This window comes from Oculina patagonica, chromosome 14 (genome assembly GCF_052425735.1).
Source record: "Oculina patagonica isolate OP01 chromosome 14, crgOcupat, whole genome shotgun sequence".
Classification (NCBI taxonomy): Eukaryota; Metazoa; Cnidaria; class Anthozoa; order Scleractinia; family Oculinidae; genus Oculina; species Oculina patagonica.
The window spans coordinates 13885768-13946715 of NC_135771.1; the positions used below are offsets into that span (position 1 = coordinate 13885768).

At 39.0% G+C, this 60948-nt stretch overlaps 7 protein-coding genes and 2 long non-coding RNA genes across 11 annotated transcripts in view; 4 read left to right on the forward strand and 5 right to left on the reverse strand.

Moving 5' to 3' along the window:
- The window catches only part of LOC144638984 (uncharacterized), a gene marked incomplete at its 3' end in the record, with an annotated part of 26011 nt that extends 18032 nt beyond the window's left edge, over nucleotides 1-7979 (reverse strand). The window contains exon 1 of the mRNA XM_078498253.1: nucleotides 7796-7979. Within this exon, the coding sequence (XP_078354379.1) occupies nucleotides 7796-7877 (82 nt within the window). The remainder of the gene's footprint in view (nucleotides 1-7795) is intronic.
- A 7743-nt stretch (nucleotides 7980-15722) lies between these two features.
- Nucleotides 15723-19899, forward strand: LOC144638042 (uncharacterized). The gene is made up of 2 exons (XM_078497150.1): nucleotides 15723-16646; nucleotides 16965-19899. The coding sequence occupies exon 2, from the start codon at nucleotides 18682-18684 to the stop codon at nucleotides 19192-19194; it is 513 nt and encodes a 170-aa protein (XP_078353276.1). The 5' UTR covers nucleotides 15723-16646; nucleotides 16965-18681; the 3' UTR covers nucleotides 19195-19899.
- A 460-nt stretch (nucleotides 19900-20359) lies between these two features.
- Nucleotides 20360-25510, reverse strand: LOC144638053 (uncharacterized). Of its 2 annotated transcripts, none has more exons than XR_013567873.1 (3): nucleotides 25013-25510; nucleotides 21826-21877; nucleotides 20360-20408 (listed from the first exon to the last, which is right to left on the reverse strand). It is a non-coding gene; the product is annotated as an uncharacterized LOC144638053 (long non-coding RNA). The 2 variants fall into 2 exon arrangements; XR_013567874.1 differs by having other exon boundaries at nucleotides 20364-20408; nucleotides 21826-21874.
- Nucleotides 25511-33073: 7563 nt separating this feature from the next.
- Nucleotides 33074-35327, reverse strand: LOC144637935 (uncharacterized). The gene is made up of 3 exons (XR_013567829.1): nucleotides 35280-35327; nucleotides 34176-34277; nucleotides 33074-33771 (listed from the first exon to the last, which is right to left on the reverse strand). It is a non-coding gene; the product is annotated as an uncharacterized LOC144637935 (long non-coding RNA).
- A 452-nt stretch (nucleotides 35328-35779) lies between these two features.
- On the forward strand, nucleotides 35780-39485 carry LOC144637987 (kelch-like protein 40). Its single transcript, XM_078497081.1, has one exon. It carries the CDS (start codon nucleotides 35820-35822, stop codon nucleotides 37797-37799), a length of 1980 nt encoding a protein of 659 aa, XP_078353207.1. The 5' UTR covers nucleotides 35780-35819; the 3' UTR covers nucleotides 37800-39485.
- LOC144638035 (cation channel sperm-associated auxiliary subunit TMEM249-like) lies at nucleotides 39226-44842 on the reverse strand. Its single transcript, XM_078497142.1, has 6 exons — nucleotides 44708-44842; nucleotides 42211-42314; nucleotides 41194-41377; nucleotides 40518-40603; nucleotides 39505-39583; nucleotides 39226-39372 (listed from the first exon to the last, which is right to left on the reverse strand). Exons 1-6 carry the CDS (start codon nucleotides 44820-44822, stop codon nucleotides 39296-39298), a joined length of 645 nt encoding a protein of 214 aa, XP_078353268.1. The 5' UTR covers nucleotides 44823-44842; the 3' UTR covers nucleotides 39226-39295.
- A 357-nt stretch (nucleotides 44843-45199) lies between these two features.
- Nucleotides 45200-49200, reverse strand: LOC144638041 (protein Abitram-like). 2 transcript variants are annotated; one of them, XM_078497148.1, is made up of 6 exons: nucleotides 49135-49200; nucleotides 48979-49030; nucleotides 48581-48784; nucleotides 47996-48065; nucleotides 47365-47482; nucleotides 45200-46761 (listed from the first exon to the last, which is right to left on the reverse strand). In XM_078497148.1, exons 1-6 carry the CDS (start codon nucleotides 49193-49195, stop codon nucleotides 46748-46750), a joined length of 519 nt encoding a protein of 172 aa, XP_078353274.1. In that variant the 5' UTR covers nucleotides 49196-49200; the 3' UTR covers nucleotides 45200-46747. The 2 variants fall into 2 exon arrangements, with proteins under 2 accessions (XP_078353274.1, XP_078353275.1); XM_078497149.1 differs by having other exon boundaries at nucleotides 47346-47482.
- Nucleotides 49201-49216: 16 nt separating this feature from the next.
- Nucleotides 49217-60129, forward strand: LOC144638040 (trafficking protein particle complex subunit 5-like). Its single transcript, XM_078497147.1, has 7 exons — nucleotides 49217-49318; nucleotides 49401-49489; nucleotides 53854-53980; nucleotides 54478-54535; nucleotides 55345-55404; nucleotides 55679-55743; nucleotides 59881-60129. The coding sequence occupies exons 1-7, from the start codon at nucleotides 49250-49252 to the stop codon at nucleotides 59977-59979; spliced, it is 567 nt and encodes a 188-aa protein (XP_078353273.1). The 5' UTR covers nucleotides 49217-49249; the 3' UTR covers nucleotides 59980-60129.
- LOC144638985 (uncharacterized) lies at nucleotides 56267-59406 on the forward strand. The gene is made up of 3 exons (XM_078498254.1): nucleotides 56267-56649; nucleotides 57690-58340; nucleotides 59398-59406. The coding sequence occupies exons 1-3, from the start codon at nucleotides 56389-56391 to the stop codon at nucleotides 59404-59406; spliced, it is 921 nt and encodes a 306-aa protein (XP_078354380.1). The 5' UTR covers nucleotides 56267-56388.
- Nucleotides 60130-60948: the final 819 nt, after the last annotated feature.

The window sequence follows — 60948 nt, forward strand, 5'->3', positions numbered from 1 at the left end:
CTCTCTCAGTCTGGGGAAGGGTTGGTGAAGACGATCCCCCTCATCTTGTTATGCCATTGACTATAGAACCCTCTAAGCCAAGGTTATGTCACGATGAACGCTTTCTCAATTTGTGGATTAGAGATTTGCCCCTCAAGTTGGATTACATATCTGATTTACCTCGTTATGTCGGAAAATACCATTTCCAAACAACCATGGATGATAAAAGTGGTTATGACCACGTTGAAATTTCCGAAGAGAGTAGAAAATATTTTGGCCTACAATGGCAAGGCTGGTATTTTGTTTATAATACTATCCCTTTTGGCTGGAAGGGCAGTGCATACGTCTACCACTCTATTGGTATGGCTGCTACCAGCTACATTAGATCCCTGGGAGTGCCGTGTAGCCAGTATATTGATGACAGACATGTTGGACAGCTTTCTCCTCCCCCTGAATCACGTGCGTCTGCGGAGGATTGGTCGGATTTAGAGTTTGCCAATGCTGCCATTTTCATAGCTGCTTTTGTTCTTATTTCTTTGGGATATTTTATTGGCCTATCCAAGTCTTCGCTTATCCCTGCTCGAGTAGTCAAATTCCTTGGATTCTTGGTTGACTCTCAACTTTGCGCCTTCCTTTTACCGGAGGATAAGAAGATTAAGTTTGCAACTTTACGTGAGCACATCTTAGCCAACCGGGAGGTTTCAGTTAAGACCCTCCAGCGTCTGGCGGGTAAAATATCTTCTTTTTGTATCGCGGTCCCTGCGGCCTTGCTCTATGCTAGGGACATTTTCCGGTCCACTGCTGGCTTCACTAGGTCTTCGCGTTTAGTTCGGGTGTCGGGAGCCCTCAGAAAGGAAATAGAACATTGGCGCTTCCTTGACTCTTGGGAAGGTTGTCTGCCGTGGCTTAATGAAAAACACGTTGTGGTCAAGATTTCCTCTGATGCTTCGAATTCTGGTTGGGGAGGTTCTATCGTGTCATCGGGCTTGCCGCCTTTTGAAGTTCGCGATTACTGGACCAGCGATACTAGATCTCACCCGATTGTCGTTAAAGAAGCCCTCGCCTTCGTTAATACCTTGCAAGCTGGTAAATCCCTCGTTACCAATGCGCGTGTGGATGCTCACACTGACAGTTTGGCCTTTTTACAGTCTTGGGAGAAACAAGGTGGTAGAAATGCGCAGCTCAATGACGCTCTCAAAAAGTTGCACGAAACAGCCTTCGCGCTCAACGCAGTAATTTCGCTCAAGTATGTCCCATCTTCTGCCAATCCAGCCGATCCACCGTCCCGTGTCTTGACGGATCTGGATTGCACGCTTTCTAGGAAAGCTTGGCGAGAACTAGAACAGAAGTTTGGTCCTCATACAATTGACCTCATGTCTCTGGATTCGAACGCCCAGATTGATAGCAAGGGCAAAACGTTAAGGCACTTCACCCCCTTTTTTACGCCGCACTCTTCAGGGGTGAACGTTTTTGCTCAAACTATTTCGCCAGCCGAGAATGCTTACGTGTTTCCTCCATTTGTGCTCGTTGGTCCACTTTTGAGATTTCTGCTGGAATCCGAACTGTGCTTCTCTATCGTCGTTCCCAAGCTCTACCCTCTCCCGTTTTGGTGGCCTATCCTGGTTTCTCGCAGCCACGCCCGTTTACATTTGGGAAATAAAGGGGATTTGGGGATTCTTCTTTTTCCTTCACGTAATACAAGTTTTGAAACTCGCCCACTTCCATGGGACCTTTTTGCCTTCAGAGTTGCGAGTGGAAAGTAGACATTTTCCTCTTTTTCTCTCTCAGTCCAGGCGACCCAGAATTTGGAGACCGGCTGTCCCATGTCCGCAATGTGCCTATCTCAACGATGATTCGTTTAACTTTTGTCAGAGGTGTGGATTTAGAAGAGATCTAGTTGTTGTGGATAACGCTCGAGACCTGGTGAAAATCGATCTAAAAGATATTGAAGACCGTATTTCGGAACTCAAGGAGATCAGGTTCAACAAACCTTATGAGAAACAAAAGTCCTCTACTCACCGGGAGCTGGTTAGATTTCTGGCATCTTTACCCACTCCCAAGTCTCTCTCCTCTGCCTCCCCTGGGGACATTCAGAAATTTCTCGTTTGGAAGGACAAGTCAGGCCGAACAAAAGTCCATCAGATGTCATGTCCACAAGCGGGTCAAACTCGATCTTCCTCTTGTAGTTGCCCTACGAGGTCAGCTGCCGGTACGGTCGACAGCCTGTTGGGAAAGCTCAGGGCCATCTTTGCTGAAGCTGGACTCGGGGGAGAATGGGATGACAGGTTGGGAATTGGAAATCCTGTTTCCCATCCATCTATTAAGAACTATTTGAAATTAATTAAGGAAGAACAGGCTAAAGCCAGAGTTTGCCCAAAGAAGGCTGTACCTTTGTTTCTTGAAAAACTTCAAATTATAGCTCAGTTTATTCTTGCTCAACTTCAAAGCCCACGGATCTCTCCTATTTCCCTGTATATTTTTAGTCGAGATCTTTGTTTTTTCACTACCGACTTTTTCTCGGGAGACCGCTCTTCCGATTTGGGTAGGGTCCTTTCCAGAGAGGTTTTATATTTTCCCGATTCCTCTGGGATATTATTTAACCATACGTTTGGAAAAACTTTGAGAGGGGATTCGGTTAACACCTTTGCAGTGCGTCGCTGCGACAATCTAGTTGTGTGCCCAGTCAAGAATTTTGAGCGTTATATTGCAGTCGCTAAGTTAATTAAAATCAACCTAGGTCAGGGTTTTTTATTTCGTGTTACTAAAGGTAATAATGTTACCCAGGAACCTTTTATTGGTTCTGCAGTGCATGGTCGTCTAAAGTTCTATCTAGACCAAATTCAAGCCAATGATGGAGAAACTCCTCACAGCTCTCGTAGTGGCTGCTCCATAACGCTTTCTCTGCTCGGAGCCTCCAAGGAAGCAGTTGCTAACCATGTCGGTTGGGCTAGTACGAAGATGGTTGACCACTATAATGACCTCCGGTGCATATTACGCCCTGATGCTCCAGCTGCGTTACTCTCTGCGGAAGCTTCTGGCTCTTCGTGCAATGTTGCTATGGCTTACGAGTCCTTTGCGGATGTTTCTTCTTTTAAGCCAGTTTTTCCATAGAGCTTTTTTCTCTGTAAATGCTTAAACTTTGTTCCAGATTAAAGACTTGTTAGCTTCTGTAAGTTTCTGGCCTATTTTTTAGTTTAGTTTGAGTTTTGGGAGGAATGTACGTTCAGAGTTTGTGGGATCATAGATTTTATATTCATATGGAGTTTCCAGGAGACTCTCCGCCGTAGGGCTGAGTCTCCCATATCTTATCTAGTCTAAGGCATTGTTTGCGGACAGCCCCGGAGAGAATATATTACTATTCTCTCTAGGGGCTCCGCACAAAAAAGCCTTAGAACGCTGATTACGTAACCCTAGCATACTGCGTTCAGTCCGTGGCAATCCATCACGTGTCTCATTAGTATGGGGCTCTTATATAAGGCCACTCCCTTGTCGCGATAGCTCATTCAGTCTTTTCGGTGTTTCGAATGCTTCTTTTCGCGTCCCGCCCACCTCCCCGCAGCGATGAACCGGCACTCCACCAGGAGCTCCCCGCTCCTGACCGCCTTAGGCTGAGTCACCCATATCTTATCTAGTCTAAGGCATTGTTTGCGGACAGCCCCGGAGAGAATATATTACTGTTCAACATTTGCTTATTCAAGGCTAAAATTCGCCCTCTTTTGGCCAAACAAACAAAGAAAACAGGCCCCAAAGTTAATGTAATTATGAGAAATAACTAAGCCGATGGTTTAACTGAAGTCAAGCACTGGAAGGAGTCAAGAATTGTGGTTTTATTTCGCTTCATCGACCTAACCGAATGGTTTGACGACCGACGCTGCCGATCGAGCGACTCGACCTTGGAGGTGAAAGTGCATTATTTTTCTCTGAAAAGAAGTTTGACTCAGCATTCTGGACGAATATCTTGTCCTGTTGAGGAGCTGTGAATAGTTCTGAAGTGCTGCAAAGCCTAGAATGGAGTGAAGTTGCGCCAATTCATATACTTCGCTTCGATAACTTCTTTCACAGACTATTTTTGAATGTGTAGCGGGCTCTAGATCTGTAAACATCTTACTCGCTTGTTTTCAAGTGTGCATATCCTCACTAGTGAGGATATGGATGACGTTTGTGCAAAGCTGTCAAAGCCGGTTGGAAATGGCGAGCTATCGAGATCGATTCGTGAAGTTCACTGAAGCCAAAATAAATGCCTTACCGTGAGGAGCAGGAAGATGCTAACACGAAGAATAAAACTTCTTATGACTTGAAATTATTTAAAAGAGCTTCTTGCTTGTGGAAAGTCGGACGAAGAGAGGGAAAATCAAGAAATTCCAGCCGCCGAACTGCAAGACTTCGCGATCAGAAATCAGTAGAAAAGCGGTGAGTTTGAGCACAAACAGATTTCAAAACGGCGAATTATTTATTGTCAGTGACATTGATGAAAGCTACTAATAGACTGTTTTTACATTTACGTTATACATCTTCTGAAAGCTTCAGTTCGCGAAATTTTGCCTTTCAGTTTGGCAATTTGCTCAATTGTTATATTTAGCCGTCGCTTGTGTTTAAGACGAAATCCACTAGGAAGTCGAGTAATTGCCCCCGCAGGGTTTTGGCCCAGAGGCCAAAACCCGAGGAGGCACCTTAGGAGTCCCCGGGTGTATACATACAAGGACAAAGAATATTTGTTAAAAAAGTAAGAAATGTGTTTGTTTTGGCGAAGCGTTCTCGATTTGACAAATAGGCGCGCACGATCGTGACGGGTAATATTTTAGCAAGCGCGCACGGTGGTGTCGGGTACTTGCAACCACGAGGTCGCGTTTCGTCACCTTCGAGCTTCGCCATCTTCTAGCAGCATTTCGTTTCCCGGTTTTGGTTTACGCGTGTTCACAGATTTGTTCGAGCGGTTTCTCTGCTTTAAGTGATATTTGAAGCAGTTGTTAGTAATATATACGTCGAAAGATTTCCAGCAATTGGTTTCGTGTTCTTGGCTACGTGTGTTCCAAGAGCTGGTTCGAGCGTCAACGTTTGCTTTCGGGGGTTTGTATCGTATACGAGTAATAAACAAAAATGTAATACAAGGTAATTCGTTTCGCTAACAAACTGTCAGATTATTTGATCCAGAGAGTGGGTTGAATAAGAATCAAAAATTGTTTTCTCGAATCTTTGAACTGTGTCATATTTTGTTACTCGCGGAATTTTTAGGCTTTTTGGCCTGGAAATTATTGTTAGTATTAAAGTTCATTTTGAATGTTATAAGCCAGGAAATAAGCTTGCGTGTTGTCACCACGAATAATGTGTTGTGTGTATTTCCGCTAGGTTAATATTTCCGCGCGCTAGGTAATATATTCGACTTGAACTTGTGAATTAATATTTTTAGGATGCAACGGTGTCACACAACAAGAAATTCCGCAGCAAACAATGTCAAGACGACGAAAGACTCCACTAATCCTAGATTATTGCTGTAAAACAAATTATAAAAAGGCGGGGGCAGCTTTATAGTGAGAACTATTACTAGTATTTATTAAAGTTGGACAAAAATCAATTTCCAGAATAATTTAAATCCTATTGCGTTATTTCCTACCCTTAATAAAAGGTAAAGATGTAAGTAATTATCCGTGATAACACCAACAACAATTTCTTATTAGAGTCTTAGAAAATGAATTTCAAAGTTCACAAGGTATGGGCAAAATCTCACGTGTAGCCATTTTGTAAATTCGTCTTAAGCGATTCAGTGGAATTCAGCGAAACTTCAAAATGTGTTTTCGATGTGTGGTGTTGTTAGAAAAGATTTCTTTTGATAAGATATTTGAAGCAGTAACAAAAAAGTTTGCAATAAGGTGGAAATAATTCTGGTACAACAATTTCTTATCAGAGTCTGAGAAAATGATATTTAAAGTTCACAAGCTATGGGCAAAAGCTTACATCTTTTAAGAGATTCAGTGTAATTCAGCGGAACTTCAAAATGTGTTTTCGATGTGTGGTGTTGTTAGAAAAGATTTCTTTCGATAAGATATTTGAAGCAGTAACACAAAAGCTTGCAATCAGGTGTAAATAGTTTTGGTACATAATTTTGTCCAATAACTACTCGAAGTCCTGGCGGATTTCCTCTTAAGCTTTTGATTAATAAAAATGTTTTAACTTTTACTTCATGCATGATTTTTGTCTATATAATAAAAAGAAAATTACACGGTGGCTTGAAGATATGAATTTTATTTTCTCGTGGTAAAAGCAATATTTTACTCATTCGCTGCGCTCATTCGTAAAATATTGCTTTACCACTCGAAAATAAAATTCATTATATCTTCGCGCCGCCGTGTAATATCCTTTATTGACGTCGATTCACGCCGATTAAGCAACGAAAAAGAATGAGCATTCTGAAAAGTTTAAAAACGAAACACTATAACAGAAACCTTGGCGATTTCAAGGTTCTTTAGAGGGCATTCTTCGCAAGGAATTTCACGAAGATTTGTAAAGAAGAAAACAAAATTTTGAAGAAGAATAGTGGCCATATTGGTGGTGTTTTTAAGGTAACAAAAAACCTTTGCATATGTTGTGGTTATATTCTTGGTTCAAATTTTATTTTCCTTTGTTTTTGGGTATGATAATGTATCAATATAAGTTTAAAACAAAGGAAAATAAAATTTGAACCAAGGATAAAACTGAACCACAACATATACTTAATGAATGCACTAAGCAGTATTGTAAATACCGAGTGTTGTTAACTTAAGAACTATTGTGTATAAATAATATTTCTCTATTTAATCGACACTGCAGTAGATTTCTGCATTCGAATAAAACACTATGAAAGAAATTAAGTTTTAGTAGACCTTTCAACGAGCAAACGATCGATCGTGACAGCAGCTAAAGTCAGCGTACCTTAATAAATTAAAACTGTGACTTCTTTCACAGCAAATTTTGGAAAAAGTATAAAATTTTAAAACTAAAAAGACAAATGAGTCAAACGCATTTCAACGCAGTGTTCAGCGATAAGATGAGCAGAATGTCTCTGAATCGTTTTCTCGCCGTTTTTGAAAATACTAAGAAGTAAGACTCAGGTTGACCCAAGGAATATTAGGTCACCTGCTCGGCAACCACAAGATAACAGTTCCACATAGTAATTTTGTCACGTAGCGCGACGGAGAATGAGAACTTCTTTTGGAGAAAAGTATTGAAAATAGTTTTCAATTTCTGCAAAATTTTTGAAATGTAGTTTGTCGAGGTTTGTTATAATGAAAACAAAAATTGCTGCATTAACCCAACGAACCAGCAGTAACGGCTTTTGAAAAAACTAATTACAGAGCAATGTCCTTTCAAACAGCGGCAAAGAGCGCTTATATTGGAATGGCAAGTAAGCATGTAAACGCTGAACGTACGGAGGTCTGATTATAAAACGGCAATCTGCTGTCTTTTACAAGTTTGTATTTTTTCGGTATGATCTGTCCTGTCAGCAACGATAGGTCGATCTCCACTGGAAAGTTAGCCCGTTGGTCAGCGTAATAAGAACTCGATAAAAATACTCGAAATTTCATGGAAACTTAAAAGAATGGTAAACGCTTTTTTGGCGTAAAAAGAATATTAGCAGTTGATGTTTATTCGCATGGTGAGTCGAGACAAAAGAAAGTCCATATATTAATTGCTGTTTTCATTTAGTTCAACCGTTGCAGCGCTTACAAAAACCAAACAAACAAATATTCAGTAGCTAATAGAAAAAAAAGAATTATTTAGCCAACCACTTTCATCAATACTATACGTTCCAAACAATAAGGAAAATAAAGATATTACTCACTCAACATAATGATCGCTAAAAGGGTTCCGCTCCTCATTTTAAAGTTTTTTATCATTATCCTGTGTAACGTTCCTCCCAGCATCACATTAAACAAACACACGTCATAAATCAGCTGTTGGTCTCTCAAAAGCTCTCTTTAGTATCGTCAAAGAACTTTGGATGAGTTTTGGGACTTGCAAAGATGGCTACGCGAAAAAAAGCGGTTTTGAATTTTAAAACGCAATTTCAACCTGTTTTTTAATTAAGTATACACATCATATTAATGGACAGATGACTGTCATGTTCTTTGTTTATATATTGACTTTTTCCAATAAAGCGTGTATGACGTCATCAAGACGTATGACAGACAGAAGAAAAGTAGTCCCTCTTTTGCATCAAATGCTGACAGGACTTCTAAAGCAAAGAACAGGTGGTACAACTTAGTAGTTATGAAGCAAGTCAAGTAACTTCATCACGTATATTTCTGTGGCGATAAAAACGCTATGGAGTAATAGACTATAAAATAAAATGGCTTTTCCGACAAACAATGCACTTAAAAGTGTTCACAGGGACGAGTCAACTAAACAGCACTGACAAAGGAGTGAAGAATAATTATGATAAATAAACAGAAGGTTATAATTAACATACAATTGAAGTTCATTTTGTTACCAAAACACTTGCCTATCCCCAGCTACATGCAGCTTTATATTTAATATTTAAATTTTAAGTCGTGACGCCAAGTCGCCAGCTGCTCCTATAGTATTCAAGAAAACGACCTTTTGTGGAATGAATCCCTCCACTTCCCTCCCCTTTTCCTTTTCAAGATTACATTACTGCTGCTTTTTTGCAGTATCAGTCCATGCAGGAAATTTATAGAAAATCTTACTATACTAATTTATGATAAAAGTAACAAAACATCGAGTGGTAATCTGGTGAACTGCTGGCCTCTTGATAAGCAAGAAATATAACCATTCCCTTCCACCACCACAAACCAACCCCAACCCCATCCCCAACCCTTCCCTCCTCGATAGACCTTTTTATTAAATCCGGGAAAGATTCGGTTTAGGAATCTTACGTAAGCCACGTAACGCTGAAGTAGTCCATTTTAACCTGGTTGCACTCACAAAAGATATCAATTGATTTTACTTTGTGTAAATTGTTAATTTGAAGTGAAGTCCACTCAAGGTAAAGAAAACTTGCAAGCAAAGAAGGCAGGATTCGGTGTAGTCCAAATTTGTTTACAAAAAACATTCATCATATTGCAACGGTAAGTAAACTTCAAGGACCGCAATGGTCCGCAGTGTACCATTTGCTCACTCAAGAAAAATGTTTCTAACAAATAACTTAGTTTAGCATCAATATCACTGTTGTTGTTGTTGGCTTCCGTCTGTATCGGAAAACAATGGAATAAGCGCCATAGTTACAGTCTCTTGTAGGGTTGCAGTGCCTGCTGTGGCTGCACAGTCTTATTAATATCACTATTTCCATGGTTTCATACAGGAGATAAACATATGTAATGGCAGAGATCCAAGGAAGAAACAACTCAGTCTCAGGAAAAAGGCAAATTTATAATCAGCTATAATTTTCTTTATGAAAGTCCACTATAAATACAAAGTAATACTTCGAAATTCAACCGGGTTGCACTTGCGCCCACGATGTCCGTTTCATTGGCGAAACCACCTGCTACTATGCAGGCGAAAGGATCAATACAGTGCTTTCGAGTAGAACATAGGGAAGTATTGTGTTGACTTTTTTATTTTTCCAACTTGTTTTGTCTGACATCTTATCACGCTGTGATTATGATAACAAGGTTATCTTATTTTATTATTCCACTATTGCGCCATTTTACCATATTTGGGCAAAAGAACGCGCAAAATATGCCACGTTAGGGCAAAAATACGGACGGACAAACTTACGGAATACTGGCCCAAACAAAGTGGAAAAATTAGTGGAATAATAAATCCCTTACTCGATGGTTTAACATATAATACGAGCGGACGTTTTGCTCATTGCTCGTATTTTTCCTCGCCCCTACGGAGCTCGGAAAAATACTACGCAACTCGCAAAATATCCGCGCGTATTATATGTTAAACCATTGAATAAGGTGTATGTATATGCATGCAGCCGATATTTACGGCATACGTCACGATCGAACAAGAAATGACTAAACACTGTTATTGATGCGATTGAAAATCGACAAAAAAATATTGAGATACAGCTGAATCCCGAAAAAAGAATCCCTTTTTAACGAAGTCCACGGAATCGAAAGATATTCTTCAGCCCAACCAGTAAAACGCATTGGAACAGAATCCCAGTATAATTAACCCCCGTTATAACGGACACATATTTTCAGTTCCTTAGCATTTCGTTATCTCGGAGCCGGGGAATCAATGTAAAATCCCGATAAAGGAAATTGTTTAGAATTTGGTCATGATCAGTTGACTGAGTGGAAAGAAGAAGAGAGGAGAGAAGGAGGAGATTTTTATATATAAATATAAATTTAGTATAGATATTGTTGTACAAGTTCTTTGTTGTTCTATAGTAAGTTTTGTACACTGTATGTAATGAACTGTATCAGAGCAGAAAGATACCGGAAATTGACTGATAAGCTTCACAAAACATCAGGTTTGTTTTGCAAAACTTCATCATATGTTCCTCAAAGGATCGTAATCTCTTGTAAGCCACAAGCCAAGATGATAAGGTTGGTAATAAGTCGTAATATTAACCTGACATCTGGTAAATAATCAGGGAAAAATGGAGCAAATAAGTCTGGTATGCGGTCCGAATTTTGGGTTCAGGTGGCGTTCTAGAAGCATGCAAAAGACTGTGCGACACAATGCTATCCAAGGGATACTGGTAATTATGATCTATTTTTGAAATCAGTAATTGTGATAGATGTCTCGATAATTGTTGCTCATTAGGAACAGAACAAAAGAGCTTTCATGCACTGACACGATTATAAAAAGATTTGTAGGGATACACGCGAACTGTTTCCGTGCACTAAACATCTACTCCGCTTAAGTGTACCAAATTGATGTTAAAACCGCAAGTCATTTAAGCGGACTTAAAAGTGAGTTTGCTAAAGCACGGAACTTGGTATTCGGCAAGTAAGACGATACATCGACGAACGTCCTAAGCAGTGGAAAGTCGAAGAAAGAAGCTAAAGTCGATTTGTATTCATTCAGAAACTGCACAGATGAAGTCAACAGGTTCGACTGAAATGTCTCGCACACATGTTGCATTGATGACGGTTTCTCAGCGGATTTTTGCTATGTCGCTTTCGCCGAAAAACTGTGTAACCCTACAAACCCTGGAGCAATCGATTACTTCTCACTCAGAAGATGCAGAAGAAGCCAAAGTTGCAGAGAGTAAAATAGCGAAGGATTCACCATTCCGTAATATGATTGGGAAAAGAAGGCATTCCACTACACCGGCGCCTCTGAGGGAAAAAGCAACTCGACCCCGTCCGAGAAATGCAAAATCGCTGACAGAAATTCCCAACACTGAAATAATCGATGGATTATTTACAACGACACTTTGCTCAACGGAACTTTGAAAACTGATTTGACCCGAGGTACATCAATTCTTCTTTGTGTACAACTTGAAAGCTTGCTCGGGAATGGTGGAGTCGTAAACATCAAAACATGGTTTAACGACTGCGGACGGATTAAAAACTGTACAGTAACTATATTTGTTTTACATTGAAATCTCAACTAAATATTTCGCAGTAAAAATAAATCAACAGTTACGTCTGACATTTAAATATACTTAGAAACAAACCGTCTGAGACAAATCACAGAGAATAATAGTACATATAGAGGAAGACAATGTAATTAATGCACTGATAGAAAATAATAAGTGTATATGTTTTCAGTGCAAAATTTAAAAACATGTGCTTTAACAGAAGTTGTAAAGTACATTCTTGCTATTATCCTAATCGTTTATGAAGAATTTTATTGTAAACTTTTTTAAGCTACCATTATCTTTTATTGTACAATAAATTTATCATTGCCTAGTTTGCGTGGTCTTGGATGTTTTTCGTGCACAATTATTGGGCCGTTTGTCGCCAAACGTTTTGTTTTTAATTAAGATCATTAACATCTCATCAAGCCATGTCCTCTCTTCTGACACAAAGGTCTACTAAGATGTTTAAGGACCTTTGAGATCGAACTTGCTCTTATTAGGCAAGAGCATGAAGATTCATCGGCTTAGTCACGAAAACAAGAAAAAATAGAAAACAGAAACCAGTGTTGGTGATGATAAGTTAAAATGGCTTTAAAAGGTGCTATCCTTTCACTTAAATCCTTGATATAAGGCTTTTCGTGTTTTGTTAATTATGCAAACTAACTCAAACTCTATGTTGACATGTCTTTTATCGCACGACACACAGAAGATATGTATTAAAATCTGACAAAATGATCTGCAAGAATCTCCTTGAGCTAGATATTTCCATTAAACATCTTAGTTACAAAGACTGAGGGGTAAGCTGAAAAGCCCGTGTTTATATGTCACGATAAGCATGTTTTTCTCAGTTCAGTAAATATGCTCGAAAATAAAACTTTGATATATGCACGGCTAACCAATATCACAGGGCGGTAAGTGAAATCGCAGAGACAGACTGTCTGTTGTATTCATTACTGACACCAAAAGAAATGTCTTTAGCGGAAAACTGTCGGAATACAGCATACTATTTTTGTAATGCACTTTTGATAAGTGCATGCATAAACGTTATTAAGTTTTATTTTGAGACGCTGCTCTGATTAACAACTTGTTAAATAACTTGGTTCACGACTGGCACGAATTTAGTTAAAGTTTAATTCATGAGAGAAACAGTGAAAAAAACTTTAGTTGTTTAATTATTCAACTAGGTTTGGAAGTATAAACAGCAACTTTTTGAGTTTTATAACTACCATAAATTGTTTCGTGACTGCCGGCAATTTCAAAGTTTTTTAATCATTTGACAAATTTTAATTGATTGGATTTAAATGTGCATATTATGTAATTACTCTTAAGTAAATGTTCTCACATGTGACACACTTTTGGCAAAATAGTGAAAGTATCAGGTAGAGATCCTCAAGTGTTATTTTTAAAGGTGAAATAACATTCTATCTGACTCTATTGTTAGTTCAGGTAAATACCGAAATAAACGACTGCAAAAAGTGACGAGGCTTGATAAACAGTTTGAATAATTAACAACATGAATAAAATTTCAGTAGCAGCCTGAGGGAGAGGAGTAGCTTGGATTGGCTGATGCATCCGAGGTCCTCGATCCCTGACCCTGCAAGTTTGAGACAAAATGCGTTTAATTTTTATCTGTTTCGAGCGTGGAAGCGGAAAAATGAACATTAAATACGACCAGTTTCAAAGAAAAGGAATAACGAATATTTAGTGTTTAAGCATCCGGAATAATTGATACCGTTACGGAATAATGAACACCGCGTATAACATAAAAAAGACGGAGTTCATATTTGATATATCTTATTTTACAATCTAACAACGTTTTCTTAAGCTCCCCTAAGAGTTCAGTGGCTTACTTAAAACGTCAAGTTATTTTCACTGCAACGCACATGTTCTTCTTGAAAATCCTTTCCAGTAGTGGAGTTGATGAGATAGACATAACGCGTAATTGCCTTGAAGCGAGCGTGGCCGCGCAAAAACTGGGGGCGACCTCTACCAGTAAGAAGGAACCGTTATGTCTACTTTTGCTTTTCATTCTGATTACTGATGATCACGAGTACTGGCGCTTGTAAATCTAGCACAATCTAAAACAATCGCAAACCGTTGTCTATTCGGTCTTCTGGCAAACCTCGCTTCGCATGCCTCTTAAAGCTTAGGGTTGTATTATTAGGGCGAGTTTTACTGACGCATCATGGAGCTTTTCAACTGTGATCACTCATTAAAGTGTTAAAAGAGCTACGTTACAGACAACACAACTTGAAAAAATTGGATTTTTTTCAACTTTGTTTTCCGTAATCCATTTTAACCTTCGTCACTTGAAACCATCCTTGTTTATTTTCAGGTTTTTATCACGCCTTTGGTGTTTTTCTATGTTAAATGTTATTTTGAGGTTTCTCTCAATTTATAACTAATCAGAGAAATGATTTGTTAAATACCGTGACATAGCTCGTTTAAGGCCTCCACCTGCAGGTCAGTTTTGCCCTGTCACACCTAGTGACCGAGTGAGTAAAACATATCAGAACCCACAAACTACAATTCCTGTTACCCAACTAGGGTTTCGTTACAGGTGAAGCTCTGAGCCTTCTCGGAACAAATCCTCGAAGATTAGTTCTGATGGAAAACAGCTTAGATACTTAAAAACATGCCTTATCTTGAGAGGTCAGCGCGTCGCCTGACACAGGCATAATTCTCCTTGAATTAAACTTTGTGGAAACAACAGGAAAACTGTTAGCCGTGGTTGCTGAAAAGATCATACATGTCACAGACTTGGTCAACGCTTCGTTTTTTTTTTTCCTTTTTGTCTTCGACTTCTGGACCTCGTTGTCGACGACTTTTGCATGTTGTTACGAGACTATGACTACGCTAACTGTGTGGGGTTAGGAAAGGATTTACCCTTCACTCGAATTCACAAAAGCGTCTTCAGATCGCTAAAGACGGGCATTAAAATGGGTCACGTTAAAAAGTTACCAAATGGTTGTTATGTAGAATGTCTAGATTTTATCAAAGACCGTATTGGTTATGAAGGTGGAGGGATCGATTACGGGTTTGCTTCTTAATCTCAGAGTTTTTATCCTGCCACAATTAGTGACAAACTTGTTGATATATTATTGTCATTTTAGGCCCCAATTTATTGTAATATGATTTCATTTTCCACATACCCCCCCCCCCCCTTTTTGCATAACGTCCTCAAGTGTGTAAACCATTAGGTATCCAGTAATTGTTATACACATGCGCAATGGAGCTGAAGAATTGTCAAGGGACACCCTGTACTGCCTGGTATCTAAGCAACTAAATGCAACTAAATGCGGACCTTGCCAAAGAAACATCCAGTTTTGTCAATCGCCCAAAACCTGTTTTAACTCACAGAAGTCAATATTGATTGTGCCGCTCTGACTCTAGCCTACGAATACAGCCGCCTCTCATTCGCTTCCGCTGCAGGCTACTCTGACTCGCGATACAATAACATTCCATGTGTCCTGACGAAAGATAAATATCTCTAAACTTTCATAATATGCTGCTTCGATTTCACTTCTTATATTTTATTGAACTAGAGTTTACGCCCTGCTACAATAAGTAACAAAAGTGTTGACACATTGTTATTTTAGGCGCCATTTTGTTGTAAGATAGTGTCATTTTACCCCTTCCTTTTTTTCAATCACCTCTCCCCCTATCAATGTTGAAGTTTGTTTTTTGAAGACCTTGTTAGCTGTATTAATTCAACATTGGAAGGGGGAAGGGGGGTATTTTGGCAAATGTAATTAACTTGAAAAATAGCGATTTTAAATCTCCCACAAAACCTGCAATGCGGAGTCAATTATTGAACTACTTTTGGCACTGATTGTGGCACTGTTATCAAAGGGAGGGTTTGTTATATTACATAAAACAGGTCAGGGGCTTTACATGTAATTAAAGAAATATCGGCATATTTTTACTTTGTTATCGTAAAGATAAAATGGTTTAGGTCTTGACTTCACTTCATAATTTAATGCAATTTTCCTTTCTGTGTGAGAGCAGGGTAGGTTTCACAAATACAGATCAATACAGACTACACTATAACTATACAACAGCAGCTTAACAAACTACACAGAGTTCACAATGAGGCTCGCATATATCATAAGATGCTCTAAACTGAATCACAGGAACTTCCAAACCAGGAACTAAACAAAACTACAAGAACTAAACGGGCTACCAGAGATTACAGACTTCATGAACTGCACGAACAACAGGAACTTAAACTACAGGAACTTTGAAAACAGTTGAAAACATGAAACAAGATCTGTTCAATGCCAGCTCTTGGTTCAAACAAAACAGTATGATCGCCAACCCGACAAAATATAACGCCATGATGTTAGGAAATGCTAGTCAGTGTGACATCAAGATCGAATGTGAGGGTAAAGAAATTCCAGTATCCAAGGAGATAAAATTGCTGGGCATAACTTTAGACGATAAACTAAAATTTGATTCACATATTGCGGACATTTGTCGCAAGGTGGAGAGCCAAATAAACGCTCTAAGCAGGTTAAAAAAAAAACATTCTACCTTGTAAAAAGAAGGAATCTTTGTATCAAGCTTTTATTTTACTATATTTTTCTTATTGTAGTCAGGTTTGATATCACTGTGAAAGAAGAAATATAGAAAAACTAGAAAGAACAAATGCGAGGGCCTTGAGATTTGTGTACAGCGACAAGATCTCGTCGTTCGAAGCGCTCTTACGGCGTGTCGGATCAACATCAACCTTAGAAAATCGTCGCACTCAAGACATGTTACTGTGAACAATATTATTCAAGGCACGGCACCATCCAGCTTCAAAAATCTTATAACTGAGAAGAGAACAGCGTACAATCTTCGCGGTAATTTTAATCTTTCCATACCTAAAGTGAACACTACCAGATATGGTCTTAAGTCGTGGCGTTATGCTGCAGCAAAGCACTAAAACATGCTACCTCGTGATATTCGTTCCATGGCAGGCTCAAAAGACTTTTTGAAAAAAGATTCGGCAAACTGATTTTCACGTTTAATAGACTTTGACTATGTTTCATAGCTTTTAGCTCGGATTTTTATTTCGGGGGATTAGCTTGATGTTTTTAAGCCTTTTTATATTAGCTTGATGTAAATACTGACTTTTTTTTAATACTCTTTGATTTGATGTAAATACTTTTATAATGTTGTACATTACTTAATTTAAATCGTTAAGGTAAAGGTAAAGTCTGTGTCAGAGCCAAGTGGCCCATACAGCCGGAGCTTATCCCGGTTTCCCTAGCATTAAGCGACTGAGAGTATTGCTACTCCCCCCTGGATGGGATGCCAGTCCATCGCAGGGATTACCCCCCAGCAGTAAATTCGCCTGTACCCATTTATACACCTGGGTGGAGAGAGATACTGTGAGAGTAAAGTGTCTTGCCCAAGAACACAACGCAGTGCCCCGGCCAGGCCTCGAACCCGGGCCGTTCGACTCGGAGTTGAGCGCGCTAACCATTAGGTCACCGCGCCTCCCACAATTTAAATCGTGGAGCACCTGAAAACTAGCGAACAGTTAAGCGTGTACTTGTCCACGTTTAATAAAGTATGTCTATGTCTACAGCAAGAAATCTCACGAAGAACAGGAAGTAAATAAACTACAGGAAGAACAAACTGACGACCTACACACTGCAAGAACTGCAGCGTCTCCAACAACCAGACAAACTATATTCAACGGCTATATGCTAAAATTACTACAAAATTAAGGAATAGTCTTCTGTTAGGTATACGGTAATCCAAGACTTATCGCTAGTGCTAGTATTGGCGTGTTATAGACTTATAAATAACGACTTGCGGGATATCGTGACCTGCCGTTTTTTTTTCGGCGGAATGGACGAACATGTTTACTAAATATTTCTGAAAATTAGAAGATTATAGGTCGAAACACTTTACTTTTAATTTCAATACGAGTTACTTTACAAAGCATGTACAAATACCTAAAATACCTATAAATACCTATAGTGTTTACAGATTATACCATTGCGTGCCTCGTTTTCATGTGACCAGAGTTTACAGCCATCTTGAATGTAACAGACTACTAAATCAAAGTTATTAAACTGAAGCAGAACTTTACACCCAATAATCTTTCATTTTCCAAATTATGACCAGAGTGTACAGACTTCATAGGACATCTTTCTCCAAAAGTGAGGGCGTTGGAATCACACCCGCGGAACACTCCACGCAGTTGGTTTTTGACGCCAAAAACACGAATCTGTCAGATGTTATCTTAAAAGGTGGGTTTGATTTAAAAACGTTCCTGAACGTTCCGAAGACTTCCTTGCTTGCGTGATTGTATGTGGTTTGCTTACTCAGTGTATCAGAGGTTCTTCTCGCGTGCAAGATATCCCGACACCTTTGACCGGAACAAAAAAGCACGGCAAAACCGAAGCCTCTGGCCACGAAAACAAATGTGAGTAAAACACCCTAGGTCAAAAACTCGGACGAAAACTGTTCTATGTTAAACTTTCAATTGAAAGATGTCACAACAAGTTCAATCAGTTTCGATAGCTGGGTTTTCATTTTTACCGTGATATTCTAAAATCAAACAAAATGTTATCAACTCCTTGAAAACGATCGTCGAAGACTCAGTTAACAGTTTACCGGTAATTATACACGCAGAACAAACCTCGCAATGAGAAAAGTAAACAAGTAATTAAGTACAAAAGATATTGCCATATCTAAACAGTGGGAAGGGTGTTTATACAGCCTGGTACTGCCCGCACGAGTTTACGTAAACCTATGCTGCAGTCACGTCAGTGTCACGTTTTCGAGAGTTGTTTACTTTAAGGCAAAGAAGCCATTCTACAGTTGATTGAAATACAGATAACAGAGGCATCTAGAATGTACGTGAGTAGTCTTTTTTTTCACATGTGCTGATTATTTTTGCAGATAACGCAAAGTAAGTAAACATGATTTCTTATCAACGCCAGTGCCCACAGCATGCTACAGGGCACGCACGAATATTCTCAAAAATGACTTGTTAATTGCATGCAAGGTAAACAAACGCCGTTTAGTCTTCTACCTTGTTCTAAAAATAATGTTAAAGACTTCCGCTGAAACACGTTTTTCGCTGGTTGATGACGCATTCACTCTTATTACTAGAGAGCAATCAAACCAATCAAAACTAGCATAAACGAAGGCGGGGAGGTTTGCCGAAAAGCTATTTAAGGTTCAGCTCCGTATTTACTTAGTAAATTGAACAGCACTTTAACATGGGATTGTTAACAAAAGAAGCTTTAGATTTCTTTGCACACAAGAGAATTACGTTAAAGAACTGCTGTAAGAATTTTATGAAAAGCAACGACAAGATGGCGACCAAGCTAGAGCAAGACAAACAGCAAGTTCACAAAGACAAAGTAATCACCAGTGATATTGTGTCACAAGTTAAAATCACGGCAACGTCCAAGAGTCAGAAGTGTCTGCAAACGACTTCACAGGTGGGCAATGCGAGCCTTCTTCTTCCTCCGAGCCTTCTTCTTGGAGAAAGAATCGAACAACAAGGACTGTCACAAGAAACAGAACAAAACTTATTTAATGAGACGTTTTGTACTCTATGCGTTGATAACAGTTCTGAATCAAGGACATGGTTTGACATTTACCAAGAAAGAAATATGCAGTTGCACCATAAGATAACCGCCGCTCAATTTAACCTCAACATGAGCAGTGATGACACAAGACTTGTTAATGGGCTTCTAACGACGACGCTGTGTTCGACAGAGCTGTAAAAACAAAGTGTAAGACGACCGATACAATTGCACTTGCGGGACTTCCAACGTGTTCTAAGAACGTTAATTAACCTGAGTTGCTTATTTTCTCTTGTAAACATTGACTTTTATCACACTTTGTAAAGGTTATATTTAGTATCGTTGAGTGCACTTAGGACAAAGTATGTGCTGGCATGTACTTCAGTGTTTTAAAATGATGGCTGCAATAATTAAGAAGTGAAGTCTAATAAACTGGCGAAATTAGCGGCATTTTTCATTATCATCACGTTTCAATAGACATTACTTTTGGCAAATGAAACAAATCGTCCACCTTCTAAGGTTTTTACCAGCAACAGAACTAAATTTACCTTATCACAGTTTATTTTAAGTCATGCTCACGCTCACTTTTGTCCATTTGTTTTCTTTCGTGTCTTCAAAACATTCCTTTTGTGTTTTTCTACACTTTTAAACCATTAAGAGTTCATTCAACCTTATGGCCAGTTAATATACAGTGTATAGCAGAACTTTCCAAAATAGCGTGACTTTGATACCAGTTTGTACCTCACAGAATCGCCCATGAACTAGCACGAACCTTATAGATGATTAGGTTTTTATCACTTGTCACATGCACAATGGATCTTGAAAACAGTGGGTTTTAACGTACATAGACGTAGACATTCTCGTTTGTCCCTGTCTGAATTCAATAAAGAACATCGATATTACTGATCAATCGTGATGTGATTAATAAATACACTCCGGTTTCTTCCTAGGCCATATTTCTTACCGTAAGTTCCAGAAAACGTTATCTGCAGAATGCACGTTCTTTAATAGTTGAGATAACTGAACGAAATCTGTCATCGAACGTCACTTAACAAAGCCGATTATCCAGATAACGGGAGAATTTAGAACTACGCGCATGAGAGTGAATCTAGCTTTTCTTTTAATTTCACTTCTTTGTGACTGTTTTTCACTGGATTTTGTAAAATGTAAGCTTTAATTTTTCTTGTTATAAACTTTTTTATTTTCAGCGGCGAAGGCGACAGTTGTTAGCGCTCAAACTGTTCCGTGTGACCCGGTTTAAATAAAGCTCATTCGTTCATTTCCCGCAGATGCTGCAAAATAAATAAACATGAATTCTTATCAGCGCATGTGCACAGAGTTGGCACGAAGTCCTCTATACCATTCTCGTCCCCAGAGGCCGCGATCCTTCTGGTCAGCACCCGGGATCGAGACCTCTGGCCGCTTCCGGTTCAGATCCGATTACGATTGGCGTTGCTCAAACAATAGAATTGAGACCGGAAGAGAAATTTCAGTCAACATGGCGGAAAGAACTTCGACGTAGCGTATTCGCTGTAAAGCGTCTGTTTGCCGACCTTGTAACGTAAATATTATCCCGAAGACGCATCTGTTGGCTTTATTTGGTTCCAAAGCAACCAACGAAGGAATCATGTGAGATTGAGAAAACATTTCTGCCTCAACAATTGCTTTTGAAGCTGGTTTCACTCCCGAATGTGCTGAACTCTGTGAACTTGTAACGCGTGAAGCAGAAAGTATTTCAGGAGTTTATTATGATTGCTGTCCATTCGAAAGCTCAGCAAGAATCAGTATAAATCTGATCGAAGAAAGGCAAATCGAATCGTTAGAAGACAGCCTGGCCTCAACTTCTTCGCCAAATTCAGGAAGACAGAAAAAAGAATGGTATATCTTCATAATTTTTTTATTTTATAAGCAGACAGTAGTTAATCGCTTCGAAATTAGATGCAGCGAGTATTGTTGATTTATTCACTGCGTGGAAAAGAGCTGATTTTTTTTCTTCACATTTTATTTATCACTTTTAAATGGCCTATGTACATGATTTGGTAACAGCTGAAATTACTATCAGACAGACTGGTTTCTTTACAGCCAGATGATAACAGAATTAGTGGAGATCTAAGGACTTAAGTATAAAATAATTAAGACAATGGTGATTTAAAATGACAACAAAGTAAGTGGAGATCTAAGAGCCAAAGTACAATATTATTTAACACTGTAACAGAGATTATTAAAAAACAAAGTTAATTGATCAGAAGAGAAAGGAGCTGATCATGATATGTCTGCCACAGGCCCATGTAATGTTATGAAAATAGCCTTATAAATTATTGTTGTTTTTCTGTTGATACAATTCAAAACTCAAATTAGCTGTTATACCTGTGTGAGACAGTTTGGACACAATGCAAGTGTGTCAGTTTTGTACCTCCCCTTTACATAATTTAATTTGTTTTTAAAATTGTTTTGCTTTGCTCAGCCATTGCAATGTTAGTGGATTTTATATCCATGCCACCAGCATTGCACAGGACTTGCAAATTTTACTTATTCTGCAGCCACACAGTGATCACATGTATATTTATTAGTTAGTTAATAGCCCAGATGCCCTTGAGTTCACCTCTGGAGTTTGTACATATAATATATGTAGCATTGAAAACAGATTTATTTTGCATATTTTGAATTATTGTGAATTAACATTATTGGCATGTGACCTTCAGCATACTTTAGGGGAGGTTGAGAAAAAAATAGTATTTTATTCAGGCAAAACAGATGAACCGTTCAAGCGGAGACACATGCTGTGGTCTCCAAAAAGTTTTCCCTCCAAAAACTTGCCTCTATCCTGGCCACAATTCCTGCAATCTTGTGGTAATGTAAGGGGGACTTTCAGCTCCCATTGCTGCTTTAAGAATTAACATTGAAAGAAAATAAAGTGTGCAAACAAGACAAATAAACATGATTGACATGCAGTTTTGGGTGTCCAAGTTAATGTTTTTAATTATTCTTCTTTTAGAGCATGTTATACCTTCAGTTTCACTTCATGTCAGTTTTAACTTCATGTCAGTTTTCACTTTATGTCAGTTTTAATAATGTTGATCTTGATTTACCAATAAAACCATTTGTACTATTTGATCACCTGTGCTCTCATGGTATGCTGATTTAATGTGACATTACAAAAGAATCATCTTGAATGTGTGACCAGGGAGTTTCGGCAAATAATGTAAAGCGCATTCCCCCCCCCCCCTCCTACAAACATTTTCCCGTACACAATTGCATGTGACTATGGCATGCTGATACCTAACAGGTAAACAAGGATAAATGAGATGCCCATTGCAAGGGTGCCACTTTTCATCCTCTTCTCACTTAACATTACCCCGGTACTTGGCAATGCACATGCATGACTCAGGGTTTTCACATCAGGGTTTGTTTTACTTTTCTTTCATATACTAGTACCGTATTTTCTCGAATAAACGCCGGGGGCGTTTATTTAAAACTTGGCCTCAGAGACCCGGCGTTTATTTGAAGCCGGCGTTTAATCGGGGTCCGGCGTTTATTTATGAAGTAAAATTTTCAATCATTTTTAAGTTAAGGCTAAAACAACTGATTAACAAACGCTGGAGGGATCCTAGCGATTTTAGCGACAGCGAGCACTACAACAAAAGAAAGAGAGTGCGTCAGTCATAACAAAAAGAGCATGTCAGAACATTGACTAACATTGCTATATTTTCAATTTTGTGTTGTTGTACGTCATAAACCGCAGTTAATGTTTCGCCAGAGTTGTTCGTAAAGCATTTATTAAAATAACAAAAACCGTATACCATATAGTACGTGTCATAGCAGTGCTTTTCTAGTGAATATCTTCACTTATTGGATCGACGCAAATAAACGCCGGGACCTCGACTAAACGCCGGGGGCGTTTATTTAAAACTTGGCCTCAGGGACCCGGCGTTTATTTGAAGCCGGCGTTTAATCGGGGTCCGGCGTTTATTCGAGAAAATACGGTAATTTAATTATTGATTGTGTACTAAAATTATGCAGCCAACTGAACTGAGATAAATCAACATCCTCTATCATTTACACCAGCAGTGTGCATATCCTGTGTAGTGTCTGACATTTGCAGATTGCAGACAAAGAGAATATATCATGTTACCATTTCCATAAACAGGCTAACCAAAGTGCTATTAAGGCTAACCGGAGTAAATAGTAGGCTAACCGTAGTGTGAAGTAGGCTAACCAGGGTGAAAGTCTGCAGTCCGCAAATGTCAGACACCGCAACCTGTGCACCTTGTACAATAGACCATTTTACAGTTGTCTGCTCAGTGACCTGGCCTTTGAATGGAAGTGAGGCTGGAGGTCACCTTGTTTAGAACAGACCTCACTGCTTTTGTCATGTAAATCAAGATGTTCTGAGCAAGTTTGCATTTACATGAAAAAGCAAAGAGGTTTGTATCAATGCAAGGTCACCTCCAGCCTCACTACTATTCAAAGGCCAGGTCATTGGCATGCAACTGTAAAATGGACTATTATACCAGCTGTAGCCATACAAGTAAGAGCAGGAGTGAATATACTTCAGCAGTCCCTCTTGAAAATTGCCTCCAAAAATATGTGAAGAAATCTCCTTTCAATTTTGATCTGTGAAATCCTGAACCGTGTACTAAATTTAAGAACTGAAAGTTATCAACATTGCTCTGCATGGAGAGTAATTGCAGCTCCACTGTTTTACAAGTCCCACACTCCAAGCATATGGTTTACCTGCTTTCATAATTTTCATGAGTTTGTATGGTGGATGCCTGAAGGAGTAACCACAGCTCACACTGTATAAATGAAGCTACTTCTTGTTTACAGGACGATTATATTAACAAGCAGGGGCCACAGTTCATTGTAAACATGAACAAGGTTGTCATTTTTAATTTTTTTGTAAAAAGCTGTGAGGGAATTAAAGTTCAGTTCAGTATAGCTTTGTATAGTGTGAGCCCCAAATTGATCACTTTCTTGTCAATGTAGTGTACATTGATTAATTAATTTAAGAACAGAGTCCAGTTCATAAATGTATACGTATACCTTTGATAAGTGTTTTCTTTCCACATTTAATAATAAATGTTTGATTCTATTTTTGTAGACCTTGAAGAGGCTAAATAAAGGGGGACTAGCCTTTTCCAGGCGTTTTGTTAGTCTCTATGGCAATCATGCCCAGTTATTTTTCGATTTTTTTCTACATTGCCTTTCTAGCAGTAGCTAAACGAAGCAGTGAAGTGTTGAGAAAGATACTTGTGAGGGAACCATTTCAAGCTTGGAATATGCTGACCTAAAATTGGTCTTATTTCAAACAACAAAACTGACATAAACAAGCCCATTGATATAAGAACGATTAGAGGAATATATGGATGATGGGATGTACATATAGTATACTGGGGAAAATAAATGATCTCTGTGTGTAGACTAAAATTGCCAGCATGCACATTATGTGTAACAAAATAGGAGTGCAAAACATATTTATACCTGGCACATAACATATAATTGGTGGGACTGAATTTAATAATCAAACCTACTGCATTTTTTTTAAGTTTGATTGCTGAGTCAATGCCATTTAATAATAACCATGCCCAACAATTTGCATGAATTTGCCACTTTGAATTAAGCTTCCTAAATATCTCACAACTTCAAACTTGGAAGTTAGAAGTTATGGGCCAGGCTACATATTCCTGAAAGAGGGGCTTCCCAGTTCTCCAAGTAGTCCAAGTAAAATCTAGCTGGGAAAAAATATCCATGGAATATTCACTCTAGCTTCCTATGATAAATTTATATAATTCCTTGTAGAAATGTTTTTTCCTGGAATCACACATTTATCAGCTGAATCCTTGACATAATTATGCTGGAATGGATAATAAAGACAAAAGACACATACAATAACATTTTCTGCATTTTATTTAGCCGTTTAACTTTCTGTGGTTCACTCTCAATCGATTGGAGAAAAACCTAGCTAAAGTAAGCTTACAGATTTTAAAAACAATAAAATTACTACATAAAAACTGCTTACCAATCGATTGCGAGATAAACTTCATCCACAACAATCCCTCGTACCTTGTGCTTAAAAGCGTTTTTTTTTCTTATGGTAGTCAGTCAACAAAACATCGATTATGCATCATCTCTGCCATCATCTCTCGTGCAGACGTAAAGCTGCGTAATTAAGTGCTGATAATTTTGTGATCGCAAATCGGTACATTTAACGGTAAAATAACTGCCACAGTAGACTTTCTCGCGGACGATCTTACATAAATTCAGTACCGGAGGAAAAAGTTGATAAATCAATGATTTGCCATCGCTAACACATCTTTGCTCTTGACCGCTAACTGTTTCAAAGACCTTCAAAGCTTCATAATTCTTTTCTTTTTTGTCCGCCATTTTGAAAACTGTCTGAGCTTGCGCAGAAGGACCGGAAGTCCGCGATTCGCGGACTTGAAATTGGAGCCGGCCAGAGGTCTCGATCCCGGGTGCTGACCAGAAGGATCGCGGCCTCTGGGAACGAGAATGTCCTCTATACCTGATTGATGTTGACCCATGAAAAGCATAAACCATGAACGATGTGACCCAAATGTTTACTGGGAAATCGGAAAAATAAATGTTGTCTTTGACAGAATAAGCATGATAATAAGACAGGCTGCATACAAGGCTCTCGAAGAAATAAAATATCTTGATTATCAATAAAAAGAATATTACTAAGCTTACCAAGGCTGTCTACCTAGAATTCCATTGGGTCATATTGTTCATGATTTATGCTTTTCGCAGGGTCAACGTTTCTTCAATTAGGTATAATCTAACTTGCAAACGTTTACCAGTAATGGCTAAGCTACGTGGTGTAGCATAGCCTTCAAAACCCTTCTCAAAATAAGCTCATAAATTAATTAGACCGACGGAACACGTTTTTCCGCTGGCAAATGACGCTTCCAATTAAGGAACATTCGAAAACGTGACAGGGCGTACCGAAAAGCTATTTAGTTTAGGTCATTTATACCACTCAGTGCGCCGTGCTCAGTGACATCAACAACTCTACTAAACATGGGACTGTTAACAAAGGAAGCTTTAGATTTCTTCAGTGTATCCAACAGATTTAAGGGGTCCTGTAAGCCCTTGACGAAGAACAAAGACAAAATGGCAGCCAAGCCGGAGCAAAACAGGCAGCAGGTTGACAACGACGAAAGCATCAGCAACAATGATTGTCAAACTACCTTCCCAGAAAGTGGCCGCGGTGTGTTGAATATGGAACATAGACCACCTCCGAGCATTCACAATGCGTGTCGCCCTCTTGGAGAGAGAATTGGACAACAAAGACTTACTGTACACTCAGAAGCCGAAACTGGACAAGGCATGTTTAAAGGAACTTTTTGTACTCGGTGCGTACATAGCAGTTCGGAGTCAATAGAAAAGGCGTCATTTGACGTTTACCGAGAAGAACAGATGAAACACAGGATAAGTTGTGCACAGTTTAAACTCGTTTACATGAACAACACTGACACAAGACTTGTTGATGGGCTTCTAACGACGACTTTGTGTTCAACAGAGCTGTGAAAACATTACCATAAATAAGGTTTGATCCTACAAAACAAATTTGAATCGCATGTTATCAAAAGAAAACCTGGGGGAGCTAAAGGCCACTGATCTAATATGTAGTAGCTTATATCTCCCTAGTATATAAACATTTGTCCATACACTTGAATGTAAATATTGTTAAGTATATTGATCAATAAAATTTATAAGACTACTGATATATTTATATCAAAATTCTGAATCTGTAAGTCAAGTCAAATAAGTGAGTGAAGTGAAGTGGAGAGAACGAGCGTTGTGATTGGTCAGTAGGAGAAACACTTCCACGTACCTCAGAAATATTTTCAGGCCACAGTTAGTAGAGGGAAGTGGTTATGAAAGTCGACGAACTTCAAACGGCTAAGCAATAGCGCAGTCACCAATGTTGAGCAGATTCATCAAGCGTGCTCAAGCCCATTCAAGATGGCGGACGAAGCGGACGATCTGTTGACAATTTTAGACACTTTGGAAGGGATCATCTAATTTAGGAGCAATTTTCAGTCGCAGTCCCCACTACTATGTTTTTACACAAGGTCTATCTTACCTCGAGTGCAATCTTCGCATAAAACATCTATCAAAAGTATAACTCAGAGAACAGTGACTATGACTGATTTCAAAATAAGAATCAGAAATATGAAACACTGTCATTAATCTTTGCAGGTAAATATAATATGCCGCGTGTACAGGGTTGATCGTAACAAGCGTGCTTTCCAGATAAAACGCATTAGGAGCTTAAAACGGAATCCTCCAAGAAGTCGAGTAATATTAATTTAAGTTGGACAAAATTGAGTACCAGAATAATTTAAATCCTATTGTGTATGAAAGGTTAAGAAACACCAACAACAATTTCTTATCAGACTCTAAGAAAATGAATTTCAAAGTTCACAAGCTACTGTACAGGCAAACTCTCACGTGTAGCCATTTTGTGGAAATCAGTGGAACTTTGAAATTGATTTTCGATGTTTGACGTTGCCAGAAAAGATTTATTTTGATACGATAATTATGTGAAGCAATGAAGATAAATTGTTCAACATGACAAGAGCGTGGGAGAAAGAAAAATTCTGAGTCCCCGACGGGAATCGAACTCATGCCCTCCCAGATACCAGTTGGGCGCTCTAACCAACTCAGCTACGAGAGACATGTGATGAGCTGGGCCATTTTACTAGGTTGATGTGTGACACGCGTCCTGCATACTGCAAGGATCAACAACGTCGAAATCATCAAGTGTGTAGTAAATAATAAAGATGGTAAATTTTAAGCTCGGAGATTAATAATAAAATAAATGATAATTTTTTTTCTTTGTCCCACGCTCGTGTCATGTTACATAATCTTCATTATGCATCGCCGAGCTTAAAATTTACCACTTTAATAATTTACAACTGTGATAACCAAGGAAGTTGCTTGAATCTCCTGCTATAGTAATGCGTAGGGGTGCAGATTTTAAACAATTATATTGGATGAGGTTTTTGTGATATCCTGAATAATCAAGGTCGAGGTAAGTGTCATCAGTCAAAGCCAAAAGGCTGAGGCTGATTACACTTACCGAGATCTTGATTATTCCGGATATCAAAAAAACCGAATCGTATAATTTTTTTATTATACATTGTTTTTCTGGTAAAAAATAACGACAAACGGTTTCAACCTATTAGTCGTCCTACTTCTGAATGCTTTTTCTCAAGGTATTCATGGACTAGTTCCTTCGCAATATTTGTCGATAATTTTGCGTTTTCTGAGACTTAATTGTCCTGCAATTTTTCAATATAGCTCAATTAATTGCACGGTTAAAGAAGCGAATCGACGAAATATGAATTTCCTTCGTTGTCAGATGTGTCCCACATTGCTCATGGTAATCATGCATTGCGCGCGCAACCAACAGAAAAGTGAATAATCTGCTAGCAGATTATTCACAAATCTGATGGTTGCGCTGATTCTCAGAATTAACTGTGTTATTTTCCTGACGGGGATAGCTGATGTAGGTTAGTTGAGATACCGACTTTACACTGATGAAGGGCTGAGCCCGAAACGTTTGGAACTTTGAACTATTTTAAAGGCACTTTCAACTCATTTAGTGAGAACTTTATTGTACTTTGTAGTTGAGATACCACCTGAGTATAGCAGCTTTGAAAAATTTTTCCCGTTGTAAAGGTAAATTGTTTACTACTAAACATCAGTTGTCATTGAATATGGTAAGCTTTAATCCATACACTAACAGTTCAGTGGATGCGATAACCGTCTTAGTTTGGAAAACAAATTTTTGTGGAAAATATTTGTTGGAAATGGATATGAAATGTAAGCTTTGCTGTTTGAGGTATGTACTTGTGGTGAGATGATTGTTCCTTGTGTCATCAGGAAGCATAATCCTTTCATCTCGAAGTATAAACCAGAATCACTATATTTTTACTTGATCTTTTATATCTGTATAAAAGAACGCATTTTTGCATTGTAATCAGTGACCATTTTTGTATTTTATTTGCGGTGTCCGGGAGATCGTATACCTGAGGGATGTCGACAGGTATGACCTTAGTAAGAAACACTGGGTCAAAGTAGCTGACATTTAATAAGCGAGAAGCAGAGGCTATGAAGCTGCAGTGAAAGGAAAAGTGTTTATTGCGGATTGAAGTGATCAGGACTGATGTTTGTATCAAATGAATGACAGTTAATCGCAAGCTCCAGAAGACGTGAAGCACTTGACACCCTATTGGCCGCTGATGGCAAGCTGTATACTGTGTGTTGTTCACGTCAAAGTAATCAAATTGATTCCTGCGTAAGATTTACATGCCATGTTCGCATTTTCTTGTTTAAGTGCACACACATTCAACTTTGAGATACAGCTAATTCGAGAAAGATTGTCGGAAAGCAGCACAAAAGTGCACGCGACAAGACCGAAAGGTGGTCTGGGTAGAAGTAGAGAGCTACTGCACGTGCTGAATACTAACTAGTATACCAAAATGGTAGAAATGCTGCCAAAGGGGAAGGATGATGTAGAAACATGCTTGCATGCAGTAACTTTGTGAACTGTACTACTTTTTTATGTTTGAAATGATCAAGTATCGTAAAATTGAACTGAGATTTAATATTATAACAAGCCATATTTGTAGCGATATCAGGGAAGTACAATCATACGTTAAAGGAGACTTAGAGCGGTTTCCTGCCTCGCGCCTGATCACATATCAAAGCGCATATCAATCCCAATGAGGCCCGGGGAACGAGGCCGGATCACATTGAACTCCACTGCGCATCCTTAATCTTCCATTCGCACATAACCACAATTCCTTGCGCCTTTGATCTTACCGCCAACCACAATTTCTTGCGTTTCGTAAGAAAAGTGATTGCAGGCCCCATAAAGTAATCCTTTGCCGATTAGAGAGCTGCCTCGCTCGTTCGCTTCAGGCTCACTCGCTGCGGCAGCAATAAGATGGCGACATGAGAAACGCGAATTTGCACGTTTTCTTTCTTTTCAGTCATGTAAAAACAAGGCACTTTCAGCCACGCTGAATTTAAGAAGAATTTTCAAAACTCAAAGACATGCGACAGTAAAGGTAAAGCTACAGAAACAAGCCTCCTGAGAGGAAAAACCAATTCTTCACGTGCAAAAACACTGAAAATACAAACTTGTACATTACCTCTTGGCCAATATGCAAAATTCAAGTAAATACCCAGACCACCTTTCGGTCTTGTCACGTGCACTTTTGTGCTTTTTTCCGACAACCTTTCTCGAATTAGCTGTTTATTCATGTTTATACATTTTGCGGCCGTAGTTCACATGCAAAATGTTCTGAGGTTTCTACGGCATGAAACATGGATGTACCATGTAGTAGTGAGGGGAGGGTTGTCAGTCACCTAAAGGTGCAGGGGGGTCAGGATTTCTTTTTTATTAAAATGCAGGGGAGGGCCAACCTTTTTTGGAAAAACCAAAACTTTTTTTGGGAGCCAAACCTCACGAATTTTTGGGTTAAATTTTTGAGACCTCATGATTTGGGGGTTTTAGATGTTGGAACTTTATTACAGACTGAGAAAATACGTCTAAAGTCGGGTACTTTTCAATTTCAAAGTGCGACCGGTCGGACCAACAGGAACTGATTGTTGTAAAATGGAACGACATTTTCCGATTTTCCGGGCCAACCGAGTGGAACAATCCTTTCCATTTTGCATTCTTTTCCCCAGTTCCCCGCATCTGCGAGAAGCTACTGAAAGCGATAGTATGGAAGAGTAAATTTGCCGGTCCGACCGGTCCGACCGGTCCGACCGGCCAAACGACCACATCAAGAGATGGTCCCGAATATTCCGATATCGTTTCGTATTTCGTCACCGATCCGTGAAATACGAGACAATATCGAAGTTCGACGCAAAAAGGTTAAAAGGTAAAAGTTAGGATTTTACTTATTAACCGGGTGGAGGTCTGGTGCCCCCCGGTTCATAATCTACCCGGCGTTTTTTTGTTTTTTTTTTGTCGGTAGGGCATTGAAGGTCACGAATGTTGATTGGCTTAACACTGGTCATCTTTCATCACCCACTTGAAATTGCCTCAATGGGGCAAGGGGAATGGGACGGAGGAAATGTTTTAAATTACTTGCCACTTGAGGGATTAAAATTACGTGCGTTATACGCGTTTTCCATGTGTTTAACTTAACAATAAATCATCGCTTAGACCACAGTGCAAAATAGAATTGCTGCTAAGTTGATATAAGATATAAATGAAAGAGTCGCGTTATATTTTATGAGTTTTAAAAGTAAAACGAAAACAACTCTGATATATCCACCTTCAAAGTCTTCAAAAGTGATCAAAGTGCCTTTGACCTTTAATACTGACGGCCGAGTATCGTATATCGCATGTCACACTTTAGCATAACGCACTACTTGTTGAACAACAACAAAAGGAAATATAAATGCTACTGGGTCGTCTAAAAGCCTTAGGCTTTCTTGTTAGCTAAAAGAGTGGTTAAACATTAACCACCCGGTTTCGAGCTACTAAGTAGCTACTTGTTATAGAAGAAACCACAATTTCCTTGTTTAGTGCCTTATAAGCCTATGTGGCTTTCTATCTCGTCTCTGATTGGTTGAAAAATTTCCGGTTGACTATGTAATTGCCAACGAGACAGCCGAGCCAAGAGGCGAGGCTGTCGAGGCGGCAGAATCATAGAGCCGTGTGCATATGAGTGTATAGGGAGAGAAAATCTTAAGTTCTGCGTAAGGGACTTTTTTTTTGACCATATTTGGGTGTAAGTAAACCCCATATTTGGGTTGTATTGTTCTTCCCAACTGGTTCCCAGTCTCTCACTCCTTGCTAGAGAGCAAATGTCCAAAATGGCGTCAACGCGGCTCGCTGTTAAAATTTTCAATGTGGTCATTCATCCCTTTACCGATAAATACACCTTTAGGGAATTATAAATCGAAAGAGAATACCCTACAGAATATTCGACCGCCGAAAAAATGAACATCAAGGTCTTCAAAGCGATGAAATAATGTTTCGACTTTGGGAGTCCTTTGATTTACGATCGAAGAGAGACATGAAAATTAAAAGCGGACTGTTGACTTCAAGTAGAGTTTTCTTGACTTATGAGAATGCTGAAGTCGGGTAAATGCTACCTTTTAGTGTTGATTGTGTTTATAGTAATTGTTTGACCGATGATTTATTCCAAATCAAATACCGTTTATATATTATTTGGCACGCATTTTCGCTCCGCGTAGGAATAACATCAATACAAAGCGACGCTCACTAAAGCATAACAGCTCTTATTAAAACGGCATCGACGCAAGCATAAGCACAAGCACAAGCACAAGGATCAAAATTTGTCCTTTTCTTGTGCTTGCGTTCGTGTGAAAACAAACATCGCATAAGCACAAGAAAAGTGTTTACGTCTAGCCGTGTCTAGCCAATTGAAGTACTAGTTCCAGCATTTGAACAAAGTCGCAGAGGCCGCGGTTGATTTTGATAAACGTTTTTCGAGAATGTTCGGAGAAGTGTAGACAAAAAAACAAAAAGGCCCAGGCGCGGACTTGAGTAGCGAAAAAAACGGAGACGAATGCTTTCTTTAAAAATATTTATAATCCCAAATGTTTCGTTTTTCTCCTTTATTAGTCGCTTTCACTTTCTTCGTCACACGAGTAGAGGAGAGATAGTTTCTGCCACAATATTTGCAGGGAGAACGGAGTCGAGAACGAAGCCTTCTAACTTGTATACATCATATTCTTATGCTAACGTGCTTGTGCTTATGTCGACGTTCGTTTTCACTTGGCACGAACTACTTATGCTGCTTGCGTTTGTGCTTGCGCTTGTGCTTGCGTCGCTAGTGAAAACCAGGCTTAAAATTACTGCATGTCATACGCACAAGAAAGTCAAACGTTTTTACCTAAAAAACGTTTTTACCGTATTTTTACCTAAAATACAATTTACCATATTTTGGTCAATTCAAATATAGTTCTATCAAAAACCATTCAATATCTTTTCTTATGAACAAACATGAGTATTTCGCTCGTTGGCACTTACCGATAGGTACAACTAGTCCAGTCGCGTAAATACAAAATTCCCGTCGCGCGAAGTTTAAACACAAAACTTAAGAAATAGCAAAGAAACTTAAGGAAAATAATGGTCTAATTCAAAAGTTTATTTATTTTTGTAGCTTCATACTTTTGCACCATAGAGTTTCCTGCTTGCACCAACATTGAAAATGATGCTTGAAGTTTACAGGTCGCAAGCGCTCGACAGTCGACAGCGGCAATTTCGTTTTGACTGTGTCTATCACTTTGCCCGCTTTAATTGCTCGCAAATTAAGGGGAGACAAATGAGAAAGAAAAACAACATAAAACCAAAATAAAGAACCACTGAACTTTCAAGTTTAGGCTTTCGATAATTCTTGCCTTCACTGAGAAAAAAAGTCACAAAACATGAAAGAAAACAACATTTGCTCAGTGTTTGCTTTGTTCAACATGAATGAATTGAGTCTTCGATACTCCCGGACTACCTGGAGTTTTTGCTGGATTGAAAGCTGTTAGCCGAGAAGTTAAACAAGTTTAAATTGTGTTTCCATTCAAGACAAAGGCAATTTGATTTTCTTAATCCTCCTCACAAGGTCAAATATTCGTCTATTTGGCGGATGTTTTCCACATTTCCAGTCCGTGTGGCTGCCTCACGCGCGAACATGAAACTAGCAGATTCGCACATGGCGTTCAATTTACCAAACTTTCAAACTATCGTACCGGTTATCTCTCCTCAATCTAAAAGGAAAAACAGAATCAAAGTCTAGTTTAAAAACTTGCTTTAAACCAAAAACCAAATAATTAAAAATCGATCTCACTACCGGGTGTTATTTAAAAAAAACTTTAAAAAGTTTTTATACCTCTGCTGAACGAAAAACAAACGAAGCGACTGCGTGCTGTCATTTTTTAGGCCGAAGTGTTAGGTTAAATAAATGTAGAACTGAAAACAATTAAAGCTAAAAAATACACCAACATGCAACCAATTACTGGATAAGAAAGTATAAATTTAGTCAAGGTTAATCGATCAAGAAAAACTGGCAAGTAAAACTCTGCCTTCTCGCCTTGTGTGATAAACCTAAGCTTATTTAAGCTCATCTGCTGCTCAAATTCAGAATCAAAGCCTCAGCGAATCCACGACTTACCTTTTCTAAATCTATCGAGTATTGTTTCGGTCATATTTAGTTTGTAATCCATGACAGCAGATTAAAACACCGCAATTCACAAAGCAAAACAACTAAGGGCCTCTTCACATGAGCCCGGTTTACGAGCTGTCTCAGGGCCTCTTCACATGATCCCGGTTGACCGGGCTGGGCCAGTTACCGAGATCTCGGCTCACTCCTATTTTCTTTGCAAAATTTTGGATGTGTTCATATGAGAAGGTGGGCCAGCCCGGTTACCGATATCTCGGTTTCTGCAACCGAGATCTCGGCAACCGGGAAGAATATTTTCCCATATGAACACTCCAGCCCGGTCGCCGGGACGCAACTTTTTTTGAGAAAATAGCTTCCCTTTCGTAACTGGGCGGTCAAAATGGCTTAATTTTGCCTTGTATCTATTCCCACTTCAGAAATATGCGAATTAGCTTTATTAATAAAGTTACAAGGGTCAATAAAGCTACGATAGTCGCGAAAGATGCAACTTTATGTGTCGCCATTTTGGCTTCGTTTCTTGAATTTTATCCCCGTCAACCGGGCTAAAATTTTCCATATGAACAGACGTCAAAATCCGTCCTGGTAACTGAGACAGCCCGTAAACCGGGCTCATGTGAAGAGGCCCTCAGTTACCAGGACGGATTTTGACCTCTGTTCATATGGAAAATTTTAGCCCGGTTGACGGGGATAAAATTCAAGACACGAAGGCAAAATGGCGACACATAAAGTTGCATCTTTCGCGACTATCGTAGCTTTAATGACCCATGTAACTTTATTAATAAAGCTAATTCGCATATTTCTGAAGTGGAAATAGATACAAGGCAAAATTAAACCATTTGGACCACCCAATTACGAAAGGGAAGCTATTTTCTCAAAAAAAGTTGCGTCCCGGCGACCGGGCTGGAGCGTTCATATGGGAAAATATTCTTCCCGGTTGTCGAGATCTCGGTTGCAGAAACCGAGATATCGGTAACCGGGCTGGCCCACCTTCTCATATGAACACATCCAAAATTTTACAAGAAAATAGGAGTGAGCCGAGATCTCGGTAACTGGGCCAGCCCGGTCAACCGGGATCATATGAAGAGGCCCTAAAACGTGGGCCACGACTGTCCTTGAACCGAAAGCGTAGCGAGTGAAGCCCGTTGAGTGACTGGAAAGATGACCGGAAGTGCTAAATTCAGCGCATGCGTAGACGTTCTGCCGCGGTGTCCCTTAAAGCTGATTTCCAGTCCGTACTGCGCAGACTCGGGGTTTGTTTTCGTTTTTGTTTTGAATTCGTTGAAACCTTACACTTCGGTGACAGCATACATGAAGTTTTTTAGTCCGCCATTACAGCTCGTTTCGTTCAAGAATTTCCGATGAGCTGAAACGTCGGTTTGAAATAGCGTCAAGGTTCTTCTACTCATTATTATTTGTTCTGCAAGGATATCTGGCGTTAATAATGAAGAAAAAGGTAAGTTTGTCGCGGAATTTTTAGTTTTGCTTGTAACTGATTCGTTCGTGGTGGGCTCACATAAACATTGCAGCCGAGATTGCGCAGTACGGACTGGAATTCATCTTTAAAGGTATATTGAAATGCGTTGTGAATTTTGAGAAGAAAACTTCCATTTATTTAAACATTACAATACATGTAAGATGGCAACCTCAATACCAGCTGCTGACAATCCTGTGCAGATTACTCCAAGTCCAAGTAAAGAAAGCTTAAAGAATGAACTATTTATGCCAGAAGACACACTCGATTGTCCATGCGACGTTGTTTTGGTGGTCGAAGATGGCAAGGAATTCAAAGCTCACAGACAAGTTCTTTCAGAAGCAAGTCCTTTCTTTGAAAAGTTGCTGAACAGTGACATGAAGGAGTCTAAAGAAGGAGTAGTTCGGTTGGAGATGTTTAGCGAGTCTGTTATGGCGGCTACACTGGAATTTATTTACACTGGTCATGTTCAGATATTGGCTGAAGACAATGCCCGAGACATGATCGTTATGGCCGACTATTTGTTTCTTCACAAACTAAAAACTCTCGCTGAGAGAATTTTAGCACAAAAATTGAATTCTTTAAATTGCATTTCGACTTATTATTTTTCTAAAAGATATCAATGCGAAGAACTTCGTTCCAAGACCAAGAAATTCATCCTTGCAAATTTCACCGTCGTGTACGCAGCGAACCCGGAAAATCTTTTGAGTATGTCGGGCAAGGAAGTTGAAATGTGTATTTTAAGTGATGAAATATATGTTCGCGCTGAGGAAGATGTGTTTAAGTTCATTCTAGCATGGATTGATCGCGACAAAAGCAAGCGAAAGAAATACTTTGCCGAGTTTTTTCGTCACGTTCGACTTGTTTATGTATCGCGTGACTTTCTACGCCATGATATCGTGACAAATGATCTGGTGAAAGAGAACAAAGGTTGTTTGGATCTTCTGAATGAAGCCATGAACTTGATTGACTCTAAAAACTTTGATTATTTCTCTGTAACACCAAGAAAGTCGCTTAAGTCTCCTGCTATAGTAATGCGTAGGGGTGCAGATTTCCTTTGTTATTTTCCTGATGAGGATAGCTGGTGTAGGTTAGCTGAGATACCATCTGAGTATAGCAGCTTTGACAAGTTTTTCCCTTGTAAAGGAGAATTGTATACTACTAAATTACTGTTGTCATTGGATATGGTCAGCTTCAATCTATACACAAACAGTTGGATGCAATTGCGGCCTTTGGAAAACAGATGTTTGTGGCAAATATTTGTGAGAAATGAAGATGAATTGTACGCTTTGCTGTGTGATGCATGTGTTCGTCGTGTGCAGCCCGTAAGAGGTTTGTGGATAATGATTGACCCTTGTCACAGTGAGCATAGTTTTTTCATCTCGAAATATAACCCGGCCTCACACTCATGGGAAGATATAGCATCACTTGATCATTTTCATCCAAATAATGAAAGAGAGAGTTATTGCGTTGTAGCCAATGACCATTTTATATATTTTATTGGCGGTGTACGATTTGTAGAAAGGCAAGGTGTCGAGAACAAGTACGCATACCTGAGCGATGTCGATAGGTACGACTTAAGCCAAAACCAGTGGGACAAAGTAGCTGACATTCAGTTAGCGAGAAGTCAGGCTTGTGGAGCTGCAGCGAACGAAAGAGTTTTCATTGCTGGTGGTCGATTTCAACAGGACTGGGATTGGCTGTACCGTTCATGTGAAATGTACAATGAAACAACAAATGAATGGCAGTTTATCGCAAGCATCAAGAAACCGGAAGCATTTGACACCCTCTTGACCGCAGATGGCAAGCTGTATGCTGTGAGCTGTGACATTCAGAGTCTGACTGAATGCGAGAGAGAATGTGAGTTGCAACAACTAGTAAGTGTTGAATGTTATGAGCCTGAGAAGAACCAATGGAGAGTGAAATCTGAAATTTCTTTGCCCGTGAGAGACGCGCTAGACGAGATGTTCCCCTGTCATCCTTCATGCTCAATGAGAATTTTCTTCAAAGGATTATCCAACATCCTCCCACTGGAGACTAGCACTTCAGATAGCCTTCCCGAAGCTACCACCATGCAGGCTTCGTCCTCTCACCATAGTGGGAAGCGGAAATGCAAATGCAAACATTCACAGTTTGGTAGTTAATGTACAAAACGTTTTCAGCTTTTAACTTAAAAAAGGGAGAATTAAAAATCGAGCAGGTAAATATGTTATGCCGTGTCACAGGGTTCATCTTTGTTCAAGCCAGGCGCGTAGGAGGGGGGGGGTTCGAGGGGTTCGAACGAACCCCCTTTGGAGGTCAATAATAATGGAGGACTGAAAACACAAACTGTTGATTTTCAGCTTTAAGCAAATAGTGGGGGGATGGAAAACACACTTTTAGTGTTGCAGCTTTTAAATTACCCTGCAAGAAAACGCTAAACGTATCGGGAAAGTATTTAATTGACGCTTTGACGCTGCTTTTAGTGCATTGACGGTGGAGCCAGGGGGTGGGGGTCTTAAGCGTTTACCCTGAGATGCCTTTGCAGCACAGGTCAAGCTTTTGTAAAACGTTTAGTGTACTAAGCCGGTATGTATGTATGTATGTATGAGTGTATCAAGTTAACAAAAACGCCGGAAATATTGTTTTTATGACTTAAAATACCTGTTATTTTACACTCCATCGAGTTTGAAATATTGACGTGCACAATGCTGAAAATAGCATTTCCGGGCCTCTAGATTTCAAAATATTCTGAGGGGACTAGACTTTCTCAAAGTCCTTCGACGCGTGGTTTAAGGGCGACTTGGTGCAAGTCTATGGGGGGGACATGCCACCAGACCCTCCTAGGCTGTCAATACGAACACCCTTCCAAAAACCTCAGCTATGCGCCTGGTTCAAGCGTGCTTTCCGGATAGAACGCCTTTAATAGAAGCTTTAAACATGATTTCTTTCCGTGAGCTTTAGATAGGTCAGTTCTGGTAGCACTCGGCTTCTTTGTGCTCCTTTATAAATTTTGCATGAAGTTGTGAAGGTGTTTCCGCCTGCTATGTCGCGGATTGTGGTTACGATTGAGAACCTGAAATGGCCAATGGTGGAATACCGGCTGTGAAGTTGTGATAGGTGTTTTGCGATACTTTCACTTGACACGTGTCAAAACCAGTTACTTGCAAACTCGTGAAAAAGGACTTTTGGTCAGTCCCTCGACCACCATTTACGACAGAGAGAAGAACGGAATGGTTTGAATTTAGTTAAGCAAACGTTCTGTGTTAGAATACGTAACGTCGTAGTTTTAGTCTCATTTTTTTCCTCATTTTTCTGTGCGCCAAGGACTTTTCCGTAATTGTAGGCTGATACGGTAAACCGGTCACAATACAGTTCTACTTTAAGGACAAGTAAAATCGGAAAATGTGAGAGCATTGCAATACAAATACATAGGAACAGCTTTCAGTAATTATTAAACATCAAACAACACTGATTTGTAAAACATTAAAAGGTCAAAACTTTTAAATGAGTTATCAGCAATTAAACGAAAAATACCAAAATTATCAGCACTTTTAATGTTTTACATTTTTAACAAAAACAGAAGTTTATTTTGTTCATTTAACACAGCCTAAAAGGCCGACCATGCGTAAAGTTTATACTTAAATTGTTATCAGAATAATTACACAGGGTGGGCAACATTTACTTGGCTGTTATTAAGACTTAGAACTTCAACCACAGGACGATGACGAATAACATCTAACACAAGTTAAGGAAGAGAGAGAAGGTGGCTCATTCTTATGTTGTTGTTTGCGTTCTGCTCATGTACTTTTTTCATGCAATCTCTTGGTCCATGACATTGTAAAATAGTTGTTGAATAATAAAGGATACGATCCTTGGAGTTTGCTTTTACATCAAAGTAGTTGAGATTGAGGTTTTCCGCTAGTCTCTTGGCTAAAACACGTAGTTTCTAAATAAACAATAAAGAAATTATTTTAGATAATACAAATTAACAATATAATCAAACAAATCATACCTGAATGTTGAGAATCAAAAATTACACCTTCAGTGGGCGAAGAGGTCGACAGGTACTTTGGGAGTGGCAAAGGGTCACCAATTTTACCGCCGGCATAAATTCAATTTACAAATCGCAAAATCTCAATTGCGTAACACCCCTTTACAACTAAAAGGGAAAAAACCTTTTTAGCACCACCTTCATTGGGTGCCCCTGAAACGTTGACGTCACCATATTCGTAAAATAAACAATACCACTTGAAATTGTTGCCCCATAACCTTTTTTAAAGTTACAACGACCTTGTACAACGTAATAAGGGACGGACCATTATTTTCTTGGAGGGGGTGGGGTATGAAAAATTTTCCTCTGCAAACTTATTTTTTTGTTTATGCACCTCTGCAAACATTTTTTTGAAATGCAAACTATTTTGTTGTATTACATATCGTGTTTGCAAACAATTTATTTTGTCTTTCTAGGCCCTGCAAACAAAAGAAAGAAAGTCTGAAAATACGGGTCTTTATTACGCCATTACTTTTATAATAATGGAAATTTCATAAAAACCATACGAAGACGCGGACGTTCTTTATCTTTTGGCACTGATTTTAATTTTCAGATCTGCATGCCCTTTTAGTTTTAGGGTTTTTTCCATTCCGGTCACATGACTAGTCAAATATAGCCGTGATTTGGAACACTTGAAGGACTCTTCAATGAAACAAAGTTGTGCAAAAAGTTATCCGTAGGAGGTTTGGTTTCCAAAAAATGACGGTCAAAAATGTTTCTTAGCAACAAATTGGTAGTTAAGAAGGACCCCCCTTAATTTGAATGGTAATTAGGATTTTATTCACAGACTCTCACGCTCAGTGACATGGTTTTCACAGAATTTTATTACCTTGTCATTTTTGGAGTAAGATGTGATCTTTTGCTCCGTCACGTGAAATCCGTTGAATACAACGTAGTAGTACATTTCACCAGCACCTAATAATAATAATCATCATCATCATCATCATCATCATCATCATCATCAACATCATAATTTAACTTTACTCAAGCAAAGGTGTTAAGCTTTATGGCTGATGGGGGCACTATAGTAAAATTACTAAAATTATTAAAGATATAAGATAAGAAGATAAAAACTGGCAAGTTTCTAAACAAACTATCGCGATGGTAAGTAGAGTTTCCGATTTCGCTTATGACTCTGTCGCTTATGATCCAGTGAAAATAAGATTGTCGGAGTCGCAAACAGAAAGGAAGTACAAAGAGGACTTGAGAATTAACTTCCGCTTCTGCTTGCGACTCCAACAATCTGGTTTACACTAGTACATAAGCGACGGAGTCATAAGCGGAATCCAAAGAAGATGGAAACATTCTGATTCTTCCGACTCCAATTCCGTCGAGGTTATAGGTCCGCTTACGACTACGATTTTCAATTTTCACTCGATTGTAAGCGGTCTTTCCACTCCGATTACGACTCCGACTGCGACTCCGCCGCTAGAAAAAAAAACGGTGATGACAACGGATGATTGAGGAGTTATTAATTTAGAAGTAGCAAGATACATGGTTCTTACCGTGTTTTTGTGCCTTAAGTCTGATGTAAACATTATGGAAGTTGCCATTTTCCACTGAATGCTCGCCAATTTGACACAAGTACTGTGCGCGCTCCCCGTCCAGTACGCATGTGCGATGTCCACGGTTTTCCCAAGCCATGATGGCTGACACAGCACCGATCAGAATAAGAAAAAACATGTATTGCTGAGGAGGGAGAGGGGGGTTAAAGGATGTTAGTGCTAGAGACAAGCAAAGTGAGCCTACTAGTCCAAGCCAATTACAAGCATTTTTTTAGTATAGTATGGCTTCAGAGATCCGAGCTCTTTCTTAGTTACGTCTGGACGACAATTCACAGCGCGACGCACCTTACCGTGGCCACCCAACAACCTTTTTTACAAGTGTGCTCTTGTTATATTATTATTTGTTAGACAAACACGCCTCCTTGCAAAGTGAGGCCTATGAACTTGCAAACAAAACAAAACTTCGACTAATATTTTCCCAATATGCAATATAGATCTTTCCCAGCTTCAATAACATATTAATTTTTCTGTCAGTTTGGCTTAAAGTGTATATGACATGAAAAATATTTTCTGCTTATTTGAAAGGCCTTTCGAAAAACAGAAGAATGGCGTTTTTCTTTTCGAAATATTGACGTTTTGGTATTATGCAAATTAGATCAGTGATGACGTCATAAGATTTGACTCTAAAAAATGGTAAAATACTGAATAAAAAATATCTCTGGAAATATTGAAGCAGTGTTCTTGAAACTTGGCGCCACAAATGTGCATCACAACAGGAACAAAATGACACCCTTAGTATTGTTGCCATAGCAACTCTTTCAGCTCCAGTCTCTCTCTGTCAAAAAGACAAATATCCCCATATCTGACCTCTAAAGTGAGACAAAGGGTCCTGCTTAAAACAGACATAGTTCCCATATTGCCTTAATTCCCACCATTGGTTTGGCTGCGCTAGATGGTTCCCATAGTACTAATGTTCCACACTTTCACGCGCGCAATAATTAACAATACATAACTTACGCTAGCCTCGTGCGCAAGACCCCACGTGATCACTGCAACTATACAAACCACAGCCATGAATGTCCCAATGTAAAATCGTCGCCGACTTAGGGTAAGAACAAACTCTGCAATTTAAAAGGCAACTCGAAATCAGATAAAGTCATATTATTTATTGCACCCATTCTTCCGTTAGTAGGGCACGTCGGACTGGTCGGATGTTAAATGACTTAGTAGTACATGCAGTTAGCTTTGCGATTTGGGTTGTCGCAATAAAGTACGGCTTTTTGTTTCCCTTTCTAGTCTGCACAAAACTATGAATGCGGTCAAATAATCTTAACCTAACAGGAAATTTTGGGTAATGTAATGTAATGGCTGGGCTTGAAAAAACTCACGCTTTTTTTCGACCAATCAGAAGTAAAACCAAAACCAACCATTACTCGCTCACACACATTTTCCCGCGCTTCGCGCCAGCTACATTTTTTGGTTTTTAACAGTTTTGATTGATTCACTGGATTGTCTGTGTCCTTTGTAACAGACTCGTTCCCAGTCGCTCCCTTGGCGGTTTTGACTAGAACCATTCTCGTCCCCATAGCCCTTTCGTTTCTCTTAGCCGGCTGGGCCTTGGCACGAGGAAACAAAGGGCTCTGGGGACACAGGATTTCCAGTCCTAGATTCTAGGACTTCCGGTCTTCATGTATGCAGTCATGACGTTTCAAAAGAATGTAAGAGAGAGTCGTTACGTTTTCGACTTCCGTTTAGGAATTCTTTGTTCCAAACAGCCAATCAAAAAAATTCGAATTTATTCAAAAATCCTATGTCCCCAGAGCCCTCCGTTTTCTCGTGCCAAGCCGGCTAAGAGAAACGAAAGGGCTATGGGGACGAGAATGGACTAGAACGCATTGCATCAAGGAAAGGCCGGACGAAAACCTTCCCAGCCTGCCCTGCAACCCTCGCCTCATTCCGCCCCAGTCTTTTATCGCCTTTAGAAACAAATAAGTAGGGACTGGGAACGAGTCTGCCTTTGTAATTGGCCAGAGTGTACTTTGGTTTTGGATTTACGACACTCAATCGAAAATTGCTTTATCTGAATACCGTAAAATTCCGGTTATAAGCCATGGGCTTATACAACTTCGTAAGAGGTTTTGTGTGGGCTTATAAGCGGTGGTGCTTATATCCGGGAGGGCTTATATTATAAAAGTGGAATAAAAAAAACGTTTCGAAACGAGCCACGGGAGTGTTGATTGAAATACGTTTTAAGTTTAAAAACGCATAAAAAACAACATTTAGCCTTGTTTAGTACTGTCATCCGGCAGAGGGTTGGGGCTTTTATCTCGGGGGGCTTATAATCAGATTTATACCATGCCATAGAAAATACAGCCAATCAGAATACAGGAAAGCCGTTGTATATTCGACGGTATTCAACCCAACCTTCCCATAATGCGCTGCGACTGTATTCTCGACGACATTTAGTAAGCGTATTTTCTATGGCATGGTATAAAATAGTTACACGACACTTTCTCGTGGTATACTATGGAATATCCCACTTGTCACTTGTATTTTCTTGGCATACACACTCGCCTAAAGGCTCGTGTGTATACCGAGAAAATACAAGTGACTCGTGGGATATTCCATAGTATACCACGAGAAAGCGTTGCATAACTAGTATGTATTTTTTGTTTCAAGGTAGATGGGCCTATAACTGGGTGGGGGGGGGGGGGGTTATAACCGGCATTTTACGGTATATTGTTGTTGACAGGGAATTGATTTAATCAACAATCAAGCTACAGTCGCGCTAAGTTCTAACTTGTTCACTTTATATCTAATGCGATAAGTCTCAGAAAAAAAGAAACTACTCATAGAATTTTTTTTTTTTTTTGGGGGGGGGGGAACAATTTCTACTCAGTACTTCCTATTAGATTCATACATTCAAACCAGAAGTCTATAAAGTAATTTATATATCAAGTGGAATCCCGTTTTCTGGAGTCTCCAAGGGAGACGACAATTGCTTCGAGAAATCGGGGAAAATCGCAGTGTTTAACTAAGTGAAGCATAGCCTGCGTTGCAGCCGGACATGTCATAAAATCCCCGATATACTTAGCCTGCAATACAGGCTAAGTGAAGCATTGAAGTTAAACTTTGTCTACCTGTCTAAATGCACGCGCAAAATGACGAATTTTATTGCGCAACCAAAAACTGTCTAAAGCAATCAAAATTTTCAATTTTGTTCTCTTGTTGTTAGTTTCACTCAGGTTTGCTTGCGGTTTGTTTACTCTTGTTTGCCTGCGGTTAGTTTCACTCCAGTTTGCTTGCGGTCAGCTTTTATTTGTAAGAAAGGGCAGCATTTTTTCAAAATTAATTAATAACTGTTTCACTCGCGCAGTTCAACTTTTGTTTAGGCCATTTTGCGTGTGCACTTAGACAGTTGTTTCCTTATAGAGCGCAGCACCAATTAAAAGTAAGCCTGGTTTGAGTTATCAGGAGGTTCAAGAAATCTACATTTCACTGTATGATCACTTACTGTTTTGTTCAACCATTTCAAATGGATAATAAGGATTAGACTGCAGCCTCCTGTTAAATATCGCTTCAGGTTTTTCAAGGGTTTCAAGAGTTTTAAGCGCCTTCATAAAGCCCATTTTACTTTTCTTTCGTCCAGGTGGAAAAGCGCTGTGATGTCATAACTGCCTTTGTCTCGCGCACACTGTCGTATGACGTATATGTGACGCATATATGACGAAACTGATTTGATTTAATATTCCAAGAGCTTTGCAGCCGAAAGATTGTAGATAAGAACGCGAGCAAGTGTTGTTTTAACCTAACACAATTTTTTAGGAAGTAAAATCACAGAATAAGAGATCACAGGATAAGAGTTCCCTGCAGGAAACGTCTATGAATAAGATTGGACTGAAACAACCGTGTTAAAATGTGAAGTTTTATTTAATAGGTCAAAACTGCTAAAAGGTGTTAATCATAGATCTTTACTAAAGAAAAAATTCCAGTTTTATTTTATTTAAAAAAAAATATATTTTGAGCTCTAAATGTGAATCTCAGTTTATCATGTGGAAACTCAGTCGCCTGTATAACGCGAGGCTTGAAATTCACGGTACTGTAATACCGTAGAGTTCCGAAAGTAGCCATCGCTCGTTACTTTTGGATTTAGCAGCTTTTCCTACATCTATTTTGGAGGATCGGGGGTCACTATTTTCGGGAAGCGAAATCATGTAGTAGTCGGTTCCTTTCCAAGCGCGAACGTGCGAGCTTCTCCCCATCTTTTCGCTTCCCCTGGCGCGCTCGTCCGCTTGCTTTTCCTTCGCTCGCTCCGTGCGCTTGGAAACGAATCGACTGCTACGCAGGCTATGTACCGTATGTCCGTCAGCCCACCCTAGAATAACAAAATAGCCTTTATAAGACTCACTGAGAACTAAGTAACATATTTCTTGTCGAATAAGGTTTATCAAACAGATCGGTACAGCTTAATTGTTGTATCTGTTATTCCCACTGCTTCTTAACAAGTCGTTACTTTCGGAACTTTACGGTAGATAATTATCACCGATGTGGTGATTATATCCAAGCTAACGTGAGCTAACCCTCAAAACGTCAGCTTTTAAAAAAAATTGATTAATTTGCCTTATCATTTCAAGGCCATAATTATATGGCATGTACTAAAACCCGAAACAACGAAACTAAACCACCGAAACGGCTAACAGGAACCCCTTGCTTCTTTCGTTTTGCGCTGGCGTCTAGTTCTCTCGCTGTTCTCACCGCGCGCTCATCGAGTGAAAAAACACGAAAAAATAGAGGGCTGTGAACAGTCTAATCTTGAAGTTTTGCTTGTTTCGGTGATTTCGTTTCGTTTTGGCTGGTTTCGGCCGTTTCGGCGATTTTTCGTTTCGGCCGTTTCCTTTCGGTGGTTTCGTTTCGCTGTTTCGGGTTTTAGTACTTGTTTAATTATATTACTCTGATGCAGTTCCCTACCGACGTATCATTAACTTACTATTTAATCGTTTATACATTTTAGCGTCTTGTTTTCTTGAAAGCTAGATCTTCCTGACTCTCACGCTTCAAAGAATGTGTACGGTTTATTTTATACATTAAAATATGGCCAAAATCTTTTTCGGTGGTCCTCATGTGTAAGTCGTTTCGCATATACTCTGTACTAAAACCATTATCAAGCTTATTCAGCCAGGTTGCTGAGCGCTATGTTTTTTTTAACCAAGATCATTTGGCACGCAAAATGTTGGAATATTCATGCCATTCTTCCAAGCTTGATATCTCAGTTGATGTTAAGCCCAAAGAAACATTGGATAACATCCAATGCTAGAATCCTTCTTTGATTTCGTCAGTTAAATTGTACATGAACTTCAACAGTCTGCTAGAGGCGTGTAGCTGTTGGCTATTTCTCACAAAGTAAACTTGATGTACAAGTTCAAAGCACCATCTTGAAGTCCTCGCTTATAACCATCCTTGTTGAAGCCTTCTTGTGCCTTCTCTGTATACTTGTGTTGAGTTTTTTTGCATCTCTTCCGTATCAGCATACAGTGAGGTTTTGTCATCCATCAGCTTACAAAGCTACCCCTGCCATTAAAAAACGACAGATACTCATCAGTTTCTACAGAGGCAGCACGACTGAGTGATAAGGGCACTCAAATTAAAATCTGGTCATCCAGTTATTGCGTAGCATTCTAAAAATTATCCAGGAGTTTATTTGTGTAGTATTTGTGATTTTTAAACTACCACCAATCCCTCTTTTTTTTAGTCCATCAAGCATGAAACAATAAAGAGTGCCAGTGGAGAAATGGATAGGGAAAATCCGTGAATCTGGGAGAGACATTTTTAAGGAACATATCTCTTTGCATCTCTTTGTATTGATGTTACTAGTCCAATTATAGTTTTCTCAATGCCTCCCAGGGTTGACAATGGATAAAAAAATCAGATTGTAAATCAGTAGGCCCTGAAAATAGCCCCCCATTTTTTATGGACATATCGCCCCCCAGATTTCCTTTGGCCACTTTCCCATTCAGGCTCTTTTTTAGCTTCATGCCTGACAGACTAAGAAATAAGACGGATGGATTGCTGTCTAGTGATTTTACTCAAGATCCGCAAAGATACTTCATGTGTTAGTTAATAAAACATAGTTTGAATACTGCCAACTAAAATACTTTTGTTACTCTCATGTACCGTTTTGTGTTTTTCTCTTTTCTAGCAGTTTGTCATATTTGTCTTTTGTTAAGTGTCCATCCAGAATATTCTCAGTGAGTTTTGGAAGAACAACGGCAAGGTAACCTTCAGTTTCTGGCTGCAGATAAAAAAAAACATAAATAACCCATCAGTGATCAGTGATATAAACTGAAAACAAACTCTTTTTTTAATTTTTTCTCCACATATTTATTGCCATTGTTTTGCATACAAATTTTACAGACTTACAAATTTTCGGTGCATATATACCAATGACACCATTACAATATATCAATATATCTATCTTTACAATGTTTATCTATTTAACATTATCTTACTCGTAAGAGCTTATGATTTAGCCATTATATATTATGTATAAATGCCACCTAGTTTGAAATTTGCTCTGCGTATTATTTTTTACTGCTATATGCTATATACTTCTCAGTTCTATATTTTAGATCAACTAGTTCTTTAAATACATCAATATTTGGGATTTTTGAATGTTTCCGACTCGGCCTAAAAACAAACTCTCCATACACATCATGTAAAAGCTGACACAAAAATACCGGTAGATCAGTGTGAAAATAACAAAATATTATTTTCTGTAAACATAGTTTTTTGTGTAATGTCAAACCTTTTCCAACAAGAGCTGTGGTTTTGAGACCAGTTCTTCATTCACTTCAACTAGCTTTCCTCTAATGCAGCTTATAAAAAAATAAGGAGAAATCAACAAATTTGCAAGAAAATAGTAAGTGATGGGGAAAAATTAAAATACTGCTGGTTTGCAGCTGACATCACAGCAGCCATGCTGGTGGACAAGAACAAAGCATTCCCCTCTCTGGGAACTTTAAAGTCCAACTAACGATTACATTTTTTGTTGCTGTCAATCATAATCATGGCGACTGCAAAGGAACCATGAAAAACAGAAACAAACAAAATGGATCGAAATCTACTAATCACAACTGACAGATGTGAGCTTTTGACCCGGTTGAAGTGAACTTCTGTTTCCCGAGAGGTCTGCTCAGACGATTGACGGTAGCAAAAAGCATTAAACGTTGGTCGAGGATTGAATTTCATAGTTCGCATTTCTGACAACTTAGACTGTCCACAGCCTCTCGTTTTTCCCCCCCCCCCCCCCTTTTTTCTCCCCTTTTTGGGCCCCCACTGAAAACTGCAATAAGTATCAGGGTTACAATTCTCCTCCAGACGTAAATCATACCTATACAGTGAATATTTGGCACCACTGGCACATGTGACTTCACAAATGAGAGAGTCTGGCTGCAGGTGCTGTGCGCCTTTCTTTCCTTTTCCTGACACTTTGTTATCCAGTCGGTTCACCTTGGTACTCACTTGAAAATTGACATTTGTTATCTGCTTACATTTGAGTACAGGATGACTGGGTGCAACAGTTATGACGCAAATCCTGGAATGATTCAAAGCAATATACATTCACACATTCACACATTCTGTTCGCTTCAGATTACGACAATGGAAAAACATGGTAAGAAAAAATGAGAAATAATTTAAATTATTCAAATAATTGGCAGATGAATTATGTCGCCTTTTATTCGATTATTTTCAACTTAAGATGCTCTTAAAACTTAAACGTAAGCTTACTTGTTTGAATGCTGCAAGACACACTGATCCTCACAAAGCTTGCCCTTGATGTCTAGAATGAAAACAAGAGTATAACTGCCAAAAGACGGCGGTAATAATTCATCTGCACAAAGAATATGATTAAAAGTAACATGTTAAGACGTATTCAAACCGAACCTGTCCTAAAGATCCGTGTAAAATATCGATCAACAACTGATTTCCTCACTCCGGCCGCCATCTTGTTGCGTTAGCTACCAAGCCTTCTCTGCTCAGTAGCCAGGCCTAAAACAAGATGGAGTCCGTAAGAAGAAGTCGATCGTCAAATATCCTTGAAAAACCTCTCAGTAAAGGAAGGAACGAGGTATTGGATTGTTTAAAATGATACTAGATATTGTTTTTATCAATCTGGGATGTTAATTATTCGATGTTGTGCTTTGCTGTAGATAAATGTAAGTACTTTCGGTTTGCTGTTTTCCGAGATGGTGCAGTATTGTCAGAACAGAGTGCACACTGTGCCAGAACTGCAAACCAAGTGAGTATTATTGTACACACTGAAGCGTTTATAAAGTAAAACATATTATATATAATATTAAGTATTGACTAACCTAAGGTACATTCTGTAAAGAAGTTCCTATAGCCGGTCCCATAGTATGTGACTGGTGTTGATTTCAAATCGTGTCATGTCACTGTTTGTGTTTGTCATAATTCAATCAATAGAGTGTTTTGAGATTATTTCCTTTTGATGGTGTTACCTGTCGCAAATTGATTTTATCTACTGTCACCAGGTTTCACGGCATGTTACTTTTTACGTTTTCCCTAGTAGGATTCATGGGCTGTGGGCCCGGGGGGAGGGGGGTAGGGCTCCCATATGAAAGGGACAGGGATGCTCGTCGGAAATTTTGAAAAGAACCCCTAAACGAGAACAATCTGGGCGTGGCTCAAGCTATTTTAGACCCCTAAAAGATACCAAAATTCCGAAAAAAGAACTTATATTTGTATATTTCTTCGCGTGCAACCCTAAACGAGACCCTGACGGCTAAAAATATTGCCATTTTCCCCAGAACACTCTAAGCAAGACCCAAAGTCCGAAATTTATACCCCTAAGCGAGACGACGAGCATCCCCGTCACTTTCATATGGGTGTCCCCCCCCCCCCCGGGGCTGTGGAATTGTACATTTCTAACTTTATTGACTGACTGACTGACTGTCTGTCTGTCTGTCTGTCTGTCAGACTGACTGACTGACTGACTAACTGACTGACTGACCGACTGACTGACTGAAGCACAAATGGGTAGATTGATTGACATCTGTGACTGTGACTGTGACTGACTGACTGACTAACCGACTGACTGACTAACCGACTGTGTTTTTCTGACTGACTAACCGACTGACTGACTGGCTGACTGACTGACTGTGACTGACTGACTGATGCACAAATGGATAGATTGATTGACATCTGTGACTGACTGACTGACTAACCAACTGTCTGACTGACTAACCAACTGACTGACTGGCTGACTGACTGACTGACTAACCGATCTGTCTGACTGACTAACCGACTGACTGACTGACTGACTGACTGACTAATGCACAAATGGATAGATTGATTGACATCTGTACTAATATTCAGAAACTCAAATCCCTCATAATCCCAAGAGTACCCAAGTTCACATGTAAAGCAAGTACTACCCAATATATTGTTTTTGGATCAATTTAGGTTTCTGGGAAACGCTCACCTACCCCTCCCCAAACCTAACATTTTGCCCAAAGCGATAAGTAAGGGTTAATGTTAGGTTTGGGGAGGGGTAGGTGAGCAGTTTCCCAGAAACCTAAATTGATCCTGTTTTTGATTAATTACAAACACTTAAAGGAGAAGTTCACTCCAGAATGGCCATTTATTTTCTTTATGCCAATAAAAAGTTTATTGAAAGATATGTTATCCACCAAAATTTCAGCCTCCAAGGTGCGCTATAACCCTACAAAATCTTTCTTTGAAGTAGCCCAAAACTTGACAACTGAACGCCGCCATCTTGGAGCTGGTAATGTATGACATCAAAGAGCTCAGCCTGAAGTTTAGCGGGGAAATTTAAATACTCGAAACTCCTTATTTCGTTGTATTGGCTTTTGTTTGTCAAAATGCCTGTTTGTGCAGCACCATTTTGCTCACACAGAGCTCCAAGAAATACAAAAAGAGGTGTTTATTTTCACCGTCTTCCGATATTTAAAAGAACAATTGCTCAAAAGCGGACAAAAATATTTGTGTGTTCCGAAAACTATGTGGAAGACTGCTTCAAAGTAGTTCAGAGATGCAGTCTCCTGCGTGGAAATACCCACAAAATACAGAAAAAGCCAGACGCAATATAAACCATTTTTAAGAAATCTCCTTCTTTAACTCCCTTCAAACGACATGCAAGCGAAAGGAGGCGCAAGAATAAGGAAAGAATGGAGGTTAGTCATTTTGCTTACCGTGTTTTCTCAAATCAAACACCTCCGGCGTTTATTTCAAACTTGGCGGGGTCCGGTGTTTATTAACGAAGTGCAATTTTCTGTAATTTTTTCAGTCCCGAGAACCACGATTTTTCTCGTCGTCCCGGCCGACAAACTGCTCTTGGGTCTCCGAGGATGATTTTTACTAAAGTAACAGTATTGCATACGACACGTGCATGTTGCAATCAAGATTTGTTACAAACCGAACTGCAGAACATAAACAACCAATGAATCCATAAACGGCAATGTCGCCAACGTCCTCTGCAGTTATAAACGTTCACTGTTATAAACAACAGTTCGTCAGTCATGACAACACAAACGCGAACATTGCTGTTTCATTTTGTTTACAGCATCCATCCTAGTTATTTTACTCCGGACGTTCCTTGAACATTATAAAAAAATTACCAAAGAAGCAAACCGTACCAGTTTGTCGTAGCAGTGCTATTTAAGAGAATATATTTACTTGTTTGCTCAACCGCAAATAAATGCCGGGATCTCGATCAACGCCCCAACGTTTATTAATACGAAGCCGGAGTTTAATCGGTGACCCGCGTTTAATGGAGCAAATACAACAACGGCAAATAATTACAGCATGAACAAAAATTGACTTAAATTGGCAACAACACTTCTCAAAATAATTAGAAATAACAAAACGGGCTAAGTTGTTAAAAATTTTGGATGCAATGACTGGGTTGTACATGTAAATAAATATAGAAGGAGAAAAACACGGAGAAAAAGATACAAACAAGTAATAAGTTAAGTTAAAATTTTGCTTGATCTAAAATGAAACAATTCAAACACTTCTAGCTCAGTCAGTCAACTACAAAATGACATAAAGTTCACTTTGGGAGTTGCGATCTTATATTTGATCAAGAAGAGTTTCTCTGGTTGATTAAAAGTTCTCCCTGAAATCAACTAAAAAGTGAAATAACATAAACGCATCATTGGTTGGTATTGCGTCTGGCTCTTTCTTTTTTGTGTGTGAGTGTTTTCACGTAGGAGACTGTATCTGTGATCTTCTTCAAAGCAGTCTCCCGTATAGCTTTCGGAACACACAAATGTTTGTGTTCGCTTTGGCAGTAATTTTTCGTCCCTACCCATTCTTATTGAGAAATTTTTCTTTTAGATATTGAAAGACGGAAAAAAGATTTTTGTATCTCATTTGTATTTTGACAAACAAACGCCACTACAAAGAAACAAGGAGTTTCGACTATTAAAATTTTCCCGCTAAACTTCAGGCTGAGCTCTTTGACGTCACGCATACATTACCAGGCTCCAAGATGGCGGCGTTCAGTTGTCGAGTTTTGAGCTAGTTCAAAGAAAGATTTCGTAGGGTTATAGCCCACGTTGGAGGCTGAAATTTTGGTGAATAACATACTTTGTATAAACTTTTTATTGGCGTAAAGAAAATAAATGGCCATTCTGGAGTGAACTTCTCCTTTAAGTCACATGAATTGAATCATTTTTTTATAACAATGAAATAACAAAATATCTGCGGTACGTAGTTTAGCAGATATTTGTTTTCTGCACATTCTGTATTTGGTATTCTCATTGTGTTTTTCACAATGAGGTGTTTCAGATTACGTCATAGCTGTTAATTGTCCATAATCCAATATTCTCAGTGAATTGCTGTGTTTTGTTGCTGCTCTACATGTACGTTAGTGCAGAATTGTTTATCTACAATTCAACTATTACTAATTAGACTGTATAATGTTACATGGACATGACACAATATTTTTTAGGACCAAAGACATGCATATGTTGTAGTTTGAAATGAATAATTTTAATGTTTAAGACAGATTCCGCTGAAAGTTCGAGCAATGAGTGCGAAAATTAAGTACCAAAAATCTACTCATTGCACGGCAACATTTTGTATACTATTTAAAAGATCTCATCGAAATCCATTTGTCTTAGTGACCCCGCAATTAAATTCTAAAGCATTCTCAAGAAAATTAAAGTCAAACCTCGAAAAAATGTATTAAACGCGCGCCATTTTGTTTTGAACTGGCGCAAGACGTCCGTTTTAAGTGAAATAAAGACAACTTCAAATCCATTTTTTTCTCGCGGGGTCAGCTTGAGTGCTAAATTTTTGGCAAGTTTTTGTTAGTTGAACTAAAACTGTTGCCATGCTAAGAGGTCTTTTTGGTAACTTTATTTTTGCCTGTATTGCTCGAAAATTGTGCGGAAACCATCTTAAATTCTTTGTTCCAGGTTGATTACCTCAAAATTATCCTGAAACAAAGAAAAATACAAATTAAACTAATTTGAAATCATCTTGACCTAATGTTCATTTAAAACTATAACATAACACGCAGGTTAGAGCTACAGCTACATATACAGCCCTTACACACATTGCATGGCTATGATATGATGCTACAATGCATTGTTAATTAATTAATTTTATTAACAGGTTGTCAGAACTAGGTCAGCAAGTTGGTTCCAGAATGCTTGACGTCTTGGTGTTAAGAGAAAAAGGAATGAAAAGAGAAGTGAGAGTCCTAAACATTCTCCTTTTCATCAAGTCAGTTTTGTGGAGGGTAAGATTATCTAACATATGGTAAACGTGTACTTCAGTTGTTTGCAAAGTCAATTCTGATTTCTGCATTGTAATGGCTTACAATTTAAGTACTGTAAGTTATTTTTACAAACTTGACTTAACTAATTAACCCTCTCATACCTTTCATTGGTTTATAAAACAATGTAAGAGAATTCTTTTCCAGCTGAAACAACCATCGGGGTCCTCAGTCAGAATCCTGTTTATCCTTATCTTCAATGTTGATCCTTTCTACTTCTCGCCAGAGTTAATTCTGTTCCCGCTTTTAATATTATCTGTAAAAATATTTTTGAGTCGTGTAATAAATATCTTATTAATCAAGCCATCTTGGGACCATACAGAAAAATATCAGCCCTCAGTCTTTACAAACCTTACTGCACTCAGTCTGTACTGTCAAGACCTTGGGCAGATGTTCATGCAGTATGGCACTCAATCTTAGGCTATGTATAATTAAGTCACCCTTTGTTACCATTGTTATAGTCATTATTTGGCAAGGAAGCTGATAAGCTTGAACAAGCTAATGATGATGACAAAACATGTATCCTTTCAATCAGCGATAAAGCCCATGGCTACCATAATTTGAATTTTCAAACATAATTATTTAAGAAGATACAGCAAAATGTACTTCTGACAGCTAGAGGGCCAGTTTTTGTTGTTTTTGCAGTTGGTTGGTTTGTTTTTATTGTTTTTTGGGGGGTGAGAGTGGAAAGGACGAGGATTTAAACAGTCTTCATTAGTCAATAAGACAAGCAACATGTTATGGGTATACTCTTTTGGTGCTAATAAAAGTGAATTCATTTCAGGCTTGCAAATCTTAACTCCAGCTTACTCAGCTATCAAGCTCCAAATAGACTTCGTTTTTAATGGTGGGTGCCATTCTGAATGGAAAAGAAAGTGGCAGCCTCCAAAACAAACCAAGTTTAACCAGTCAAGCTTCATTTTTGTTTTGTTTTGGGTGTCCCAATGTAGGTGAATGGTCCTTCAAAAAATGCATGTCCCGCAAAATTTTAGCCAAATTTCAGGGGTCTTGTCGTTTCAAATTTTTCTTTGACGCCTTCTTGGAGTCTCGATTTCTTTTGCAAGGCTAAAAAGGTCTCGAGCGGGCTTGCAGAAAAGATAGCATTCTCCTTGTAACGCATTTACCATTCAACACCCCTCAATGTGTAGAGCCAGAATGACTGTAGATTTTGTACCATGTCATTTTGTCAGGTCAAACAAAAAGCTCATCACATTTCTCACTTCAGTTCTTGGTCCTTGATTCAATTAAGGCTAGGTGGAAGCTTGTTGATAATTTTTCATCAAAGAAATGTTACCAGTAGAACTTTACACCTTAACAAGTGTTCATAGATTATATAATCGAAAAGGAACCTCTTGTTAATAAATTCATCTCAGTTCCAAGAGATAAAGGTACAGTATTTTATTTGACTTGTAAATATTTGTATTTTAAAATGTGTTTGTTTGTCCCCCCAAGACCCAAGCCCAACTCTCAAAAGTAGCCACTTTCCTTAAAAGTAGTCAGTGTTCAAATTACCATGATTTTTCCTACTCCATCACTCCTCATGAAACAGTTTCTTTTAAACAGCTCATATATACGTTTGGGCCAGTATGGAATTTTTGCCTCAGGGTTTGTACTAATGTCCTTAGTCTTTGTTCTGATTAAATGTTTGTGATTTCTTTGTAGGAAGTCTAAACTGTGCTTCTTTTATTGCTGGGATAGTTGAAGCTGTATTACATGGATGCAACTTTGTAAGTTCTTCGAAAATGTAACTACTGTATCAACAAAAGTGGAATCATTGTTAATTTTATTATGAATTATTTTATAACCCAGAGTCCAATCTACAACAAAAAATTCAGAGACAGTAGTTTTGTAGTTTGTTATTTCAGCAGTTTTACTTACTCAGTCTCTATCAAGCCAAAATTTTACACAAAAACCCATGGTTGCACTCTGATGGTCTTCTATAGCCACATAGGTTGAACCAAACAATATGTACATAATGTTTGTGCAGAATTGCACAAAAATAGAATTTTGTTCCCAAATTGGTCCACCAACATGGCCGTTGTGACGTCACGTAATAACAATCTTACTAATGATCTTGGAGATGCCAGTCTAGTCTGGAAATCAGATTTAATTTAATTTTTGCGCTCGACGAAGGAGAGCGCAAGCCTAATTTTGTTTTTGCGTCCTGTGTCTTTTGAGGTTCTATTAAACATCACAAACCAGGTTATCCTCTTCGAGCTATTGTCTCCTGTATTGGTTCTGCTCTCTATAACACATCCAAATTTCTCACCGACATCCTAGCACCCATCCAGAACTGCAACGGTTATTCTGTCTCCAACTCAAGTGAATTTGTTGACCAAGTCGCCAATCTAGAAATTACTGATGACGAATCCATGGTTTCTTTTGATGTCGTCTCACTCTTTACTGCCATCCCTGTTAAGAAAGCCTGTGAATACATCCGAGAAAAACTCAATGAAGATACCAACTTACATCTAAGAACCAGCCTCACTACTGATGATATTGTTTCTCTTCTGGATTTCACTCTTTCGAACAACTACTTCGTTTACAATGATTCCATTTACAAACAGATCCATGGTTGCGCAATGGGAAGCCCCGTCAGTCCTGTTGTTGCAAATCTCTGCATGGAGATCATCGTAGCCTGCGTAGCTGGCGGTATTTTTGGGTTTTTAAGTGCCCAACAGCAAGCGGCGAAGCCGCGACAACGACGGCGCAGCCGCGAGTGGCTTGGGGAGGAGAAGCTGAAATACCGCCTGCCCGGATGGGCTGCTTTTCTTAGAAGCCCGTACACTGGCGTACGGAGCATTCTGATTGGATGGGAATGCTAAGCACGTCAATCAAATGTCTCCGTAATCTCCCAAGGGAGCGCTCCAAAGGCCGGCAGATCTTTGCCGCGTACAATTAAAGCAAATCAAGCGAATCAACATAGCACATTAAGCGTTATCGTTGGCCTTATCGAGTTTGAATATTTTACGCGAAGATGGAGAAATTGTTTGAATCAAGAGCATGAAGCGGCTGCAAACAATTGCTACAATCTGTTTTGTGAAAAAGATGCGATGGCCATTTTGCTAATTACCGCATTGCAGTTTATTTAACTTGGTGCCACTCCTGGTGCGACTCAGACTAAAGTATAAACATAACGACATAACGCTTTGGTCGTATTGTATTGTTAAGAAAATCTGTGACACCCCTTGGCTTATTTTTTCGTTAATGTGACCAGTTGGAAGCGGTTCATTTCTGTCGGACTTGTTGCGTGACATTGCCAGGTGACATTATTACTTTGTAAACTGTTGTAAAGCTTTTTTCTCACAGATATATTGAGCGCTCCTGTCGAAGCCCGGTTAGTTTCGAAAGATGTACTTTTTCCTCAGTAGATTTTTGCCGAAAGAAGAGTCCGACTTGTAGTGTTTCGTCGACTGTCGTTATGAAACGGAGTTTATCGTGGACGTGACTGTCAAAATAGATCGTCTGGGTTATTCCAAGCCCCAGAACCTGTACACAGTTTGTCAAAATGCAAATAAGGGGGCGGAAGCCAAAAAGGCAGCCCATCCGGGCAGGCGGTATTTCAGCTTCTCCTCCCCAAGCCACTCGCGGCTGCGCCACTCATTGTCGCGGCTTCGCCGCTTACTGTTAGGCACTTAAAAACCGAACAATACCGCCAGCTACGCAGGCTAAGATCATCGAAGAATCAGCGATCACTGCCTCCTCGACACCTCCAAAAATTTGGAAGCGTTACGTCGACGATAGTTTTGTCATTATAAAGAAACACTCTGTCGCATCCTTTCATGACACTCTTAACTCAATTGACTCAAAAATAGCCTTTACCATTGAACATGAGAGTAACGGACAGATACCCTTCTTAGACACTTTGATATCCAGGAGCAATGGCGTCATAACTATCGATGTTTACAGGAAATCTACTCACACAGACCGATATTTGGATTTTTATTCACACCATGAAAAGAAACACAAACTGAGTACTGCCTCTACTCTCCTGAATCGTGCTTCTAACCTCCCAAGTACCCCCGAGGGAAAAGCGAAAGAATTAAGTCACGTCACTGATGCTCTGAAATTGAACAGCTACCCACAATCGGTCATATCTAACATTCTGAAGAAGAAACCACCTCTGGAAATCACACCATCTCCAGAAGAATTGGTAGGAATGTTTTTCGGATGGGCTGATCCTTCAGACTCACATTGTGGCCTTGCGGTTTTACCTTACATCAAAGGCCTAACTGAACCTCTCTCGAGACTTCTAAGAAACAATGGAATCCAAACTACTAGCAGACCCCTTAAGACATTACAACAAGAGTTTGTTTCCCCGAAAGCAAGATCTCCGGCGAAACTACAAACAAATGTCGTCTATAAGATACCATGCGCCGACTGCCCGTGGAGTTACATCGGCGAGACAGGAAGATGTTTAAAAACAAGAAAAAAAGAACATATTAGAAACACAAAAACCTTTAAAAAAGGTTCCAACATCGCCTCACATGCCTGGTTGAACGACCATTCCATCGATTTTGACAGTGCACGTGTGATTGATAAAGGAAATTTTCGCGTTAGAAAAACTTTGGAATCCTGGCACACAGCAATTACGAACCATGCTGACAATAATGCGAAACAATTACCAAGACAATATTCAATTTTATTTTGAACCTTTCATTAGCATTTTTACCCGCACACAAACATTTTTATTGTTTTTATTATAATTTTGCTTTTTCACACTTTTTATAGTATATATTTTAACGTTCGCGCTTTTTATTCATTACTTGTCAAAGACTACAGACTGGTAGTCGAAAGCTCGTTTTCATCATATTTTTAACCAGAGATCGCTTTTTAATATTTTACTATGTCTTACCCTGGTTACTCGTCTATTTTTAAATGCCTGTATACTGTTATGCGGAATGAATCGAGCCGTAATGCGCACGCAGATGTATGGACTCCAGATTGGCGGCCCCGATTGATTTTTGCAGGGGCAAATCTCAGCCGGGAAACTGGTAGCCACAGATGGCCTCGATTTTATGCAAAACAAGATGGTGTCCCAAACGGAGCTTAGAAACATTATTTTGCTTGAAAAAAGGAGTTAAAAACGTGTTTCCAAAATTGTAATTTTAACAAAAATGTCATGGAGAACATTAGAAGGTTATCATCCAAGGTAGCAGAGTTGTCTTCAGCCACCAAACGTCGTAAAAAGAGTAAAAATCGAGTAAGTCGATGCGTAGTTTCGTACGGAGTTCGTTCGTAGGTAAACCAGCGTATTTTCCTCCAATTATATGTTGCACAGAACTACAAATTGTTAGAATTGAATGCATCGAGAGTGGGTATAATACGGATCGAAATTGTTTTATCACTTCTTTGAATTTGTGATATACCGTTCTCCCTAGAAACACTAGACGTTTTGACGAGGAAATCGTTGTGTAAATGTAATATGCGTGTAGTGGATTACTGTGTGAATTGTCTGTATTTTTAAGTACTTTGTGGAATTTTAAATCAAAGTAAAACTATTTCCAGAATTCGAAGTTTGTGGAAGTTTAAATCTCGTTAGTGCCAAACGATAACAGGTCAAATGAAATAAATTATTATTTTTGTGTAAATAATATTTCATTCATTTTGGCTCGTCGCACAACCTTTATTACACTTATCCTCCTCGCATTTAGTGAGGTATAAGCATGGAAAATAACTTGACATAAGGCATACTACTAGTAGGCCGACCATGTCGGTTTTTTGCCACTGCCTGCTTACCTTACCTTACAGATACGTCGAACGCACTCCCCTAATCTCTGATTACTTCTAGTACGATTGCCACAAATAAGCTACTTTGTGCAAATTTTGATTATATTTGTTTTGTTTTTATTTATTTTTTGCAGCCTGCTAAAGTTACAGCACATTGGCACAAAGGAACTACTCTGATGATAAAGTTTGACGAGTCAGTAATAACAAGAGATAAATCAATGGATGGAAGATGAGAAATTAGTGTAAATAGGTGATAGAATTGTGTAAAGCCTTTTAATTAGTATCAAAAAAGAATATTAAATGGAAAAAATAGCCACAAAAATGTTGATATGAAATTTATTTGGTGTGTAAGGAATGGTTTTGTGCCCTCATTTGGATAGCCTGTGTAGGCAGACAGTGAATGTGGCTGTTGTTGGAAGCCACAAAGCTGGAATTTCAGTCTGCGTTTGCCAGCTATTTTTCAAAATGACCCATAAAATGACTCAATATCCCCAAGTGTCAATTCCATGCTAACAACGCAACCATTATCCTTCAGACAAGAGGAAGAGAATGATCAACAAACTCAACCCACAAATGACACCAGGTCGACACCAGGTCCGAGAACCCAACCTGGGCCAGCCTAGTCCCTAGGCGTTCTCCTTCTCCTTGGGCAAGCGCAAGGTCCAAGAAAGGGCCTTGGAACGGGTTGGCGTGGCGGCTTCAGTGAAGTCACAAAATTTTGTGCCAAATCGATAAGCGGGAAGGGAACGCCTGGGTACTAGGCTGAGACTTGTGTTCATCCTTGAGATTGAATGTGTGTAATTTGACAAAAAAAATATTGAAAATATATTCTAAAATTAGTAAAAGCGTTCAGTAAGATTATGGCTTCAAATTGCTTTATGTTGCCAATATTCTACTAATTTTAGCGTTGGACAAAAATCGCTTTATTAAGTACTGGCTAACTTTAATACTGGCTAACTTTATATCAGATAACGACACAGCTAAATTCTATGTCCAATTTTCTTGGACAAAAGAACCCAAAATCTTTATATCAATTCAAGAGTGTAGTAATTTTAGCAAGTTGGACAAAAATCGCTTTATTAAGTGCAAAATTTGGCTGTAGGTAAAATTTAATACTGGCTAACTTAATATCGGACAAAGACAATTTCAATTTCCAATTTTCATGGACAAAATAACCCAAAATCTTTATATCAATTCAAGAG

Coding starts and splice junctions, on each gene's coding strand:
- LOC144638042 (XM_078497150.1), top strand. CDS start 18,682: ATGGGATTGTTAACAAAAGAAGCTTTAGATTTCTTTGCACACAAGAGA.
- LOC144637987 (XM_078497081.1), top strand. CDS start 35,820: ATGGCAACCTCAATACCAGCTGCTGACAATCCTGTGCAGATTACTCCA.
- LOC144638035 (XM_078497142.1), bottom strand. CDS start 44,822: ATGGGCTTTATGAAGGCGCTTAAAACTCTTGAAACCCTTGAAAAACCT. Junction 41,378..42,210: donor GTCTTGCGCACGAGGCTAGC/GTAAGTTATGTA, acceptor CTCCCTCCTCAG/CAATACATGTTTTTTCTTAT. Junction 40,604..41,193: donor ACTTAAGGCACAAAAACACG/GTAAGAACCATG, acceptor TATTATTATTAG/GTGCTGGTGAAATGTACTAC.
- LOC144638041 (XM_078497148.1), bottom strand. CDS start 49,195: ATGGCGGCCGGAGTGAGGAAATCAGTTGTTGATCGATATTTTACACGG. Junction 48,785..48,978: donor GTCTTGCAGCATTCAAACAA/GTAAGCTTACGT, acceptor GAATCATTCCAG/GATTTGCGTCATAACTGTTG. Junction 47,483..47,995: donor CACAGCTCTTGTTGGAAAAG/GTTTGACATTAC, acceptor TTTTATCTGCAG/CCAGAAACTGAAGGTTACCT.
- LOC144638040 (XM_078497147.1), top strand. CDS start 49,250: ATGGAGTCCGTAAGAAGAAGTCGATCGTCAAATATCCTTGAAAAACCT. Junction 49,490..53,853: donor GTGCCAGAACTGCAAACCAA/GTGAGTATTATT, acceptor TTTTATTAACAG/GTTGTCAGAACTAGGTCAGC. Junction 53,981..54,477: donor TCAAGTCAGTTTTGTGGAGG/GTAAGATTATCT, acceptor CCATTGTTATAG/TCATTATTTGGCAAGGAAGC.
- LOC144638985 (XM_078498254.1), top strand. CDS start 56,389: ATGGTTTCTTTTGATGTCGTCTCACTCTTTACTGCCATCCCTGTTAAG. Junction 56,650..57,689: donor ATCTCTGCATGGAGATCATC/GTAGCCTGCGTA, acceptor ACGCAGGCTAAG/ATCATCGAAGAATCAGCGAT.